Below are 72,089 nucleotides of genomic sequence, written 5' to 3'. Positions count from 1 at the left end.
ACTTTTATGCAAAAGGATGTTCAAAGGAATGTACTTTGAGTGAGAGACATCATATCTAAGGAATTGTATTGTAACAATCTCCGATAGAGGACTTTGTAATATCATTGGCAATAGTCATTGTGACTTTTGTGCTATGACATTACGAAAGGATCATTGCATAAAATGTTAGAATCTAGCATATTCCATAAGTGGCAAGAATTTGATATTCTTTCACTTGTGAAAAGGATTAGGAGTTGTGAAATGAGTATGATTGGAAATGTGTTCATTTGATCTATTTCACAACATAAGAACCATAGGTAAACATTGTGTGCATGCTAAGAGCATGGGACAAGTGTTGTAATAATTCAAGTAAAAAGTTGATTACCCGAAACAACAAATAATGAGTAATCGATATGGTGATAAATAAAAGGTGTTTTATTTATGCTCAAAGGTTTGAGGCCATATGGGATTAGTATTATTCTTGTGTTTCACTTTGCATGTTTTGACTTCCTGAACAATTTAATTGGTTTAGAATAGTCAGATTATTCGAACGAGCTACAGTCGTTCATATGTTGGAAGTAGGTATGAATTAAGACTGTCGTGAAATGGTGTGTGGATTGTCTAAAGAGTATTAGACATAAGCAAATGTTTGCTGCAACGTTCATGAGTGCTTACGAATATGATTTGAGCATTGGATTAAACCCACGCTCACTTGGATCACTCCATGAATTGTATCACGAGTGATTGGTGAGACGATAACATCTTATATTCTTAAAACCGAGATGTGTGAGTTGTATCTTGCAAATCGGTTGCACATTGATAATATGTAAACGCACCAGTAACTTGGTGTCATAAAACATATTGTTGTGTGTGATTCGGTGAGTGAGTGCAAGCGAGCATTGAATCAAAGTTTATCCGTTCCTTTCATCCAAAGTAGGATAAAAGAGATATCTTTGGGCCCCTCGATGATTTTGTGATGACAAACGTAAATGCTCGGCCGGGCTAGGGCTAATTTGATTTGTTCAATTAGTCAGTCGTCATAAATCGGAATTCAAGAAATAGTACAGAGAGAATGATTAGAAATCATGTCTCATACGATATCTAGAATGGAGGAATATATGATCCCTTATCTAAAGGACACGCGTATCTGATAGGATCAGAGTTGACAACGGCTTTGGAAAGCTATGATTGCAGATCAGGATCTGAATTCATACGCATAATAGTTATTAGACTTATTCAAGTGGGACACTATTGGATTAGTGTCTAAGTCCATAACTATTTTGGTATGTACTTGACCCGATGGTGCATGGTCCTTTTGGGTTGCCTTCACCAAAGCAACTTGATAGGATGAATTATGGAGAGAAAGGATTAAATATGATTTATTAATATATTATGAGAATAATATATTAAAGGAGAAATCATATTGTTTAATTAATATTAGTCAAGAATTAATAAGAATTAAGTTTGTGGCTAAAAGAGATTAATTAAACATAAGGGACTGGAATTGTAATTATAAGATAATTGCAATTGGGCTATGGATTGCCTTATATTATAAGGTTGAACGAATTCTATGGGGAAACCCATTGGAAATCGTCCAAGGCCTTTAAGGAAAGGAGTCCATGGGTTGCTTAGGGCTTAAGCATCCAAATTAGGGTTTCCTTGTTAGATAACCCTAATAGCCTCACTATATATAGAGTCCTTACTCCCCAAAAACGTGGTGAATAAGATCCTTAGGGTTTCCACACGTGTTGGGCAGCCTCCTTCTCTTCTCTTCTTCATCCTCTTGCTCTTGGTGTTTGTAAACCATTAGAGGAGTGACATTTGTGACTCTAAGCTTTCTAAAGTCATTACAAGGAGGATTTGAGATTGTTATTGCTACATAACAATCAAGGTATGATCTAAACCCTAATTATATGTTATATTGATTATCATATGCTAGATCTAGGGTTTATAGTCTTGGATATATTGCATGTACAATAGAGAAACCTAGATCCAAGCATTAGGGTTTATATGAGCACACAAGATGTTCTTTTGACTAAAACCCATCACTTTCTACTAAATGTTCATGTTACCAGGAAGTTATGTAGCGTTTTTCTATTGTTTGGATGACTTACTAGAACTAATGAAGTCTTGTACTCTAAACGCCTTTTATCGATACTATTGTGAGTTTTGTATATATTTATTTGTTTTATTTGTTATTGTCCGGTACTTTGTAGATGAACCCATTTATAAATAAACTCGGTAATTTGTAGATGTACCCCATATATAACGCCGGTACTTTGTAGATGTACCCCATATATAACTCTGGTGCTTTGAAGATGTACCCCATATATAACGCCGGTACTTTGTACCTCATATATAACTTTGATACTTTGTAGATGTACCATATATATATATATATATATATATATATATATATATATATATATATATACATATATATATATATATATATATATATATATATATATATCCATTATACCACTTTTATTATCATCTTTTGTTTAGAACAATGAGTTAATGATACCTTCCCTTCCTAGGTTACTAGGAATACTTAGTATAAATGTGTTAATCATCATTTGTTCTTCTGTTATAGTATATTGTATGTTCCTCCCTGTTTCTCTTTATAGTGTGTTCCTCCCTGTCCTAGTTAGAGTATGTACTGAACCCCTAAACTATACCTATTATAGTTTACTTTGTATATTTACTTGAACTGTTTCTGACTTGAATAAATGACACATTTATCTACTAAGTTATGATTGTACTATAAAAACGGTGTTTTATAAAAAAATAAAGTAACATAATTTAAAAGAGTTTCTGACATGGTTTTGATCACTTATAAAGAATAAGCAATCCTTTGAATATGATAGTTATCACAAATAACATTTACACAATTTTCATTGTGTTCAACTTGTATTCCCCCCCCCCCACCCCCTTAAAAGCATTTAAAAACATTTAAAAGATTGATTATAGGGGTATGAACTCACCTTATGTGGGTGATTCAATTGCAGATTCGTGTAAGGATGAGAAGTTCCATGAATGAATTCCCGAGACACAAACGAGTCCTAAATGATATATAATGGGATATATAGGCATGTGATTAGTGCTTTACACAACTAACATTCAAGGAAACACCTTTAGGGTCTAGGAAACACTTGATCTAAGTGTCATAATCACATGTGATTGACTAAAGGAAGTTTACAGCCTCACAAGAGAGCGTACGGCGAAGGGGTGTACGGTCGCTGAGTGTACAGCCGTACACTCATGGAAAACATGCAAAAGAGGGTGTTTGATCCTTGGGGAAAATAGTGTGCCAAGTGTACAATAAGAAGGTGAACCAAACTCTCATTTTTTAGGGACTTGAGGTGTGTACGGCCACACCAAGTGTGCACGGCCTTACACACTCCAAATGGATGCATTTTGGGTCTTGATTCATGGGGATTCAAGGGTTCAAGAGTTCTAATGGACAATAAGTACCTAGAAGTGTTTAAGGCTCAAGATTATGAACCAAAGAAGGGTTTACGGCCATACATAGAGTGTACGACCGCACACTCTTGATGACCATGAGTTTGATGGTGTTTAAAGGCTAGAAACAAGTGCTTAACATGTCTAACTAGATGATAAGGGAAAAACTCTCACAGTGGATGTCCTTTAGGGTGTGTACGGCCAATGATCCTATGAAGGGTTCACGGCAGTACACCCTTCAAGATCATGAAGTTCATGTTGAAACATGAAGAATCTGGGCTTGGATGAAGTGGTCTTTCAAGTATAACAAGTTTAAGGATGAAACGCTTACATTTTTTAGGCTTTGGAGTGTTCTTGGACGAAGCTAGTTGAGAGAGAATGGAGTTGTTTGCGGCCAAAGAAGGAAGAAATGAAGAAAATGAATTGATCTCATATATAAGAGGTGGTGTACGGCCACCTTGGGTGTACGTCCATACACTCATGTTTACGGTCGTACATACCTCTTCATGGTGTGATTGGCTTAAATGCAACTTGAAGAACCTAAGTTAACTCCTCCTCTTGAACCAAAACCTGAATGTACTATGCTTAGAACACTCAAACAAACCCTAAGCAATGCTAAAACATAGCAGAAATGAGTCTGACTCTCGATTGATTGGCTGGACTTACAAGACAAATTTTTTTGGGTTGTCACAGAGTGCAGATGCCAACTCGTTGAGTTCCTTCAGTACTTCAAAAAACTAGAAAACTCGAATCAACTCTCCGAGTTGCTAGAGCAACTCGTCGAGTTTCTATAGTGTTCAAAGGGCAAGTCCAGAAAAGCGAGCCAACTCGCCGAGTCCTTCGGGTGACTCGTCGAGTTCCTTTAGTTTTCCAGAAAAGCGAGAAAACCCCAATCCAACTCGTCGAGTTACCCTTCTCTTAACACATTCAGCCAATTCCTAATCGGATCTAGTGCCACAAACCATAGATATGGTCGCTTAGAACTGAAATACAACGTAAAGTTGCTAACTTTACGTCCATGCATGGCATCAAGAGGCTAAAAAACTAAAACCAATCTTATTAAGGGACTTAGAGCATGGAGGAGGGCCAAGACTTGATAAAGTTGGCGACTTTAAGTCCATGGAGGCCAGGAGATGCCCAGATCTAACGTCATAGCACATGCTCAAATCCCAGAATGGTCCCAAATGGGCCAATAATGGCCATAAACTTTCAAAAGAAGAGATCTAGCAAAGGAATGGTAAAGGTATCAACTTTATACCTCAAAATAGCTGCAACAGCAATGAAAACCCCATATTCAAATCCTTCATTTGAATCAATCCTCTTCAAGCTTCAAGTTCCTTCCAACAGAGCACCAAAAATCACACTCCAAAATGAGGGAACGATAAGAGAGGCCAACAATGAGTCATAAGGTCTTTAAATAGGGTGCAAAACCCTGAAAATTAGGGTTTCATACGCAACCATCAACTCATCGAGTTTTTCTTAACAACTCGTTGAGTTGAGAGCGTCCAACTCGTCGACTCTGAGGCCATCAACTCAATGAGTTCCAAAGAAGAATTGGTCTTTTATGCCATAAATCTCATCCCTGAGAGTCGGGATGTTACAACTCTCCCCCACTTGAACTAGGCTTCACCCTCGAAGCTTGCTGTGGTGAAGAAATCTAGATAATGCTCCCGCATCACAGCCTACGGCTTCCAGGTCCACTCAGATCCCTTCCGATGCTGCCACTGTACCTTTACCAAAGGTATCTCCTTATTCCGTAGATTCTTTACATTCCTTTCCAAAACCACCGCTGGCCTCTCAACATAATTCAGGCGCTCATCAACCTGAATGTCATCCAATGAAATCACTTCATCCTCGTCCAGCACACACTTCCACAACTGTGAAACATGAAAAGTGATATGAATCTAACTAAGCTCCTCCGAAAGATCCAATCTGTAAGCAACCTTGCCAACCCTGGAAATAACTCCGAATGGTCCAATAAATCAGGGACCCAACTTTCCCTCTTCCTGAAGCGGATCACACCCTTCAAGAGTGAGACCTTTAGTGACATCAACCTAAAACTCCAAGTCAGATTGGTGCTGGTCAGCATAACTCTTCTGCCGACTTTGAGCAGTCTGCAACTGCTTCCTGATCTGTTGAATCATCTCGGTAGTCTGTAGAGGCACCTCAGTCCGACCCACCACCTTATGACCAACCTTACCCCAACAGACTGGGGTACGACATCTCTGGACATACAACAGCTCAAAAGGCGTAGCACCAACACTAGAGTGAAATTTGTTGTAAGAGAACTCTGCAAGTGGTAGGTAGGAGTCTCAACTCCCACCAAAATCAATGACACAGGCCCGCAACATATCCTCAAGGGTCTGAATGGTCCGCTCACTCTGGTCGTCGCACTGCGGATGATAAGTTGTGTTGAAATGCAGCCTCGTGCCCAATTCCTCGTGGAACTTTTGACAGAAACGGGAGGTGAAACAAACATCACGGTCTGAAACAATAGAGACCGGAACCCCGTAGCGAGCAACGATCTCGTGAATATACACATTGGCCAACTTCTCGATCGACGAGCTCTCCTAAATTGCCAGAAAATGGACACTCTTGGACAATCGATCCGCAATGACCCATATAGCATCAAAACACTTTGTCGTTCTTGGCAATTTGATGATAAAATCCATCATGATATGCTCCCATTTCCACATGGGAACCTCTAGAGGTTGCAACTTTCCATGCGGCCTCTGATGCTCGGCCTTGACCATCCTGCAAGTTAAGCATCTCTCAACATACCAAGCGATCTCTCTCTTCATGAACGGCCACCAATAACTCAACCTCATATCCTGGTACATCTTGTTGGCCCCCGGGTGAATAGAAAATTAAGACTTATGAGCCTCTTCCAATACACTCTGTCTGACCCCACCAGAGATAGGAACCCATACACGGCCGCAAAGGGTCAACAATCCACGACTGTCAGGCTCAAATCTGGTAATATCACCCCTGATCATCTCAATTTTCAAATTCTCCTCTCGAACACCCTCAGTCCGAGCCACCCTAATCAATCCCATAAGTGGAGAATCCAAATATATCCTCATGCACATCATCAAAACAAAAGATCCATCTGACTAGCGGCTCAGGGCATCCGCCACGACATTCGCTTTACCCGGAAGGTAAAGGATCTTGCAGTCATAGTCCTTGACTACGTCCAGCCACCTGCGTTGCCTCATGTTCAAGTTCGGCTGATCCATAATATGGCTCAAACTCTTGTGATCCGTGTAGATAGTATAACGGACCCCATTAAGGTAATGCCTCCAAATCTTGAGAGAGAAAACCACCACACCCAACTCAAGATCATACTTAAGGTATCTCGTCTCATGCGGCTTCAGCTGCGGCGAAGCATAGGCTATCACTCATCCTCTTTGAATGAGGACTGCCCCCAAGCCGGTGATGGATGCGTCACAGAAGACTACAAAATCCTGAACTCCCTCTGGGAGGGTTAAAACCGAAGCCTCGCAAAGTCACTGTCAAGGAGTCTCGAATTTCGTCTGCTTCTCAGGGCCCCATCGGAAATCCACCCTTCTCCTCGTCAGACGAGTGAGGGTACCACAATCTTGGAGAAGTCTTGAATAAATCTCTGAAACTACCCTGCCAATCCAAAGAAACTCCTGATATCCGAAGGAGATTTCGGAACCTCCTACTGCATCACTGCCTCGATTTTGGACGGATCGACCAAAATCCCCTCCTAGTTAAATAGGTTCCCAAGGAACTGAACCTATCGCAACCAAAACTCACACTTTGTGAACTTAGCATAAAGTCGCTCTTGCTTTAAGACTCCTAGAAGCTCACGAAGATGCTCCTCATGCTGCTCCCTAGTCTTGGAGTACACCAAGATATCTGTCACAACTGGAAATTTTATGTCATGTAATCTATACATTCAAGCTAATGTGAATCAAAAACTTCAATCAAATACATCATACAAATACTACAAATAGTCATCAAACAATTGGGAACACTAGAAGTTCTTAATTAGGTCCATTTTGGGACTAGAACTTCCTTATTGGACCTAATGGACCAATAAGCTTCCAATTTGACTATCTTGGGTTTAGAACCCTAATTGGATTCAAATTGGACCCACATTTATTTTATTCAACATTTTAGGTCATGTTGGACCTAGAATGAAATGAACTAAAAGCCTTGATACATGAATAACCTAAACTAGTCCAATAAAAATATGAAAATCCTACCACATTCTTTTAGGTATAAAACACACCCTAACTAACTCTAATTTTGGGCTTAAGGGGAAAAAGCCCAAATTTTTCTTTTCCCTTTCCAATTCTCGGCCCAAGGCCCAAACCCAAAGAGAAATGGAAGTGTTGACTTTGGATGCCACCTCACTATTACCCAAAGGACATCCATGCATTGTATCTCATTCTTCCATGCAAGTATCACTTCAAAGATCACCTCACTTCTTCCTCTCTCTCACTCTCGGCCATACACCCACACACACCCACAAAAATCTCTCAAATTCTCTCTAGATTACTCAAGAACTCTCCTTCCTCCCCTCTTCAAAAAAATCTCGAGTTTTAGGAAGCATTCAAGAGGAAATTTCCACAAATTCTTCATCTAAGGTAAGATTATGCATAGATCTATGATTTAGATTCTTGTTGTTATCAAAATCCTTTCCTAATCTATGCAAAAATCGTGATCTTGCATCCTAGAACCATCTCAAACTCGAGATCTACCAAGGAAAGGTGCTAAGGCCAAAAATCATCAAGTTTTCCTCCATCTTTTCTTCCAAAAACCGAAACCACACCCAAGGTGAGCTTCATACCCCCTATTTTCTGTTTTTATGAGTTTTGTGGGGGGGGGGGGGAATACAAGTGAAAGTGTAGATCTATATGTGTTTTGTATGCCTTGTATGATTTCCATGCTTATATGTATGCATTTGTGTGTTATAATGTTGGATCTAGCCATAAAACCCCTCAAAACCGAGATATATCTTGTGTTAAATGATTCTAGCATCAAATATATTTCTACATACAAAGTGTTTCTAGAAAAATGGCTAAATGGCTTAGTAACAATTTCTTTGGGCTAAAAACACAAATTTTTGGACCTAAAATGTGAAAAATACAAAATTAAGGGCCCAAATTGACATATCACGAATTCTGATGGATGAAGTGTGTCAAAACAGTTTCAATAAAACAATTTCTGGAAATTTACTCATTTAGAAAATTAAAAACATAAATTTCAAGCTTAATGGGCTAAAAATGACATTTTCGGCCCAATGAGGCCCATTATGCGAATTTTTCTGTTTTGGAGGGCCAAAACTGTGATTTTCTGTAAAACAGTGGATCATAAGTGATCCAAGTCCTTTTCAAAGGTTTAAAATGCTTTTTAAATTAAAAAGGACCAAAGTTGCAAAATTTTTACAATTTGGGCCAAAATTGTCAAAATTGCGAAAAAGAAGGGTTATAACCGAGGAAACTGAAATTTTAGGGACTTAAACTGTTTTCTATGAAAAATATGCTGAAAAATATCAATTTCAATAATTTTTGGTGTTAAAATGTCAAGAAAATTGATTTAAGGACCAAACCGGAAAGTATTTAACTAAAGGGGTGAAAAAGTAAATTTTACAAACAATGAGGGGCTGAAAACAGAAAACTTTCAAGGTTAATTCAATACATGCAATTTGATCAAACAATGGCACCGCGACTATCGACGAAATACAATACACTACAATACCAAAATCGTTGTGAAACGAATTGGTTCGGTCTCGAACCAATAAAAATCCGAAACTACAAACACGACGACACTACGATTCATACAAATAACGTTTGGGAATTCAATATACATGCGAGTGTGCACAGACGTCTACGCACCATCTTTGAGCCCCAAAAGTGTAAAATCTTGTTCGTTGAGCCTAGCTAGCCCAATGACCTGATCTTAAGGCCCGAAGACATTTTTTTTCTACGAAGTGTTGGGTTTCACCGACTTGGCACAACGTAGAGGGACTTTCAATGGCTTGTATACTACTGGTCCCCAAGGGTCCTTTGGTATTAGCTAGTAAAGTCTACATTTCATGCGAGGCGGGTCGGGGACCCCTCATACATTTTTATCCCCAACCGGTTAATGGAGTCATCGAGGCCTTCGTGTCCTCTTTCTCTTCGGATGTGGGACTACACCTAGTCAGGGCGATTGGATAACGTGATTAGTACGGACGACGCCTTCGGGATCGTTAGTATAGCTATAAACTGGGCGTTTGTGTAATGCGGGTTTGTAGTAATTAATCATGCTCAAAAATAATCCAACGTCGCCTGGGACTGACACTATACGTTATGCAATGGTTTCAATGTAACTTCATGTAATTCAAGAAATCAGGAAAACATCGGGTTTTCCTAGGGTTTTCAATACATACGGATTCGAAATGCATACAATTTTAAATGAACAATTTTTACAAGTATAGAAACAAACAAGCATACCTATGGATCTTCACAAACATTTTCAAAAGCTTTCCTTTTCAGAAAATATCGGATATTCTGGTGGTTTTTCAAACGACACGAAACATTGTTTTTCTTCAAATACTACTTATGAACTCACCAACATTTCATATGTTGACGTTTTTCAAAATACTTGTATTCTTAGGAAACCCTTGAATCAAAGGAATTCATATTCAGTGATGGCTTGCAGTTCGTTACGTACGAGTCGAACAATTTATTTTTGGGAATGTAATGTTTAAACAATGTATTTCATGTAAACGCTACTGGTTGTACTATATTAATGAATGGTGACGAATGCTGTTATGTTTCATATATATTCAATGTTATGGTATTCAATTGAGTCACGACAGCCCCCGGACGTTTCCGCCGTCTGGTTCGGGGGTGTGACAGGTTGGTATCAGAGCTTTGTTTATAGTGAACTAGCATGTCGAGCCACACATTGATATGCAACTATAAACCAAAAAGAGGGACTAACATAACTCTGAACAAAACAAGTAAATAAAACACACTTGCTTGCATTAGGGATAAGGACCTAACGCTGAATCAAACACAATAACACTGGTATCTCGGTTAATTCGGGACTGTTCTTAGTGATACCAAGGAGTGAATGTAGCCTGATCAACTACATTCTCTCCAAGGTAAAACTAACACACGTATTGATGAGATCGGGATAGCTAGGGAACCTAAAACTATACCCTTTATCACCCAAAAAGAGAATGTTTGCTTAGTCTGTACAATAGTCATAGCATCCTAGGAATAATGTTAGCATATTTACGTACTCGCGCAGACAGCATGGCTGGCTTTCATCACCCTGGAGACCCCTACTTCCCTAATCAGGGAAACAACGGGTGGCTAGAGGAGGAGGAGCCTGAGGAAGAGCCTGAAGAGGAACCTGAGGAGGACCCCGAAGAGGAATCTGACGGGGAACCGGAGGCAGAAGTCGAGGGCGAGCCTGCCGAACCCGAAGAAGACGAAGAACCTTTCGGAGAGGAGCTCGATGACAGCGAAGGGGGTGATTCGGACGCAGAGTCCGAGGTCATCGACCCCCCTTACCCGATCAGGGTGCCTGCTTACCGTGTGGGCCCCACTGGACCTACCCCTCCTTGGGGCATTGATCTCTGGAGATGGAGCAGACATCAGGGACAGCGACCCCCGTTTGGCATGTCACGTGAGTTCTTCGACCTGAGGGACGGAGGACCGGCCGACCGAGCCCTACCGGTCATGGTGAGGCGATTACGGGACACCGGCGACCTTGCTCAGGGCACTGCTGATCAAGTACGCCAGTTGTGGACTAGGGTCGAGCGTGCGGAACAGGAGACGCGTGACGTCCTCAGGGAGTTTCACATGAGGCAGGTAAGGTGGGAGTCTCGACTTCAGGACGCAGAACGCTTGGTGGCTCGTCTTCAGGGAGCATCCAGATCTTCGGCACCACCTCCTGACGCAGCTCATCGCGATTAGGGATAGACTTATCATAGTAGATCACTAGGAACTATGTTATGTACTCCGACTCTATGTTTAAGTGACTACACTACTCATGGAGCCGTTATGCTGTCGGATTAGTGTCACATATGTATGCTCCTACGAGCAAATTTTCTTGTATTACATGCGGATAATATTAATGAACTTTTGTGTGTTTTGCTATGATATTACCAGTTGTTATGTGTTGAGACGTTATGATTGTATGCTCGATGGTAGTAATGTTTAGGTTCGTATCATACACCTAGTTAGTAGGATCGCAACCTCACAGAAACCACGTACACTCAACATCTTTCCGTTTCATGACAGAAAGATGCCTCGCCCAGCTACTCGCGGAAATCCCGAACTAACCCCGCCCGAAGTTGACACCACTGCTTTCCAGGCAGCCGTGTCTGCTACGGTCACAGCAGCTATGGCGCAACTTCACCGAGGGAACAACGGAGGAGGTAACGGGCAAGGATCCGGAAGTTCGAACAACGGGACGAACCAAGGACCCACTAAAACGTGCACCTACAAGGATTTTTCGAACGCCAAACCCCGAACTTTCAACGGCACTGGAGGAGTGATTACCCTAAAGTGATGGATCGAGAAGGTAGACTCGGTATTCGAGATATGCGAGTGCCCCGAGCAGATGAAAGTGAAGTTCGCGGCCTGCACTTTTGTGGACCAAGCACTCACTTGGTGGAATGGACACGTAGAAGCTATGACGCTCCCTGTCGCCAACTCTATTCCCTGGGCAGAAATGAAAGAAATGTTAATGGTTGAGTACTGCCCCCGAGGCGAAATACAAAAGATGGAACAGGAACTATGGAATCTCACTGTACAGAATGGGAACATCGATGCCTACATAACGAGATTCAGCGAACTATCTCTGTTGTGCCCGGGTATGATTACATCAGAAGGAAAGAAGATTGAACGATTCATCTGGGGACTGACATCCCCCATTCAAGGGAATGTGATAGCTGCGAACCCTGAAACGTTTGACAGTGCAAAGAGATTGGCAAAGAGGCTATATGATCATAACCACAAAAAGGGCGAGAAGCCAGTGGAGACTGAGAATAAAAAGGAGGATGATGGCAGGAAAGGGCGGAACAACAAGAGAAAGGGGCGTCAGGGCCCCGAGGCCTCTAAAAAGCAGCAGACAGTGGCAGTTAACGCTGTCACTGCACCGGTTCCAGCCACACCACATGCTCCAGCCTCAGCTGCTTCAAATGCTTCAAGACCCTATTCCGGTAATCTTCCCAAATGCAACAAGTGCGGTTTCCATCACCAAGGAGAATGTAGGGAGTTCCATTGCACCAGTTGCAACCGAAGGGGACACACTGCAAGGTTCTGCAGGACTTATCCTTCTCAGAACCAGAGTCAGGGAAACAACCAGAACAACAACAACCACCGCACTAACAACAACACCAATGCCGGCAGCAACAATGCAGGGCCTAGCCACACCTGTTTCGGGTGCGGAAGGACGGGACACTTCCGTCGGGATTGCCCTAACAACAACAACCCAGGAAACAGAGGAGCAGGAAGAATGCTGACTATGGGTCAGAGTGATGCAGTTCAGGATCCCGCAGTTGTGACCGGTACGTTTCTCCTAAATCACACTTATGCATGCATCTTATTTGATACCGGAGCGGAGCGAAGTTTCGTAAGCGAGAAGTTTAAACATTTATTAAAACAACAACCCCAGAAGCTAAATGAAACCTATACGGTGGAAATGGCCAATGGGAAAACCGAATCCACTAGGGAGATCTACATCGGATGTACCCTAATCCTCAACCAACACGTCTTACGAATAGATCTGATGCCAGTATCAATTAGGAGTTTCCATGTGATTGTCGGCATGGATTGGTTAAGCCCCCACCATGCTGAGATTATGTGCCATGAGAAGGCCATTCGCCTTCGTCTCCCAAATCACGAAACCCTAGTAATTTACGGAGACAAACCCAGTACAAATCTTCGTCTCATCTCGTGCATCAAAGCACAAAAACACTTGCGAAAGAACAATTTGGCATTCTTGGCTCACATAGTGGACAAGACCAAAGAAGAAACTAACATCCAAGACATTCCAGTAGCATGTGAATTTCCGGACGTGTTTCCCGAAGATCTTCCAGGAGTACCCCCAGAGAGACAGGTTGAGTTCCGAATCGACCTCGTTCCAAGAGCAACTCCTCTTGCTAAATCACCATATCGATTGGCTCCTGCCGAAATGCAGGAATTGTCCAGCCAACTCAGTGAGCTTCTGGACAAGGGATTTATCCGACCTAGCTACTCGCCATGGGGAGCTCCGGTACTCTTTGTCAAAAAGAAGGACGAATCTTTCAGAATGTGCATCGATTACAGAGAGTTAAATAAACTCACTGTCAAAAACCGCTACCCACTCCCACGAATCGATGATCTATTCGACCAGCTCCAAGGAGCTAGTTATTTTTCTAAAATAGATTTACGGTCCGGATACCACCAACTCAAAGTCCGAGAAGAGGATATTCCTAAAACCGCTTTCCGAACCCGCTACGGACATTATGAATTCGTCGTAATGCCCTTCGGTCTAACAAATGCACCCGCCGCATTTATGGACCTAATGGATCGAATCTGTCGACCGTTCCTGGACAACTTCGTCATTGTGTTTATCGACGACATCCTCGTCTATTCTCGAAACAAAGAGGAGCATGGCCAACATCTCCGACAGATCCTAGAAACTCTGCGAACGGAAAAGCTGTACGCCAAACTCTCCAAGTGCGAGTTCTGGCTCCGGAGTGTGAATTTCCTAGGCCACGTAGTTAGCCAAGACGGAATTCATGTGGATCCCTCTAAGGTCAAAGTTGTGGAAGGATGGGCAACTCCGACTACGCCCACCGAAATTCGTCAGTTCTTAGGCCTAGCAGGCTACTATAGGAGATTCATCCAAAACTTCTCTAAGATCGCCAAGCCGCTTACCTTGCTTACGCAAAAGGGCGTGCCATTCAAATGGACAGACCGACAAGAGATTGCGTTTCGAACCTTGAAGCAAGCTCTTTGTAGCGCACCTGTACTATCTCTACCCGAAGGAACGGAAGATTTTGTAGTTTACTGTGACGCGTCAAATCAGGGCTTAGGTTGCGTTCTCATGCAACGTGGAAGAGTGATAGCATATGCGTCCCGCCAACTAAAGACGCACGAAGTAAATTACACGACCCATGACCTAGAACTGGGAGCCGTGGTCTTCGCCCTAAAAATTTGGAGGCACTACCTGTACGGTACAAAGTGCACCATCTTCACGGACCACAAGAGCCTCCAGCACATCTTGAATCAGAAGGAGTTGAACATGAGACAACGAAGATGGGTGGAATTGCTAAACGACTACGAATGCGAGATCAAGTACCATCCAGGCAAGGCCAATGTGGTAGCCGATGCATTGAGTCGGAAGGAGTACTCTAATCGCCGTACGAAAACGCACTCGATAACCATTCAGTCTCATCTGGCCACTCAAATTGCATCAGTCCAGGCAGAGGCTATGAAAGCGGAAAACAGAACTAGCGAGGCATTACGCGGAATGGAGAAGAACCTAGAAGTCAAGGAGAATGGAGTATGCTACTTTATGAACCGTATTTGGGTCCCAAAAATCGGAGGATTTAGGGAGACCGTTATGAAGGAAGCCCACAAGACACGATACTCCATTCATCCCGGTTCGGACAAGATGTATTTGGACATTAAACAACACTATTGGTGGCCTAACATGAAGGCGGAAATCGCGACTTATGTTGGTAAGTGCCTTACGTGCGCCAAAGTGAAAGTGGAGTACCAGAAACCTTCCGGATTGTTACAGCAACCGGAAATCCCTGAGTGGAAATGGGAGGGGATTTCTATGGACTTCGTGACCAAGCTGCCCAAGACGTCGGACGGATTGGACACCATATGGGTAATAATCGACCGACTGACGAAATCTGCCCATTTCCTGCCAATCAAAGAATCCTACAAGATGGAGAGACTGACGCGTTTGTACCTACGAGAAATCGTGAGACTCCATGGAGTGCCAAAATCTATCATCTCGGATAGGGACAGTAGGTTCACATCGCGCTTTTGGCAATCACTCCACAAGGCAATGGGAACTCATCTCGATATGAGCACCGCATATCACCCACAAACGGACGGTCAAAGTGAACGAACCATTCAGACGCTTGAAGACATGCTTCGTGCTTGTGTGATAGACTTTGGAAAGTCTTGGGATACCCACCTACCATTGATCGAATTCTCATATAACAATAGTTATCATTCGAGCATCAAGGTGGCCCCTTTCGAAGCACTGTACGGGCGTAAATGTAGGTCACCGTTATGTTGGGTTGAAGTAGGTGACACCCAGCTAGCAAGAACGTATACGTCGGACAGGGCACTAACGGGACCGGAGATCATTCGCGAAACCACCAAAAAGATCGTTCAGATCAGAGCTCGATTACAAGCATCGCGTGACCGACAAAAGAGCTACGCCGATAAACGGCGAAAGCCCTTAGAATTCCAGGTCGGTGATCGAGTACTGTTGAAAGTCTCACCCTGGAAAGGGGTTATACATTTCGGAAAACGGAGAAAGCTGAACTCGCGATACATTGGACCTTTCGAAATCGTCGCCCGAATAGGCCCAGTAGCATACAGACTACAACTACCCACGGAGCTAAACGGTGTACACCCCGTGTTTCATGTCTCTAATCTGAAAAAGTGCCTATCAGATGAAACCCTTGTCATTCCTCTTGACGAAATCGAAATCAATGAGAATCTCCTGTTCGTCGAAGAACCAATCGAAATCATGGACAGGGAGGTGAAGCGTACTAAGCAGAGTCGCATCCCGATCGTGAAGGTACGGTGGAACACAAAGCGTGGGCTAGAATTCACGTGGGAACGCGAAGATCAAATGAAGCAAAAGTACCCTCACCTATTCTAGCATTCTCAAATCTAGCTTTCAAACAGAATTTCGGGACGAAATTCCCTCTAACGGGGGGATGATGTCACAACTGGAAATTTTGTGTCATGTAATCTATACATTCAAGCTAATGTGAATCAAAAACTTCAATCAAATACATCATACAAATACTACAAATAGTCATCAAACAATTGGGAACACTAGAAGTTCTTAATTAGGTCCATTTTGGGACTAGAACTTCCTTATTGGACCTAATGGACCAATAAGCTTCCAATTTGACTATCTTGGGTTTAGAACCCTAATTGGATTCAAATTGGACCCACATTTATTTTATTCAACATTTTAGGTCATGTTGGACCTAGAATGAAATGAACTAAAAGCCTTGATACATGAATAACCTAAACTAGTCCAATAAAAATATGAAAATCCTACCACATTCTTTTAGGTATAAAACACACCCTAACTAACTCTAATTTTGGGCTTAAGGGGAAAAAGCCCAAATTTTTCTTTTCCCTTTCCAATTCTCGGCCCAAGGCCCAAACCCAAAGAGAAATGGAAGTGTTGACTTTGGATGCCACCTCACTATTACCCAAAGGACATCCATGCATTGTATCTCATTCTTCCATGCAAGTATCACTTCAAAGATCACCTCACTTCTTCCTCTCTCTCACTCTCGGCCATACACCCACACACACCCACAAAAATCTCTCAAATTCTCTCTAGATTACTCAAGAACTCTCCTTCCTCCCCTCTTCAAAAAAATCTCGAGTTTTAGGAAGCATTCAAGAGGAAATTTCCACAAATTCTTCATCTAAGGTAAGATTATGCATAGATCTATGATTTAGATTCTTGTTGTTATCAAAATCCTTTCCTAATCTATGCAAAAATCGTGATCTTGCATCCTAGAACCATCTCAAACTCGAGATCTACCAAGGAAAGGTGCTAAGGCCAAAAATCATCAAGTTTTCCTCCATCTTTTCTTCCAAAAACCGAATTCATACCCCCTATTTTCTGTTTTTATGAGTTTTGTGGGGGGGGGGAATACAAGTGAAAGTGTAGATCTATATGTGTTTTGTATGCCTTGTATGATTTCCATGCTTATATGTATGCATTTGTGTGTTATAATGTTGGATCTAGCCATAAAACCCCTCAAAACCGAGATATATCTTGTGTTAAATGATTCTAGCATCAAATATATTTCTACATACAAAGTGTTTCTAGAAAAATGGCTAAATGGCTTAGTAACAATTTCTTTGGGCTAAAAACACAAATTTTTGGACCTAAAATGTGAAAAATACAAAATTAAGGGCCCAAATTGACATATCACGAATTCTGATGGATGAAGTGTGTCAAAACAGTTTCAATAAAACAATTTCTGGAAATTTACTCATTTAGAAGATTAAAAACATAAATTTCAAGCTTAATGGGCTAAAAATGACATTTTCGGCCCAATGAGGCCCATTATGCGAATTTTTCTGTTTTGGAGGGCCAAAACTGTGATTTTCTGTAAAACAGTGGATCATAAGTGATCCAAGTCCTTTTCAAAGGTTTAAAATGCTTTTTAAATTAAAAAGGACCAAAGTTGCAAAATTTTTACAATTTGGGCCAAAATTGTCAAAATTGCGAAAAAGAAGGGTTATAACCGAGGAAACTGAAATTTTAGGGACTTAAACTGTTTTCTATGAAAAATATGCTGAAAAATATCAATTTCAATAATTTTTGGTGTTAAAATGTCAAGAAAATTGATTTAAGGACCAAACCGGAAAGTATTTAACTAAAGGGGTGAAAAAGTAAATTTTACAAACAATGAGGGGCTGAAAACAGAAAACTTTCAAGGTTAATTCAATACATGCAATTTGATCAAACAATGGCACCGCGACTATCGACGAAATACAATACACTACAATACCAAAATCGTTGTGAAATGAATTGGTTCGGTCTCGAACCAATAAAAATCCGAAACTACAAACACGACGACACTACGATTCATACAAATAATGTTTGGGAATTCAATATACATGCGAGTGTGCACAGACGTCTACGCACCATCTTTGAGCCCCAAAAGTGTAAAATCTTGTTCGTTGAGCCTAGCTAGCCCAATGACCTGATCTTAAGGCCCGAAGACATTTTTTTCTACGAAGTGTTGGGTTTCACCGACTTGGCACAACGTAGAGGGACTTTCAATGGCTTGTATACTACTGGTCCCCAAGGGTCCTTTGGTATTAGCTAGTAAAGTCTACATTTCATGCGAGGCGGGTCGGGGACCCCTCGTACATTTTTATCCCCAACCGGTTAATGGAGTCATCGAGGCCTTCGTGTCCTCTTTCTCTTCGGATGTGGGACTACACCTAGTCAGGGCGATTGGATAACGTGATTAGTACGGACGACGCCTTCGGGATCGTTAGTATAGCTATAAACTGGGCGTTTGTGTAATGTGGGTTTGTAGTAATTAATCATGCTCAAAAATAATCCAACGTCGCCTGGGACTGACACTATACGCTATGCAATGGTTTCAATGTAACTTCATGTAATTCAAGAAATCAGGAAAACATCGGGTTTTCCTAGGGTTTTCAATACATACGGATTCGAAATGCATACAATTTTAAATGAACAATTTTTACAAGTATAGAAACAAACAAGCATACCTATGGATCTTCACAAACATTTTCAAAAGCTTTCCTTTTCAGAAAATATCGGATTTTCTGGTGGTTTTTCAAACGACACGAAACATTGTTTTTCTTCAAATACTACTTATGAACTCACCAACATTTCATATGTTGACGTTTTTCAAAATACTTGTATTCTCAGGAAACCCTTGAATCAAAGGAATTCATATTCAGTGATGGCTTGCAGTTCGTTACGTATGAGTCGAACAATTTATTTTTGGGAATGTAATGTTTAAACAATGTATTTCATGTAAACGCTACTGGTTGTACTATATTAATGAATGGTGACGAATGTTGTTATGTTTCATATATATTCAATGTTATGGTATTCAATTGAGTCACGACAGTCCCCGGACGTTTCCGCCGTCTGGTTCGGGGGTGTGACAATATCATCAATTAATACAATAACTGAGCGATCGAGCATCGGCTTGCATACCCGATTCATCAGATCCATGAACATTGTCAGTGCACTGGTTAGCCCAAACGACATCACAACGAACTCGTAATGCCCATTACGAGTCCGGAACGCGGTCTTCTCCACGTACACCTCCCTCACCCTGAGCTGATGGTACCTAGGGCTCAGGTCGATCTTGGAGAACCAAGATCCTCCTTGCAACTGATCAAAAAGATCATCAATATGTGGAAGAGGATAACGGTTCTTCATTGTTAACTTCTTCAGCTCCCTATAATCGATGCACATCTGGTGCGAACCATCCTTGTTCATGACAAAAAGAATCGGCGCTCCCCATGGAGAACTGCTCGGATGGATGAATTGCTTGCATAGCAGCTCCTACAGCTGAGATGACAGCTCCTGCGTCTTAGGCACTACCAATAGGTATGACATCTTGGCAAAAGGCCGCACCCGACACAAGGTCAATCTGGAACTCGACCTGCCTCTCAGGAGGCACTCCGAGTAACTCCTCCGAGAATACATCAGCGAACACTCTAACGACTGGAACATCTGAAACTGAAACCCGATCCTTGACCCGTGTATCCACCACATACGCCAAATAACTCGTACACCTATGTTGAATGTACTGTCAACTCCTGGCTGCCGAACAAAATCATGAACCCAGTCTAGTGCCCGCCTCATGAAGAACCAGTTCTCCCCCACTTGGGGTTCGAACTACCATGTGTTGACCCTCACGATCTATCATGGCACCGAATCGACTCAGCCAGTCCATACTGAATATCACTCAAACATCCCCCATATAAATCAGAATCAAATCGATCGGAAAGGACAACCCGAAGATCTCTAGAAGACGCCCCTAATAAACCGAAGAAGTAGAAACCCCATGTTCGTTGGCGATAGAAACTTGCAACGGACATTCCAACTCCCCCATGGGCAAAGCAAACTCCCTACTAAAGGACCGAGAAACAAAAGTCCAACTCACACCTGATTCAAACAACACTAAACCAGGCAAGGATTTCACTAGGAACGTACCTAATAGAGGTACAAATATATAAGCATAAAACAATCATAATTAAAAGATAAGAGATAGAAACATACCAGTCACGACGTCTGGTGCTGCTCTAGCCTCCTCGGCAGTGAGCTGGAAAGTGCAACCCCGAGCCCTCGCGGGCTCCGCCATATCCTGACCCCCAACAGTGATCCTCAATGTAGCTAGTGCGGGGTCCTGCAATGGATTAGCGACAAGCAACGAATAGTTGGTCCTCACACGGCCAATCTGATCATAATGGTAGCAAATCGTCATACTCTGAATCGGGGCTAACTGGCGTCAATCCCTCACAAAGTGCCCCTCCTTGCCACATTTGTGGCACACACGACCAGATCGAAAAGCTCCGGTATGAACCTTCCTGCACTTCCCACAAGTGCATCCTCGCTGACATCCAGACCTAGGATCGGTGGCATTGAACCGCTTCGGCGTCGAGACCTGCCTCTGCTCCCTCAACTGAAACTCAATCTCCAACTCACGTCGCCTGGCAGCCTCCTATAGCTTCAGCAAGGTATCACACCGTGAAGTAGAAACAAATTGTTCTATTTCCGTCTTGACCATGCTCAGATAACGAGTCATTTGAGCCTGCTCTAAAGCAAACTCAAGGAAAAACATTGCCCTCTAAGTAAACATTCGGGTGATCTCCATCACCGACTCCACTCTCTGTCTCAGGTCTAAAAACTCCTGAGCCAACCTCTCCCGCTTGACCCGAGGAATATAGTGAGTGTGAAACATCTCCTTGAACTAATCCCATGATACCACAGCCCTCTGCTCATCAGAATAAGATCTTGTAAAAAGTCTCCACCAATCCTTCGCTCCGGGCCTCAAGAGGTTCAGAGCACACTTGACCTTCTGGTCAGTAGGACATGAACACGTGAAGAAACACCCCTCCACGTTAGATAGCCACCTCATGGCCATAATCGGATCCTGAACTTCATCGAAAGTCGGGGGCTTCATATTATCGAAGTCCGGTACTGAAAAGCCCGACCTAACCCAACACCTGAAGCCGCCACGGCTACAGAGGCTGCAGCAACAGCCGTCTCAACAATGGCTACGTAGCGGTCATCAAAGAACTCCATCATTGAGGTCTTGATAGACCTGAACATATCCGAAATTTGGCCCCGAAAAATAGCAACCATCTCCTCACAAATGATCTCCCTGACACGGTCCTCAGTCAATGCTGGCCCATCCTGGCTGCAAGTCCTGATCCCGACCCGGACCCGGTCTCGAATCCTCTCGTAAACACCATACTAATAATATACCATGAACATATAAGATAATCCACCTACATAAAGTGGAACCAACTCCAAACGAAGCCCTATGTGTTGTGACTTCCTTGCTATGCATATGGGTCCCGTGCTTTTAGTAGTACATGCCTATACTACCTTCCACACCTACCCATGTTTGTCTTGATGATCATCACAACAGCCTAACAATACTCATAAGCATAACCGAATGCGCAGTCCTCTCTCCTAGAGGAAACTAAACATCTCACGACTGGCCGACTGACCTCATCCAACTCAACCATGAAACTTCCACCAACCCTGCAGCACTTGTGTATGATAGCCATACATAACACTGGACCCTATAGACATTCGAATATATGATCCTACCCTAAGCCCTTCATCAAACAAGAACAGGAATAAGGCCAAACCAAACATTCTCAGGATATAAGATCTTAGTTATATATAACTGTGATGCATACACTATGAAACTACAATAATGATGTCAATTTCATAAAAAGAAAGGCCCTAGGCTATCAGACAATCCTATCATGCAATTCCTAAACATCCCTACCCTATCACTAGAATACTGTTTTAACGTATCACAATATCAAATAATAACATGGTATTTTGGGGTCTACTTACTGGCTCCGGTCGATCGTACACATTGCATCCTCCTTTAGTATTTTGAAAACCTTTTGAAAATCTTTTCCTTAGTCTAAGACTGGATTCACACGAGTGTTCCTCCAATTCAATCAAACCAAGGCTCTAATACCACCTTGTAACATCCATAAATTTCATAAATATTTTAAACTTTTTTAAACGTCCATAAACCACCATTTATTACAAATTGTTTTCAAAATAGTTTATCATAAGAGAAATCTCAGAAATCATAACACAAAATGTGAGGAGGTGTGTTGGGATTATTATGTTGCGTCATGGGCTCAGTCCTTAGCGCAGTTTTGATTGCCGATATTGGGCCTGTCCAACCGTGCACATTTTGTTCTAGGGTTTAGTATATAAGCTGCATGCATGCAGTCTTTGTAGTAAACACTTTGATAATTTTTCTCTTTGAGTTTTGTAAACCCTAGCTCACCTCTACAGTGGAAGTTCTTCATCGAGCTCTGCTGAGGTGTGACTTCATTGAATCATAAGCACGTATTTGACTCTATTCTGTGTTCATTCTCTTACTGTATTTGTCTTGTTTGATTTTCATATTCATACCTGTGAAAGATCTAATCGATCTAGAGTTTTATTCTCATCAATTGGTATCAGAGCAGGAGACTGTGTAATTCATACACATGTCTTCTGTCGAAGAAGTTATTAGGGTTTTCAATTCCACATTGATTGATATTAATTGAGCTGTCATTCCATATTGATGTATCTCATTAATCATTGATCCATCCCTAATGATATATTACAAGTCTGATCTTTTACAGGTAATCAATCAAAAGTCATTACAATGTCCATGGATGATTCACAAACCAATCCAATCAACATCTCCAACAGCATTGGTTCGACGACAAGGATACCAATCTTGTATACACAAGACTATGAAGTTTGGACGCATCACTTTGATGATTATGTAATTGGATCGGAGAATAATGGATACTTGATCTGGGAAGCGATCACTGTTGGCCCATTCGCTCACTCAAGCACCTCTAAGATTGTCAAAACTCAAAAGGAGTACAATCAGCTTGTTAACGATGTCAATGATATTCCTCAAGACGAGAAGGAAAAGTTTCAATGCAACATCAAGGCATTGAGGATGATAAGGTTTGCCTTGCAGTCAGATACGTTTCGTTTGGTAAGTTCTTGTGCCACTGCTAAAGAGATTTGGGACAGATTAAAAGAATTGTATTCCACTGACAAAGACTTGGAACATTCAATTCAAACTCTCTTGCTCTCTGAATTTGGTGATTTCAAGCAGAAGCCCGAAGAGAAACTGGTTCAAGCTTTTTATCGCTTTAATCATCTTTTAAGTAAGATGATAAAGCATGGGATTGAAAGGAAAGTCATCGAACAAAAGGTTACTTTCATGAACGATCTCAGATCCGAATGGATGGCTGTTGTATCTACAGTCAAAGCTCATGAACAGTTCAAATCATATTCTCTGGAGAAACTAGTGGGTATATTGAAATCCCATGAAAGTGCACTGTCTAAGGAAACGAATGTGGTTTCTAGTTTGGGTTCTTTAGCTCTTGTCTCTAAAGGAAAAAGCTCGGTTGAAGAAGAAGATGAATTGGATCTTGCCAATTATGATCTAACCGGTGAAGAATATGCCATGATGGTATCCAATCCAAGAAAATTCAATAAGAAGAAATTCCCAGCTAACAAGAACCGAAACTGGCAGGGAAGTTACAGTGCCGAAAAGATCAAGGAGGAACCGAAGATGGGGTCAAAGTCTGAAGAGTCAAAGAAAGAAGGGAAAGTTGGTGGAGACTCAGGATTTGATTGCCATTACTGTGGAGGCAAGAACCATTTTGCAAAAGATTGTATGTTGAAAAAGAAAGAAGAAAAGATAAATGATGAAGATGAGGAAGCGAGCCTCCTGAGAAGACTTGAGGAAATCAAGAAAAGAAAGTCTGCTGCTAACAATACTACTATGAATGCTTTAATTGTGTAGGATACAGACAACCGTGATGAATTTGGTGGTGTGGAAGTTTGGTCCACAGATTCGGAGGATGAAGAAGTCAGGAAGCCCACTCATGGGAAGGCTATGTTGGCGAAAGAAGAACCTGTAACAGGAAGGTGCTTTGCGGTGACCGAAGGTGTGTCTCAAATGAGAGGATATACAACCCACGGGGGAATAGAAGGCGAGAAGGAGCGAGAGGATAGGTGTTTTGCTTCCAAACCTATCAGTGCACAGATCAACGAATGTGATGAGTTGATGAAGAAGGTACAAAATATTATTGCTTCTCTAAAAATACCTGTTACTAACTATGAAAAGGAATTAGATAACTTAAAATCTAAATTTTCAATCATAAGTAGCAGTCTCACCCAAACCCATGTCACAAATTCTAACCAAACTGATCAAATCAGCAGGATTTCATCAAAGAGTGGGGAAAGGAGGATGTGGATCGAGCAGAAGGAGAAGGAGTTGATTAGGTCTAAGGATGATTCAATTTATTTGCAAAGAGACAATCTTAAACTTCTTAAACAACGAAATGTGTTTTGTTTGATTGCTAAAAGACTTTATTTTAACATCACTCAGTTGCATCTTGATTGTGAAATAGGAAAGAAGATACATCGCATGATTTTACCCTTCCTTGAGTTAAAGGAGGATGAAATCGATGTTGAAGCCTACAACTGTGAAAGCGTTGTATCTTCTAACGAAGTCTCTCCTACATATAAAATTAGTCTTGATAAAATTGAGTCCTACATAAACTCCAAGGACCACAAGGACATGCTTAAAAATCTGTTAGACAAAAATGATAGATTGAAATTAAGAACCGAAACTGTACAGAAATTTGACTTGTTGAATGCCAAATTAAGTTCAGAAAATAAACTTGATGTTGAAAATGCATCTGAACTTAATGAGGATGATGATCTGAGTGAAATCTCTGTAGAAGATTTGGTGGACTGTTCTAAATTTGTCAAGAGCGAACCTGAAACACGTAAAAATTTGATTTCTGAAAACTCTGTGGAGTTCGCTCGCTCGTCAACAGACAAGACCAAAACTCTTAAAGCAAAAGTTGTTGTGTATCAAAAGGTACAAACCACTCCAAATCAAGTCTACACGGTCCCTGGTGTCACTCCACAACAAACTGCATAATTGACAGCTATGGTGGAAGAAGATAATGTTGCCGGATGTGACGAGTACTTCTGGTCAGTACCAATAGACAACGCAGATGAGACGAAGGTCCTATCTTAGAAGACTTCATGGAGAGTGAAAGGTAGATATGTACCCGAACCTCTAAATGAGTCTGCAAGATATGATGTGCCAAGCACAAGTGGAACCAAAACCTCATTGGGGGAACCTGTGCAAACCACTAGCGAAACATCCTCAACAAAGAGTAACAACTATGCTCCTGCTTTAAGGAAAAAGGCTAACATCCACAGGAATCCAAAACAGGTGGCTGATCAAAAACACAAACGAAATCTGAGATACAAGAAGAATCTCTTAGAAAGGAAACAGTTTTGGAGATCACAAAATCCTCACTATGTAAGGATTGAAAAGAAGCACAAATCTGAAGAAGAATCAATGAACAGAAATGGCAGTTTCGGTCCCACACCCGAAAGGAACCGAAAGGATAGTTTCGGCTCTCATAACAACACCAACCGAAAGGGTAGTTTCAGTCCCTCGACCGAAAGGAACCGAAAGGAGAGTTTCGATCCTCCATCCAATAGCAACCGAAAGAGCGGTTTCGGTCCTTCACCCAATAGCAACCGAAAGAATGGTTTCGGTCCTTCACTCAATAGCAACCGAAAGAGCGATTTCGGTCCTTCACCCAATAGCAACCGAAATAGCGGTTTCGGTCCTCATCCCTCCAAGTTCAGTTAGACACACAGAAGATCAAATGACACTTCTAATACCAACACCTCTAATTCTAGTTCTCTTTCATCAAAAGATTTCAAGTGAAAAGCAAAGCTCTTTCCAGAAGATAACAAACGTCCAAAAGAGATCCAAAAGAATGCTGACGTCAACACCAAAAATCCCAATCCTACTGAATCTAAGCCAAACAAAATTAAATTTTTCACCATAAAAAGAAAAGATGAAACAACTTTAATTAAACGTACTTACTTGGTTGATATTTCTCTTACTATTTCCTGTTCTGTAAAAGGCTCTCAAGGACCCAAGAAACTTTGGGTTCCTAAATCTGCTTAAAATTTTGCAGGTTATTCGTGATGAGCAGTTCGACGAAGAATGGTATATTGATAGTGGCTGCTCTCGTCACATGACAGGGAGGATGGAATAATTGAGGGAATTTCGGTCTCTCAAGGATGGTGGTATTGTGAAATACGGCAACAACTCATTTGGTACTATCAAAGGCTATGGAATGATTACTAATGGCGAGTTCTCTATAAGAAAAGTGGCTTATGTTTAAGGGCTCCAACACAACCTTATCAGTGTATCACAACTGGTAGTTGGCACTAGATTTAAAGTATCATTTGACGATGAATGCTCATAGATTGTCGAGAAGAAATCTAATAATGTTCTGCTGAAGTCAAAGTGAAAGGGGGAAATGTACCCTTTGAACCTCAACCCAATTCGAGGCAAACCAGCAGTTTGCTTACTCACGAAGGCTCACTCAGATGAAAGCTGGTTATGGCATCGAAGACTCTCTCATCTGAATTTCAAGGATATCAACAAGTTGGTTTTGGGTGATCATGTTCGAGGTCTTCCAGTTCTAAACGTTGATAGAGAACATCTTTATGCAGCATGTGAAATGGGAAAGCATAGTAGGCAAAGTCATCCTTCTATTATCAATACTAAGGTGATAGAACCATTGGAGTTGTTACATATTAACTTGTGTGGTCCCTCGTCCATTGAAAGCATTGGGGGAAACAAATACGTTATGGTTATAGTGGACGATTTCTCTTGTTTCACTTGGTTGTTCTTCTTGAAGCAAAAATCTGAAGCTACTCCAAAGCTTAAGCTCTTCATAAAACAGGTCGAGACTCAACTAAGGAAAGTTGTTCGTAACCTGAGAAGTGACAATAGCCTGGAATTCAAGAACAAAGATTTTGAAGACTTTCTTGCTGAGAAGGGAACGACTCACAACTTCTCAACCCCATTAACTCCACAGCAGAATGGTATCGTTGAATGACGAAACCGATCTCTATGTGAAGCAACTCGCACAATGTTATGCTTCGCCTCCTTGCCTTTGTATTTTTGGGCTGATGCAATTGCTGCTACTTCCTATACTCAAAACATATCGTATTTGAACAAGCGATTCTCCATCACTCCCTACAAGATCTTGAACAATCATAAACCGAATGTGAAATTCTTTCATGTGTTCGGTTCAAGATGCTTCATCTTCAACTCCAGAGAAAATCGAAATAAGTTTGATGCTAAGGCTGATGAAGGAATATTCTTAGGTTACTCCCTGAATTCCAAGGCGTATAGAGTTCTCAATAAGTGCTCTAAGAAGATTGAAGAAACATACTATGTCACCTTTGACGATAGTTATGTTAAGAAGATGAAATCAACAGAAGGTGCAACGCAAGAAATCCTTCCAAAGAATGGTCAAGTTACGACTTCTATTTCAAATCTTTTTGAGCAATATTTGCTTCTGTTTGATGAGCCTCAAAAGGCGATTGACTCTGAATCAATGGCAAAAGACAACAAAGTTGATAATCTAAAACAAATTATGGACGATGCTGCTCAAAAGATGGCTGATGATTAAACGAAAGAAACCGAAAGGCCAGAAGCAAGCGAACCTTCAAGTGACCGTCCTAATGTCCAGGGGGAGGGTCCATATCTTTATCATGATCAAGGTTCATTGTTCTAGGGGGAGAGCTTATCGTCTCATTCTTCAAGCTCTTCTAAGAATCCAATCAAAGGAGGGAATACCAATCCAGGTACTGAACAGGCGTCATTCTTCGAGGGGGGGGGGGGGGGAACACCAACATCAATGATGATGACATTCTGTCTAAATTAGAAGAAGAAATAAATGCAGAATTGGATCCCACTTATGATCCAAATTACCCACCACTAATCAAATGGACCAAAGATCACCCTCAAAGTCAAATTATCAGGGAATCTTCAGAAAAAGTGTTAACTCGATCTCAAATCAAAGCAAAACAAGCTGCACTCTTTTCTCAAGTAGAGTTTTGCATGTTCAACTCTTTTGTCTCCAAAGTTGAACCGAAGACCGTTAACTCTATACTTGATCATTCAGACTGGGTTCAATCCATGCAAGATGAGTTAAATGAGTTTGAAAGAAACAAAGTATGGCGTCTTATTCCAACTCCAAAGGATGCTTCGGTTGTCGGTCTCAAATGGGTATTCAGAAACAAGATGGACAAGGAGGGGAATGTCAAACGTAACAAAGCATGGTTTGTGGTCAAAGGCTACTGTCAGGAAGAAGGCATCGATTATGAAGAGACCTTCGCTCCAGTTGCAAGATTAGAGTATGTTCGTATCTTTCTTGCCTATGCAGCTCACAAGAACTTTGAAGTCTATCAGATGAACGTCCAATGTGCCTTTCTTAATGGGGAACTTGAAGAGACTGTATATGTTGAGCAACCGCCAGGATTCGTGAAAGAAAAGTATCCAGATCATTGTTACGTCCTTGACAAAGTGGTATATGGCTTAAAACAAGCTCCTAGAGCATGGTATGAAACTCTAACTCGATTCTTAAAAATGTCAAAATTCAAACAAGGTTCGGTTGACCCAACCTTCTTTCGCAAGAGAGAAGGTAAACACCTTATGATAGTCCAAATTTATGTTGATGACATCATCTTTGGCTCCACGAATCCCAGTTTAACGGTTGAATTCAGGAAGTTGATGGAAACTAAATTTGAGATGAGCTCAATGGGTCCAATTCACTTTTTCCTTGGCTTAAACATTAGACAGGGACCCGAAGGCATTTTTATTAATCCGGAGGCATACACAAAGACACTTTTGGCTAATTTTGGTATGATGGGTGACTCCAAAGTTAAAGTGCCAATGGCCTTTGGTACAAAGCTTACACCCTCACTTGAAAAGCCAGCTGCAGATATGACGCTCTATCGTCAAATGATTGCGTCTTTAATGTATCTCATAACTAGCAGACCTGACATCATGTTTTCAGTCTGTTATTGTGCAAGATTTCAAGCTAACCCATGCGAACCTCATCTGCGAGCCGTGAAAAACATCTTTCTCTATCTGAAGCGAACCTCTTCTCTCGGTCTGTGGTATCCAGCCAACTCTGGTTTCTTTGTTCAAGCGTTCTCAGATGCTGATTTAGGTGGTTGTGGTTTAGATTGTAAAAGCACCACTGGAGGATGCCAATTTCTAGATGGTAAATTGGTTAGCTGGAAATCGAAGAAACAAACTTGTGTTTCTCTCTCCACTTCAGAAGCTGAATACATTGCTGCAGCATCATACACATCTCAAGTGGTATGGATACAAAGTCAGCTAAGGGATTACGGGTTAAACATCAAGAAAATCCCACTATATTGCGACTTTGAAAGCGCAATTAGGATTTTTCACAACCCAGTGCAACACTCGAATACCAAGCATATAGCACTGAGGTTTCACTTTATCAAAGATCACGTCGAAGATGGCAACGTAGAAATCCATTTCGTCAGAACAACTGATCAACTGGCTGATATATTCACTAAGGCTTTACCCGAAGCAAGCTTCAACAAGATTCTACAAGGCCTAGGAATGATGGAAGCAGAATCAGTGCCCAAATCGCCTTCGCTTCAATAAAGGTTAGAAGCAAAATAGAGCGAACTGAAATGAACCGAACGTTTGGTTTATTTCGGGTTCGGTCTATTTCGGGTTCTGCTCAACCAAGAACCGAAATGAACCGAACGCTCGGTCTATTTCGGGTTCGGTCCTTCTGAACTCATTCGCTTCTTTTTGCTTCCAAGGCATTTTGGTTGTATTCATTTGTACACTCTTTTTAATACTTCTTTTTATTCATAAAATCCAAAAATATTTTTCTCTTTCGTTCAATTAAACAACTCTCACAAAATACAAAAATATATTTTTTTATTTTTTATCTAATATTTCATTTTGTATAAGTGTAATTCTCGATGGTGGAGCTACAGTAGGTATATTTCTTTTATTTTATCCAATTAGTTAGGCATCCCTAGAAGCATGTTGTTGTATGTTGACTAAAGCCTCGAAAGATTTTGAGTGAAGCCTTAATAACATGATATATACAAATCATGTTTTCCCAATCCAGGCTGTAATATTCACTTTAATCATGAGCTACCTTACTTTACTCACATTGAGTTTAGAGTTTTCTGCTTGGTCATTCTTTGTCTTTAGAGCAGAGGTACATTCGCTTCTTATACCCTCTACATCATTTTTCTCCATTATACTTCGTTTCACCAATATAACCCCTGAGACTCTCAGCATTACCTCTGAGGTTTATGGTTATACAAAATCTGCGTTCATGATCTTATTTTCATGCCACTATGTACTAAGTGAAACCCACAATTCAACACCACAAATGAATTGACGGTGAATTCTCATATTCAAGATCTTACTTGTTACCTAATGAAATCTCTTTTTATTTTTGAGTGATCTTTTATGAATTTGTCTAAAACCAAGGCTTTTCTTTCCCTAAAGATCCAGTTTGTTTTTGTTTTTGAGATTTCTATAAAAGATATCTTACCTACTTGTTCAACAGATCACAATGATCTCACAAATACTTCATTCAGTTTCGATCTTATGTCAAGTATCAAAATGATGAATTGAAGTGAAAGCCACCCTTTATAACCTTCAAAAAGATGTCTTTCAATACTTCTCAACAAGTCATTGATCGTTATTTAATGGGAAACCAAGCAAGCACTTTAATGTCTCTCTTGACTTTGAAGGAAGTGATTTGTGCCCAAAATCCATTGTTTTATGTCTATTTAAGGCATCACAGATTATCCCAAAACGTTTCCTTTATTTCTTTATCTTTTACACCCTATGCACGATAATTTTAATTTTCCACACTCTGGTTCTTTTAAGACTATTCAATAAATCATAATAGGCAACGGCAATTCAAATGTATTTTGGAGTGACGATTGGGATGAAGTGGAAGCTGAATCAGCGTTTATCTAATCGGTTTGGCGATTTGAAAAAGTGAATTTTATGGAATGGTGTGCAAAAAGGAAACGTCATTTCCCTTTCCTACGTCATCATCGATATGCCAACTGTTCATCCGTCAAGTCAGACGCTATTTTTGAAATAATCCAAGATCTCAGACAGATTTTTCTCACTCCTCCTTGTACGTATAAAAGGAATTGGAACGGTACTCTTTAACCTTTTATCGCTGCCAAAACTCTCTCAAAGAACAACAGCGATTTCTTTTACTATTCATCATCTTCTCCAAGCTTCAACAATGGCAGACTCTTCCTCAGTTCATGACACCTCGGTTCGCCAAACCCTCCGCACAATCAAACCTCAACAAAACCTGATTATCGATCTCACCCCCTTTGTCTATGAACCCTACATGATGTATGTAGTTGAGTGTCTTAAGTACTCTCCTTTGGTCGATGCTCTGACCAAAGTCGAGATTGTTCCAATGTCCTGTCTTTCTCTTGTCTACTCCACTGCTTACTACGACAAGATTCATGAGAGGATTCACTTTGAGATCAACAACAAGAAGACTTCTATCTCCAAGCACCGCTTTTGTGCCCTAATTGGTCTTTCTCAAGAACAAACTCTGGTAAACCCTGATTCAATCACCACTAGTCAAATTTTTTCCATGTTTTATCAGATGGGGTATACTGAAATCCTCACCACTATAACAAAGTTCAAGAAGTCCTGCCTTCCTCCTCAATGCAATGGCCTGTTTACTTTGCTGTTCAAAGGACTATCTGAACGTAGCGCCGACTCAGATGGGGCGAGCAAGTATTTTATGACTGTGTTATATGGGCTGTATAATGGGATCGACTTGGATTATGGAACAACTATGTGGCAGCAATTGGTACAAATCTTGGTCTCTTCATCCAGGCACTCTGAGATCTTGTGTGGGCAATATTGGTCAATCATTACCAACTGGGTAATGGATCGACTACATGTTCCAATCATGGCAAATTCTCTTCTCTACTCCATCGCCACTTTTCACACAACCAAAATCATTGTCATAGATCCCACCAAATACTCCTTTATTGGATTTGTTTCTGAAGCGATGCTTACTCGTGTCTCAGCTACGAGTAACGTTTTGCAACAATACAGGAAAACTCCATCTTCAGGTCCAAGGGAGCTTACGCCAGCCATGGTTCGCTCCGTTGAAAAGGCTGACAAGCCAGCAAAAAGGGGCAAGAAAATTGAAACCTAGAAGGAGGCACAGGTTTCCAAACCAACCAAGGGGCAAACCCCTAAGAAGCGAAAGACTGACAAGGCTGCTCCATCACAGCCTCAATCGAAGAAGAAAAAGAAGCCTGCTAGGAGGCTTATACTCCAATCCTCAAGTGATTCAGATTAAGAGTATGTTCCTCTTAAACATAAGAATTCTCCTCTTTCAGAATCTGAGAGCGCAAGCTCTGATGATTAGGCTTCGGGCCGAGGTGCTACTCCGCCTCGCTCCGCTACCCCAGAAGTTTCGGTCCACTCTCCACCTCCTTCCCCTCTACCAGTATCAATCCCAGTATCCATCCCTCCAGTTTTCCCCATCACCACTACACAACCTTTCGCCTCTATACCCATCCCTACTCCCATCTTCACAGACACTAACACCACCACTACTACCACAGGTGCTCATTCTACCGCTCTCACTCCACCTGTTACGACCGAACCACCTGTCACAACCGAACCTACAGCTACTACCAAACCCTTATCTCCTACTCCATCCACAGAAACAACCCCTGTTCAAGGCGGTGAGGACTTGGAATTTTATTCCACGTATTTTAGTCCTTACCATGTACAGAGTGACGATGATGATGATGAGCCTGTTACAAAGCGTCATCTCAAGGCATTGAATGAAAAACTTGATCAACTGCTCTCATCTTCTTCCTCTGGAGCTTACTCTGAAGCAGCATTAATGGCTTTATTCTCAACTGTTCTTCAAGAACACAGTGCCTCACTCTCTACTGTAGCTAAAGCCATTGAAGCATCCACTTCTCAATGCCAGCAAGCCTCTCTTGCTATTGAGGCTTCTACCAAGGAGTGCAAGGAAGCCACCGAAAAAGTCGATAAACTAGTTTCTAAAGCTCGTCTTTTTCTACATTCTTTGCAGGTAGCAGCTAAGAAGAATGATCAAACAGTTAATGCTTCGGTGGATAATCTTCAATGTTCTCTTCAATCTGAACGTTCCAATCTTGAAGCTGCACGCCAGGCAATTGAAGCTGCCAACGAAACTTTACATGCTAACGTCAATGATCGATTGACTCAACTGGAGGCTGAATTAGTTGTAGAGAATCGTATCATGGATGAGCTAGATAGGAGAACCTCACAGCTGAAAATGCAAAATTACAAGCTGTGTACTGCTATTGTCGAGGTCAACGACCTGAAGTCAGAAAGGGAGGTCATTCAGAGTTCTGTTGCTGATGTTCACTCCATCCTCCTTCATCTCCTTGATGCTCATGATCCTATCATCACCATAACTATCAGGCGCCATTTGGCTGAAAAGCTCAGACCAGCATTGGACATTCGTAGTCGTATTGAGGGTGTTTCGGTGACTAGTGTCCAGCCGAAACAAGGGGGAGAAAAGCAAACTCAACCTCCTCCTGAACCGAAACCATCCACTGAACCGAAGGTTAATGAAGCTTCGGTCAATAATAAAGACAAAAAGAAGAAGAAAATCAGGGAGGATGACACTGACAATGAAGACGATGTCTATGCTGAGAATCCTAAAAACCCTTTTTAGTAGATAAAGCCCTCGCAGAAAGAGCTAAAAGAGAAATTCAAGAAACAACAGACTAAACTCGAGCAAAAGCGAAAGGAGACGGAGCTCCTAGAAAAGAAGAAGTCCATGTTTCCTGTCTGGACTATTGATTCGCTTCAAAAATGTGCAATCGATGAGCCAAGCATTCTTTGGCTTGAGCCTGTAATGTCTTTTGGGCTTAACAACTCCAAGGATGCACAGTTTGATATGTCGATCACGTGAAAGGCATTCATCTTTCACTGCTTTAATTCAACTATTGCTATTCCTTCTCCAGACCCGAAGGTAGATAGGGATCTGCTGGAGTTTAACTTAGAATTTGCTCAACCCTAGTACTTGACCTGGAGTTCGAAGAAGATTACTACTGTCAAGGTTTTGAAGCCCTACTCAGTGGGGAAGTTTATTAACGTTAAATTCAAAGTGACTCGAGGCACCGAAGGCTCAGTTCACAACTTCACCCTTGCTGACCTACCGAACCTTAACCCCCACGACTGGATACTCCTCAACAATATCTTATTGTCAAATCCTCAGGAGTACCAATCAATAATTGACCAAGTCAAGCGAATGCTTGCTACATTCACGAGGTAGCAGAGATGGACCAGGAGATTGCCTCTTCCATTCACAAGCAAACCACAATCAAGACTATGGGCAAAGCAGGCAATGTCAACACAATGGTCAAGGGGAAGATTGATACGAAGTACCACACTGTTATGTTCATCAGAGGCGAAGGTCAGAAATGTCTGTTCGCTCTCGTTGACAAACACCTCTTCTCAACTTCTTGCTTGGAGCATATCTTGGAGATCATTCAGATGTGTGATTAGAACAGTCAGCTGACAAGAAGTTGTTCACTCATATGCTAATATGGTATATCCAGTTTCGGCAGACACTTCTTGCAATAATTCCTCGGCTGTTCAAAGTAATAAAGATGGTGAAGCCAACACAGAAGAAATAATCTCACGCCTCATTTAACGCAAAAGGGGAGATTGTTAGGATTATTATGTTCCGTCATGGGCTCGTTCCTTAGCCCAGTTTTGATTGCCGGTATTGGGCTTGTCCAACCGTGCACATTTTGTTCTAGGGTTTAGTATATAAGCTGCATGCATGCAGTCTTTGTAGTAAACGCTTCGATAATTTTTCTCTTTGAGTTTTGTAAACCCTAGCTCGCCTCTACAGTGGAAGTTCTTCATCGAGCTCTGCTGAGGCGTAACTTCATTGAATCATAAGCACATATTTGATTCTATTATGTGTTCATTCTCTTACTGTATTTCTCTTGTTTGATTTTCATATTCATACCTGTGAAATATCTAATCGATCTAGAGTTTTATTCCCATCAAGGTGTACAATCAGGTCTTCGCCTTTCCATGATCATCAGAGGTACCAGAAATATAATCCAAAATTATAAGCCCAAAGCTTAGTGAGTTTCCCTCAAAATACCAATATCATACAAACTAGAACAATATCATAAACAAACAGTATGCATATGGAGCCTTCAGTCTAACTGCACCGCTCACAGAACCTTTAGCATGATTGGACCGCCTCACCGGGCCTTCAGCCTATCTGGACTATTCTCCGGGCCTTTGGCCTGACTGGTACGCCCTGATGGGCCTTCAGTCTATCCGGGCAGCCCTGGGTCTGTTAGCCTTCACCACGTAGCAGGACCGCCCCAACCCACCTGCCATCACACAACATCGCATAAATATCAAACGCTAGCTAGCATATACAATAGTCATGCAGGCCTAAGCGATCCTCAATCATAGTATTATCCTATATATTAGGACACAGATCTAACCTATCACTACACATAGCATTATATGATAAACTAGGATTTAATCCAAAGGATTGGCATTGGTGCCTTCGACCATGTTAGTATAGTGAGGAGAACTCACCTCTCAAGAAGTGTTGAACCCGCAAAATCCATTTCCAAAAACTCAGCTTTGGACTCAACAGCCTTACAACCACCATATGACCGTTCTATCAAAACCTCCAAATACCCAAAATTCCATCAAAGTCAAACTTGGTCAACCATGGTCAAATTCAAAGTCAACAGCCAAAATCGATGGTCCATGTTGACCCAACTCGTCAAGTGCACATGCCAACTCGTCGAGTTCCTTCAGTACTTCAGAAAACAAGATAACCCAAATAACCTTGCCAAGTTGCTAGAACAACTCGTCAAGTTTCTATAGTGCTCAAAGAAACGGGGAAAATTCTGAGCCAACTCGCTGAGTCCTCCATGCGACTCGACGAGTTCCTTCAGTTTTCGAAATAAGCAGGAAAACCCCAATCCAAGTCGTCGAGTTCCCCTAGTCTTAAAGCATTCGGCAAATTCCTAAGTGGATCTGGTGCCACATACCATAGATATGGTCCCTTAGAACTGAAATACAATGTAAAGTTGCTAACTTTACTTCCATGCATGGCATCAAGAGGCTAAAACACTAAAAAAAATCTTATTAAGGGACTTAGAGCATGGAGGAGGGCCAATACTTGATATAGTTTGCGACTTTTAGTCCATGGAGGCCAGGACATGCCCAGATCTAACGTCATAGCTTCATACCATGCTCAAATCCCAGAATGGTCCCAAAATAGGCCAATAATGGCCATAAACTTTCAAAAGAAGAGATCTAGCAAAAGAATGGTAAAGGTATCAACTTTATACCTCAAAATAGCTGCAACAGCAATTAAAACCCCATATTCAAATCCTTCCTTTGAATCAATCCTCTTCAAGCTTCAAGTTCCTTCCAAAAGAACACCAAAAATCACACTCCAAACTCACACACTCAAAGTGAGAGATGAGGCACAAACTAGGTTTTCTCTTGACTGAGGGGATGATAAGGGAGGCCAACAATGAGTCATAAGGTCTTTAAATAGGGTGCAAAACCCTGAAATTAGGGTTTCATACACAGTCGTCAACTCGTCGATTTTTTCTTAACAACTTGTCGAGTTGAGAGCTTCCAACTCGTCGAGTCTGAGGCCATCAACTCGAAGAGTTCCAAAGAAGAATTTGTCTTTTAAGCCACAAATCTGATACCTGAGAGTCGGGAAGTTACAAGTTCCAAAGGGAAGGGCCCGACATGATGACGCAACATCCTCCCCTCTTGGCTTCCACGTTTGAAATAAATTGTACTCTAATAATTAAATACTATGATTCATTATGGGTTCTGAAAAAATACTGAATGGTTTGAATGACTTTTAAAGGAAAAAAATATTGCCATTATGGGACGTTACAAGTTGGTATCAGAGCCATAGTTTGAGGGATTCGAACATACTCTCGGGTGTGTCTGAGTTCAAACTGAGTGTTTCGTAGATTTTTCATAAAATAAATATGTTATTAAAGGATTTTCTAATAAAAGAAAGGGGTGTGGTGTGTGCAATCAGCTAAGCTCAAGTAAGTGAATCCTAAAATACCCATGCATGTTGATATGTTATATAATGTTAATGTTTTCATGCTAGGATAAGCCTAGGAATACTTTTAGGAATTGCATGATAGATTGGCCTGATATGTGATGCTTTGTCACCTAGGATCCATTGGATGCCATGAGTGGGAATATGTATTTGAATCACTAATTGCTAAGTGTATTCTTTAAAATTTGTATACGCTTAGGATGACATATCCCTTGAATGATTGATTTGGCCTTATTTTCTGTTCCTCGTTTGGTTGTGGTCCTATGGTAGAGTCTTTTATTCGACAGTCTATTTGATCATGTATTGTGTTAATTTGCTTGAATAAGGCAACCAGCAGTGAGAGTGGAAGTTCCTAGCATGATTTGTAGTATGTGAGATTGAATGTTCTTTGGTTATTCTATGGCTTGGAGTGTTACTGCACAAACGTTGCTTGCTTTGTGCTTTGTGAAATTCTTAGTGATATAAGTTAACTATTAAGTGAATATGTCAATTCAAAAGTTGTAAAGGTTAAATAATCTCAAAATGGTAGATTTGATTCTATTGTGCAGCTCTCGTTTGAGTCTAACCAGTTTAGGGTTGAGTCTATTAATCGAAGGATTATCTAATCTCTGTGGCATGTGATTATATTCATAACGTAGTTAACTGGTATTAGTGGGAGTTCTTCAATAGTTGAAGGCAGGGTTATGTTGGAAACTTAGGAAGGCCTAGGAAGTGCTTTAGTGGGCTTATTTGCATTGTTTAGCACGTACTTGAAGTACCAGGTTGAGAAGGTGGCCTGGAGGGTTTGTGGTATTTCTTGATGAAATTATGGATAGGTGTGGAAGGTAATGTTGGTCCCGTACTACTGAAAGTAGAGGATCCATAATCGAATTGAGGAGGGTCTTGGAGAATTTAAGAAACCTATGGGATAAGGATTTTGGGGTATGTTCTAATCATTTGTATGATTGTTTTTTAGAATGGTGATGAGCACTCGTGGAGGAGGTTCTGGTTCTAGTTCATGATCTCGTGCAGATATCGATCCAACTGATGAGCTAGTGGATGTGGGAGTTATCTCGTTGGAGATTACCCACGGTATTTTGGACCAGACTCCATTGATCTTCAGTACAGTCAATAAGGGGATCATAGAAATTTTGGATGATCGTCTCGAGACTTTTCGATCTGAGATTGCAGCAGGACAGTTGGGGGCCCATCGGGAGCTCAAGGCTTGTGGAACCCTAGAATTTTTCGGGAGGGATGATCCTATTGCTAGCTCTTATCATGAGGGATCAAAGGTGGATTATGCATCCTGCCTTCCTGGGATCAATTCCATGATTGGATTGCCACTGAGGCTTTGAGAGCTTTACGTGAGGAGTTACCTGACATTAGTGGTCATGTAACTGACAAACTGGTCACCAAGGTCGATAATCAGATCTCGGCCGTTCAAGCCGTCGATGGCATGGTCGAGGTGACTAGAGAGTATGAGCTTAATTTGGAGAGGCAACTAGAGAAGAGGAGGCGGAATCATGATTTGACACTGTTAACATCATATGAGTTGTTTGATGTTGTCATGCCTGGTGAGAGAGTTCTGAGGGGCCACAACTTTTGTGCTAAGTGTGGAGGAACCCATGAGCATCTGTGCGGCAAGTCTAAATGCGATAGGTATGAATGGAAGGGAAATCTTCGCCAAGAGTGCACCTTGAAGGTAGAACTGTGTCATCATTGTTATCAGTCGGATCATATCAGGGCAACTTGACCACGTTTAGTGGTTGGGACGAATCATGTTCCATTTCAGGTGCTTCTGCAGGAAGGGGGCAGAACCCTACGACACTACGAGTCTGTATCATATCCTTCTCTTTCATGCTTAAATCATTATGCTAATAAATATGTATTGGTGTGTGTGTGTGTGAAATGTTATGCTATAATTATCTTTGAATGGAAGCACCTGTATGAGTAATATAGTTATTTTATCTGGAAAGTTTTCATATGCCATTTTACATACGGCAGGCTGTGTTTAGATGAGGCATCAGTATTCTACATGGGAGACCAGTAGCCGGTCATATCTTTAGTGGAATCAACAAGAATTCAAAAGATCTGCAAGGTGGGAAAGTTGGGTTTGAATGAAGAATGTGTTGGGGTACGCATGGCTTTGAGGTAATTAGGAATTGGTTTGGTCATAGGTGTAGGATCGGTAGTTTTCAAGTTTACACCTTCGAAGCAAGGTCAGTGACGAGTTGCTTGGGGATTGCTCTAAGTGCAAGTATGTGGTTGAACAGATTGGGTACTTGTTCAATATTGAGATATTGTCCCTCATCAACCGATCATTCGCCAATGACTTGTAGCGGATTCAACGAGAATTTCCTTAGGATCTTGGAATTCATTGAGGTATTAGGAATGATCAACGGGACTTGGAAGGTATAAGCACTAGGTTTGGTTGGTCAAGGAAAGTTACTTAATGTTAGCTCAGGTTGCCGACTGCTACCATCAGTAGGGAATGAGCAGTGGTAACGTATTACTCTTAAGTAATGTGAAAGTTTTGTTTACATGGGTTATTTTTAGCCATTTTGATTGTCAGCTGAGATCGAATGGTATTTTTTGGCAAACTTTGAATACATCAATGCTTAGGCACGAGAGTTGTTGAATTGTTGATCTGACTGTTCCGATTAAGGGTTATACTCTATGCACTGAGTTGAGGTGGCTTAAGGATTTAGAGTTGTATCATGGGAAGCACATGGGATTGTTGAGCTCCTTGAGAATTCAGGAAGTGTTCATCTGGTTTGGAATGTGTGTGGTAGCTGAGATTGCCTAGTAATGAAATGCTTGTTATTATAAGCCCTGGTTATTAACAGTTGAATTGGTAGGTTGTGGGATGGAGTGGGAATCCCTCAAATTCTTTGTGGATTGGAATAGCACAATCGAATCCAAGTGGTGGAGAATCATTTGGACTAAAGGTTGCACAAGAGTGGATATTCAAATTTCATTGCACATCAGTCTTGAAACATGGTGGGTATGCCGATGGATCCAGGTTGAGGATCGTGTTAAAGCCTCTATGTCTATTCTTGTCTTATAAAGGCTTGGGGGTTCAAAGTATAACCTGAACAATTGATTGGGTATAGTCGGAAGCGGGTCCGACTCATAATAATTATGGTTGGTTCAATAGATGGACTGTAAAACCATGGGTTGGGCCCTTGGCAGTATGAAAGTGTTGCAAGACTATGGGGTAGCCTGTAACATCCCAAAAATCATGCAAAAAATTTCATTTTTATATTATTAAATAGAATCGTAGTTATCAAAATTAGGGGTGTTCGTTTGGATGGATCGGTTTGATCCGATCCAATTAAGTAAATCCAAATTGATTTCGGTTTTCAAATTATGGATCCGAATTGTCCAAACTAAATTCAAATCTGATCTGATCCAATCCAATTACAATTCGGTTGGATCGGTTTTTGTAATTCGGTTTTCAAAAGTCAGAACAATTTAAAACAACATATAATTATAATGTTATCTAAATTTTAATGAAGAAGCAAAAATAAATTTTTTAGTTGTGATTTAAAATTTATAAACAACTAGTAAGAAGGTATATTATAAATTAATATTTAATAGATAAAAAACTTTTGAGAGAAAATGCATATTAAATTGTTTATTATGTGAAACTTTTTGAACTTTTTTGAAAAAAAAATTATAAAATTAATAAATAATTATAGATATATTAAAAATAAATAAATAATAAACTGTTATTCGTTTTTTTGGACTATTAGGTTCTTATTTCATAAACCAAACCAATCCGAAATCCAAAACAATAATTCGGTTTTTGTGAAATCCAATCCAAAAATCCGAATATCTGAACCAAATAGTCCAATCCAAATTGTCCAATTGGACAATTCGGTTTTATCCAAATAGTAAACAGCCATAATCAAAATCATCTCATCAATACATAAGTCATAGTCTCTCAAAACATCATAAATGGTATATACATATCAAAACATTTGTCAAATATATCAAAGTAAACATCCCAGGCTAAAACATCATTGTGTGTGCAATGCAGTCATCCCGAGCTCTTCCCTTTGCTACCGGAAGTACCTGAAATCAAAACTGAAAATTGTAAGCACGAAGCTTAGTGAGTCTCCCGAAACTGCCTCATACCATACACATAATCACATATAAACATATCGTGGGCCCTGCCCCTTCATCAGGCCCCGCTCGACATCAAGCAAAGCTCGATATACATATAAACATATCAACAATTACACATAGAATAATCTTATAACATAAACATATAAACATTCACCCCCCCCCCTCCCGCGGGTATCGGTCCGTAATCTGGAAAGCATACAAACATTCCTCGGGAATTTCCCGGAATCGGACCGTAAATCGAAAACATACAAATATAGACACATGCAAGAATCACGAAGACATCAACCATATAAACATTCCTCGGGCACCGCCCGACATCGAATCGTAATCCGGAAAACATATAAACCTACATCGGGCACCGCCGAACATCGGACCTTAGTTCGGAATACATATTGCCATAAATACGGGCCGACATTAGTGCCTTTGACCTGTTCAAACAGGGGGAAAACTCACCTGAATGTTGAATCTCACGGTAAGGAATCTCTAATGACTGCTCCGACGACTCCCCAAGATATAATTACCAAAATAACACATAGTTAAAACCCAATAATCCTTCTTATGGTAAAATGACCATTTTACCCTTGATCCAATTCAGGGCATGCTTAAGCCCAAAACCATAACATGAAAGGCCCAATTCTAGATAGCCTTCCAAAGCCCACTAGTGGCCCACCAATGTCTCAATTTTCTAAATTATGCCCAACCTCTCTAATAGGTCTTACCCTAGAACCACAATAAGCTATAATCCAGTAAATCCCAAATGATGATCCACTAAGGCCCATGGTAATAAATTCCAAGAAAATCGCCCAAGGAAGCCCACTATCGGATCGAACACAAGGCGTTCCCTTGTGGAACGTTGGGCGTTGCTCATCGATTCAGATCGTGGGTCTTGGCAGGAACGTAGGGCCTTCCAGGATCTTACACAAAGCGTTCGTGTCTAAAGTTCAAAAAGCCATTAAGCACTTAATGCATAAGCCATACAACCCAAAACGTAGATCCAAGCCATTTAGGACCTCTAGAACTATAAAGTCATGGACTTGGTGACTTTGCATGCCCCCAAAAGTTCCAATCTCAAGAAATAGAAATAAACTTCCATAAAAATGACCTTAACTCATGCATGGGTCGATTTTAACTCCAAAGGTGGCAACTTTATGGTTCTAGGTCCCAAATTACACTAAGAGTGGCAACTCCAAGCCTGGGAAACGGATTTGGACAGTAAAGCTTCATCCTTGGGACCAAAAAGGTCCAATAAATCGAACACAAGATATCTAAGCAAATAAACACCAAGTTTAGAGCTTTATACCTTCTATAAGTTCCAAATGTTGAGAAGGTTCTGAATCTATAAGCCTTTGCTCCTTTGATGATGCTTCAATAATGGCCGCCTTCCTTCAAAACACCAAGATGCACTCCAAAATGGTCTTCAAAGCTCAAAACACACAAACAAGGGATTAGGGTTTCGTGGGATCTACTTAAGGGTGAGAACGTGGCTGGGCTTTAGGGCATAATGTTTTTTATATAGGGGTTAACCCTAAAATTTAGGGTTTTGGGGACTGCATCTGTACGTTGCACGTTCCCTTTTGGAACACAGCGCGTACGTGCATGGCATCCGCGTCTATAACTCGTGAGTACGCTGTGCGTACTTAGATTGGTACGCCTTGTGTACGCACTCTTAGCCCAAACATGACAGCCCAATAGGTCCAACCCCAAACCAATTTAATTAACTAACCCAAAATATATATGAATAATACCTTGGGAAATTATTGATTGTTACAATTCTCCCCGACTTGAATCAGACTTCGTCCCCGAAGTCCGTTGCCTTGAACAACTCGGAGTAATGCTCCCCCATTTCCTCATCTAGCTCCCAAGTTCACTCTGGCCCCTTGTGGTGCATCAACTGCACCTTCACTAACTGTAAAACCTTGTTCCTCAAGGTTTTCGTCTTCCGAACCAGAATCTCTATTGGCCTCTCAACGTAGTTCAGGCAGTCGTCCACCTGAATATCCTTTAAAGGCACAGCTGCAGAGTCATCCACTAAGCACTTCCGTATTTGGGAGACATGAAAAGAGTTGTGGATCTAACTAAGCTCGGCTGGCAGATCCAATCGATACGCAACCTGGGCTACCCGGGCCAAAACCCTAAGCAGACCAATGTACCTGGGGCCCAACTTGCCCTGCTTCCTGAACCGGATGAGGCCTATCCAAGGTGACACCTTCAGGAGAACCATGTCGCCTACTTGAAACTCCAGGTCCGACTGATGCTTGTCGGCATAGCTCTTCTGCCGACTCTGAGCAGTTTGGAGCCTGCTCTGGACCTGCTGGATATTCTCAGAAGTCTTGAGTACCACTTTCGTACTCCCCTTGACTCTCTAAACGACCTGTCCCCAACAGATTGGGGTCCTGCATTTCCTCCAGCAGAGCATCATGAAGGGAGGTCGGTCTATGCTAGCGTGAGAACTGTTGTTATACGAAAATTATGCTAACGGAAGATACGTATCCAAACTCCCTCCAAAATCTAATACACATGCACGCAACATATCCTCTAGAGTCTGAATCGTCCTCTTGCTCTGCCCATCCGTCTGAGGGTGAAAAGATGTTCTCAAATGAAGACAAATACCCATCCCGTCATGAAACCGCTTCCAAAATCTGGAAATGAAAGGAACATCTCAGTCTGACACAACCGATACCGGCACTCCATGACGTGCCACCACCTCGCATACGTAGATCTCGGCTAGCTTCTCAGCCGATATACCATCTTGGATTGGGATGAAATGTGCACTCTTGGTCAACCGATCCACGATGACCCAAATCAAATCTACTCCACGTGCAATCCTGGGAAGCTTTGTGATGCAATCCATGGTGATGTCTTCTCATTTGCACACGGGAATCTCCAACGAATGCATCTGTTGGATTTCGTGTCTAAGCCCACAACTATAATTGGGATGTACTTGACCCGATAGTAGCATGGTCCTTTTGGGTTGCCTTCACCAGTGCAATTTGATAGGATGGATTTTTAAGAATAAGGTTATTTGTGATTTATTAATATATTACAAATATAATATATTAATATTATTTTATTAGTATTGATCAAGAATTAATTTGGAATTAATTTTTGTGATTGAAAGAGACTAATGAAGTAAATGGTTATTGATTATGTAAATCAATGATTCTTGTAATGTGGGCTAATGATCCATGACAATAGAGTTGGGCAAAACCAGTAAGATAATCCCTGGATAGTCCATGGAGCATAAGAATGTGAAAAGTCATGGAGCATTAGGGTTTAAAAAGTGTAACCTTAGCATTTGCCACATTATAAATAGTAACCCTATAAGACAAAATCGGCTACACACTCTTTGGAGTCAAGTATCTTATTCTCTTAAAGCCTCCTCTTGCATATTGATGTTTGTGAACCATTAGAGACATCACACTTAGGGTGATCAAGCTTTCAAAGGTTAAGAACTTTACCCTAATCAAGAGGTATGTACCCAAACTAACTTTTAATATATAGCTTTAGTTGTATGATAGCTAGGGTGAATGCTTTGGAAAAATTGAAAATGTATGTATAATTAGAGAAAACATAGATCCAAAGCATTTAGGGTTGGATGTGCACCATAGGAGTGTTATAGTGCTCAAAACCCAACAGTGGTATCATAGACTAGGATTGTTTTCTATTATATTTGATGCTTACTAGTTTTTCAAAGCTGAAAAAGTCAAAATTTTGGCATCTGACTGATGAACTCGTCGAGTACATGAACGGACTCGATGACTCCACTCAGTGACAGAGCACCTCGCCGATTCCAGTTCATGCACTCGACAAGTTGTCGACTCTGTTTGCAAAATTTTGATTTTCTTGGACTGGTTTGGATTGGGAACACGACCACAAACTGTTTTCGATCATTGGAAATGTTTTTTATGATATGGTTGTGCTTGTACTCATCCAACCACAAGATAATTGTCAAAGTTTTAAAATAATTGTTGTTTTTATATGATAAAAAAATTGCTTTCAAATTGTTGACATGAAATTATCTTGATTATGAGTTTAGTTCGATCATAGATTATGTGATAATTTTAGTTGTTAGAAAAATGATCTAGATGAATTTTAATGAACTCCATAACTTGTCCTCAAGTTATGGAAAATGAAAGGTCTCTTCGTTAAAAATCCAATTAAACTCATAAGTTATGAATGTGAAGAGATTTGACAAGTTTCAAAACTTGCCCTCAAGTTTTGGAATTTGTAAAGTCTCATTCAACGAAACTTTAATTCCAAACCATAGAGTTTTAAAAGTTAAAATTCAACCCTTATACTTTATAATATTATAAGTTTAATAATATATATATATATATATATATATATATATATATATATATATATATATATATGTATAAGACTAGTCAGTCTTACCGTTAGTAGACCTCATTCACGAAGTCGTTCTATAAAGGGGGGGTATAAGGTTATTGCCTATAAAATGGTGGTTTAATGGGTTTCCATTCTCACCCACTTCTTCCTTGACTAATGGAGGGTCGTTAGCCAAACCGGTAGGATAGGACACAAATTCTACCTCATTAGAAGTATAATGATAAAAATATAAAGTAACTAAACTTTTTATTAAATTCTCAATCTTAGTTACTTTAGGAAAAATGTCAAAATGGTGCTAATCCATGAAATTACACTTTGCACCTTGTTAAGTTGTTAATGGAGCGCGTGTAGTTTACTGGCACACTAATATACGACAGACAATGTGTGGCAAAGGGTAACTTCATGTTAATTATAGATCAATGGAGCATGTGTGGTTAATCGGCACATTGATTAGGTGATCTGTAACATTGGGTGTACCAAGCTAGTTTGCATGGTTATTCACACCTTGTTTGTGATCCTCGGCATCCCAGTCACAAACTTGAAGGGCAAATTCAAGATTTAAACATGCCATTGAAAAGTTCAATGAATCTCATGTTGGACTAGATGTCTAAGCCCATAACTATTATTGGTATGTACTTGACCCAAGAGTAGCATGGTCCATTTGGGTTGCATATCATCAGGACAATTTTTTAGGATAGACTCTTGAGAGAAGGTTATGTATGATTTATTAATATATTATAAGTTCTAAAATATTAATATGAAATCATATGTTTTAATTAGTATTGATCAAGAATTAATTTGGAATTAATTTAGTGATCAAAAGAGACTAATTAAATCTATGGGGACTAATTATGGTAATTAGTTATATTTATATGTGTTGGGCTTATGATCCATGTTGGACCAAGTTTATGTATGGATACATAAAGAATTGGGCCACATGAACCATGGATCATAAACCCATGGGTACGGGTTTGGGTTAACCCATGACCTTTGGAATTCCACATATAAATATGTTACTTCATAGCCAAAATCACCACGAATGTATTCTTGGAGTCTATTGATGGTTTTGGTGTGTATGAGTTCTCTCTCAAGTTTCATCCTTTGTCCATGATGTGTTGTGACTTCATTTGAGGCTTCCACACTATTGGGGCTAAGCTCTTAAGGCCAAATACATCAAGAATTCAAGCTACATAAAAGGTATGTTACTCTAACTAGTATCTTATACGGTATATGGCAATTGCATGCTACTTATAGGATTAATGCCTTGGAAACCATTTTCATGTATAATTTGTGAAAACATAGATCCAAGGTATTTTTGGTTTCATGTGCACCATAGGATGTTGTAGTATACAAAACCCATCAGTGGTATCAGACCCAAGGCTTGTTTTCAATTATACTTGATGGCAGTTGCTGAAAAAAAAATTGATTTTCTGGTTGTCTGGACTGTGGACTTGCTGACTCCATGAAGAAATTCATCCTACTCATCGAGTAAGTTCATACACTCAACGAGTAGGAGGCCCAGAGCGCAGATTTTCGACTTTTAAGGCTGGAATTGGACTAGAATCATTACCCTAAGCTGTTTTTGAACTTATAAACCTGTTTTTTATGTGGTAATGATCATGCTAATCCAATTTCAAAGATAATTGCCATAATTTCAAGATTTGTATTAGTTTATATGTTCATGCTAATTTCTTGAAGATTGATGATAAGAATTATCTTGTTCTTATGAGTTAGTTTAGATTAATAGAAAAATTATGTGATAATTCATTTTTTATCCAAATTGATCTAAAAGTTGTTCATAAATTTGTTTTTGTAACTTGTCCTCAAGTTATATGAAAAGTCTCATTTATGAATTTTAAAACTAATAAGATTTTCATAAGTTATGAAAATGAAGAGTCTTATTTTTAAATGTTTTAAAGTCTTCCATAAGTTGTCCTCAAGTTATGGAACTTGAAGAGTTTTTCATTAAACTACTTTAAACTCATAAGTTATGGAAACCAAAAGTTTTTGAATTGTTCAAAACTTACCCACAAGTTTTGGAATTTGTAAAGTTTTCCCCCATGAATACCTTAATTCCAAGTTAAACCCTTTAATAGTTTAAAATTCAACCCTTATACTATTATAATATTATAGGTTTAATATTTATATATATATGTATAAGAGTAAGTGAGTCTTACCGTTAGTAGGCCTTATTCACAAAGTCGGTCTATAAGGGGGGGGGGGTATAAGGTTACTGCCTATAAAATGGCAGTTTAATGGGTGTCCATTCTCACACACTGCTTCCTTGACTGGTAGAGGGTTCTTAGCCGAACGGGTTTGATTAGGCATTAATTCTCCCTTCATTAAAAGTATAATGATAAATATAAAGTAACTAAACACTTATAAATTCCCAATCTTAGTTGTTTTTTTTTTGGAAAGAGGTTAAAGCCCTGGCAAAGATTAACTTAGTCACTTTAGGAAAATGTGAATTTGGTGCTAACCCATGAAATTACACTTTGTACCTTACCAAGTCGTTGGTGGAGCATGTGTGGTTAACCGACACACTAATATGGACTAGTAAGAGTGGAAAAGGGTGACTTAATGTTTATCATAGATTGGTGGAGTGTGTGTGGTTAACCGCACATCGATTAGGTGATAAAAATTAAGGGTACCAAGTCAATTTTCATGGTTATTCACACCTTTTTTGTGATCCTCGGCATCCCAGTCACAAACTTGAGAGGGCACAATCGAGATTTAAACATGCCATTGGATAGTTCAACAAATCTCAAAGGATCTAGGAGTTTCAATCCAATTAAAACCCAATTCCCTATTAGGTTTTCATGGTGGAAATTGGTGAATCGTCATTCGCCTACCTTCAAATATTTTATAGCTTGGATTACGACATCCCTCTTCCAAGTTATAAGATATAGTGTTGGGTCCTAGCCTTAGTATATCATATTGGGTGTTATATTAAGGACTTAAATCAACTAACTTGAATTTCTCCCATTGTAGATGTCTGGTTCAGACAACTATGATCTTCCCAAATCCCTTGGAACAAGCTTTCCTAATGAAGATGATGTCCCGTGATTGGATCATGGAAATCATACTTCTCTTCATACACCTCCTCCAATTATTTTCCTTAACCCACAAGTTCTTGAAAATTTCAAAGGCCATTCAATCCCTATTGGAAAACAATGTCTATATGTGCTCACATCTTGGAGATGAAGTCACATATTGACAAGTTGGGAGAGTTGGGTGTCGAAGTCTAGAAGACGTTGGCTGTTGACTAGGTTCTTTAGTCACTTTCTGATGATAGATCACGACATGACCCTTATTGATCTTACCTATTTACTTGTTGTTGCTGAATCAACAATGATTTGGTGCACTAGTAAAGCAAATTTGATTGGAAGATCGACTTCCCAAACTTCCATGGACATTGATAATTGTGACATTGGAAATCCAGAAAAACTTTCTCTTCCCAATGGAAAGGGATCGACCATATTCAACTCGGTTGAGCTAATGGTAAAGATAAAGGCTAAGTCTGAGATAGTCCCGTGTACCATCCCCAAATAGTCTATATGTTTCTATTGCCAAAGGAAGGTACATTGGTTGCGAAGCTGCCCTATTTACCTAAAGAATCATAAGGATTGTAAAGTCAGAATGTGTGACTGTACTTCAGGTAAGTCCACTATCTAACTCTATTAAGTTTCTATTTGGAGATTCCTATTACATGATGTGACTAGGTCACATTTTGATGTTTTGTATAATCAAAGAAATGAAAGGGAACCTAAAAGAAGAGTAAGCGGATTCTGATCGCGAAGATGGATTTCGATCGCATGGTTCGATGATCAGAATTTTGAGTTGCTGCTTAAGAGTTATGAAAGATTGCTTAGGATGAATAATAATATAATTTTCATATGTATTTGCATTGTAAGGATAAGTTTTTCCGCAATTTTAAAATAAAAAGAAAATTTTTTATTTTATTTATTTTAATTATCCTTACAATGGAATTTGTGAAAATTATTGTTTATATGATTCCATTGATAGCAATATTGGAAAATGGATTTGATTCTTTTTTTTGTGGTAGTGTCATAATTTACCAAATAAGGAAAGATTCTCATTACCCAAGTTTTAGTTGGATAGAAACTTGGAATCATGCAACTTGTATTGTATGATGAATAAGAATTTTCATCTTTGGAAAATTAAGACTAATTCCTTGTTCACATGTTCGTGTAAGTCAAGTGAAGGACTATAGGATCGGGTACACTTGATTATGTGTTGGTCAGGTCCACCACAAAGATGGATGATACTATTCGTCATGATTTACTAAAGTTTAGTAAATATGGTTATGCTTACAAGTTTAAGGGTAATTCTAAAACATTGGAAAAGTTTCAGTGTAAGGCAGAACGGATGAAATTAGGCAGGAAGATAAAAAATTTTCCAATCTGAAAAAATGGGAGAGTAATTGAGTATCATTTTTATGGTTATCTTAGTGATTATGAAACCGTATCATAATTAATCCTCTAAGGACATCTTAGTGCATTTGTTTCACTAAGAAGAGGAATCGTGAATTGTTGAATTGGTTAAATCAAAAAGATAAGTCATACTTCTTCCAAAATTGAGTCCTAGAGTATTACTCCGAGATTGTGACTTGAGTGACATAATCTTAAGAAGGTTTAAAACACTTATCAAATGTAGAGTAAAAAAATTTCTACTCTTGTACATTTGAAATTGGTAAGCTGTGATGTCTTGGATAAAACAAAGACCAACTAAGACCAATTAAGTGAAGTGCTTATCTTGATAAGAATCCGCACTAACTCTTGAATATTTGTTTTGTTGAGGAATGGTTCTTGACAAGAGAATTTTATATTTCAACAGGTCAGTGGGAGTCTTAAAGATGTTAAAAAGTTTCAAGAACTAATCGAGAAAAAAACCTGGTTTTTATCACTAACACATGACCTGAGGTTTATAGCCTATCATGTTGACATATTCTTATTTATGTTCCCATTCCAGTTAAAGTTGATTATGTATATGAGTTCTACAAGTTCTCAATTGTTTTCATAATAACCTGGAAGCAATGGTAGGCCCTTTTGTCGCCAAGTGGAAAGAAGTTAAGATTGCACAAGTTCAGTCCATATGAGTTTGGATTTGTCACTAACCTCCTCTTGTGGTTATGAAAAATTCACATGGATAGGAACACATACAACATAAAATCTAAGTGTTATAAGGTTTCTCTCCGATTCATGAAAATGATGGTGAGGAAACGCTTTCACTAAATAGATTTTAAGTAGATAGCAATTGTGATATTTGCATTCTCAAAGTCGTTAGTGGAGCGTGTGTGGTTGAACGGCACATTAACATGGACTTGTGAGAAATGGAAAAGGTCTACACAATTGAGACTATGATTACGACATCCCTTTTCATAGTTCTAAAAATTGTTTAGACACACATGTGAGCTACCTAAGGAAAGGTGTATGATTTTGATAAAGTTTTATCAAAGTATCTCGTATCAGAAACCTGAACATTGGCAAGAAAGTCAATAAAGTATTGATTTTTAGAAGTCCAACTGATTTATGGATACATGTCAAACCTTGTGGGAGCATAAGTGTTATGCTAATGATTATCATGTTAGTGGTAGCATGATTATTATATTAGGTGTTGCAAGTTAGCAATGTTAATTGTAGAAAAATAAAAGTTTCAATTTGCACAATGTACTTTGCTGGGTTTAAAAAGTTGTTTTGCTATAATTAAGGGAGACTAAATTATACTTCATTTCAAATCTAAAAGCTTAGATTGTGAGTTTTTAATCAAATTTAGTCATAATTACATTATTTGTGTTCTAAAATTCGATTATGATTACAGAATCCCTTTTCATAATCTGAATTATGAGAACATGACAAATAGAAATAGAAATATTATAGAAAAAGACTGGTCTAGTATCATGTCTTTATGTGAGACATCATGAATTGTGTCCCATATGCTTCGAATATAGGATCGACTACATGTGTTGTAATATTCATATGCTTTAAATTTTTCCAAATGCCTAGGGCATTAAGAGGGAAAAAGTACTAGAACTGGATATGACTAAAATGATTAAGCAATTGTTGAGTACAATTTGAGGTTTACTAAAGATTGGTTGCTCATGGACAATTGGAAGTATAGTGTTAATTTTGGAAGGACCATATTGAAAAATTCTGAAAGCTGGCAACTCTTGTTCAGAAGTGATAGTCAAAATAGGAATGTGGAAATGTTTCCATAGCTGGAAGTTATTCATTAAATTTGTGTAAGATTAGAAAACTTAATGCAAGAAGGATGTTCAAAGGAATGTACTTTGAATTTGAGACTTCATTTCCATGGAATTTCTCTCCATTGTAATACTTTGTAAATGTCTGTTGCCAAGTCTTTGTGACTTTTGTGCATAGTCATTACAAGAGGATCAATGCATATAAGTTTAGAATCTAACAGATTTTAGTAAATGGCAAAGAATCTTGTATTCCTACATTTGCGATAAGGATTTGGGATTGTGAAATGAGCATCATTGGAATCATGTTCAATTGGTTATTTCACAAAGTAAGGATCATAGAAAAACATAGTGTGAATACTTGGAGTATGACATAACTATTGTTTGGACAAACATAGTGTGCATGCTTAGAGCATGGCATGACTATTATTTTAATTCAAGTATTAGGTTGATAATTTGAAACATTATACAATGAATAATGTGTAATCAATATGGTGATAAATAAAAGGTGTTTTATTTATATTCATAATTTCTGAGACCATATTGGATTTGTTTATTCTTGTGTTTCACTTTGCATGTTTTGACTTCCCGAATAACTAGGTTATTCAAACTCTCCACAGTCAATCATACTTTGGAAGTAGGTATGAATCAAGACTGTCATGAATTGGGCGTGTAGATGTCTAAAGTGTTTAGACATAGAAAAAGTTGCTGTAACATTCATGAGTGCTCCTGGAATGAGATTTGAGTATTGGATTAAACCCACGCTCATTTGACTCACTTCATGGATTTTATCACAAGTGATCATGAGACGATAATATCTTATATTCTTCAAACCTAGAGATATGAGTTGTTGACTATGAGTTGGTTGTACATTGATTGTACGAAAACGCATCAGTAACTTGATGTTATAAAACGTGCCTTTGTGTATGATTCAACTAGTAGTTAGTACAAGCATATGAGTCGAAGTTTATCCATTCCTTTTACCCTCAGAGGGATAAAAGCGATATCTGTAGGCCCATCGATGATTTAGTGATGACAAACGTAAGTGCTCACCTGGGCCTGGACTGATTTAATTTGTTCAATTAGTCGGTCGTCATAAATCGGAAATCGGGAAACAACAAATGGACAGAGAGAATGATTATAATCCATGTCTCGGTCCATATGATATCTAGAATGGAGGAATATATGATCCCTTATCTAATGGACACGTCATTGACTAGGTCAGAGTTTGATATCGACTTTTAAGAACTACGATTGCTAGTCGAGTTTTGGAGTCATACTTGCAATAATAGTTTTAGACTTATCCAAGTGGGAGACTGTTGCATTATATGTCTAAGCCCATAGCTATTATTGGTATGTACTTGACCCGAGAGTAGCATGGTCCATTTGGGTTGCATATCATTAGGACAATTTGTTAGGATAGACTCTTGAGAGAAGGTTATGTATGATTTATTAATATATTATAAGTTCTAATATATTAATATGAAATCATATGTTTTGATTAGTATTGATCAAGAATTAATTTAGTGATCAAAAGAGACTAATTAAACCTATGGGGACTAATTATGGTAATTAGTTATATTTATATGTGTTGGGCTTATGATCCATGTTGGACCAAGTTTATGTATGGATACATAAAGAATTGGGCTACATGAACCATGGATCATAAACCCATGGGTATGGGTTTGGGCCATGACCTTTGGAATTCCACATATAAATATGTTACTTCATATCCAAAATCACCACGAATGTATTCTTGGAGTATATTGACGGTTTTGGTGTGTATGAGTTCTCTCTCAAGTTTCATCCTTTGTCCATGATGTGTTGTGACTTCATTTGAGGCTTCCACACTATTGGGGCTAAGCTCTTAAGGCCAAATACATCAAGAATTCAAGCTACATAAAAGGTATGCTACTCTAACTAGTATCTTATATGGTATATGACAATTGCTTGCTAGTTATAGGATTAATGCCTTGGAAACCATTTGCATGTATAATTTGCGAAAACAAAGATCCAAGGTATTTTTGATTTCATGTGCACCATAGGATGTTGTAGTATACAAAACCCATCATCTCAAAGATCTAAGAATTTCAAGCCAATTAAAACTTAATAATCTATGTCATTTTTCATCGTAGAAATTGGTAAATCGTCATTTACCTACCTTCAAATATTTTACAATTGGATTACAGCATCCCTCTTAGCAATTGTAGAATATTGTGTTGGGTCCTAGCCTTAATATTTCATATTGTGTGTAATATTAAGGATAATCATCTAACCTAAACTTAGTTCTTCGTCTTTGTAGATGTCTATCCCAAACAATGCTTCCACGCCAATTCCTTCAAGCTCTTTGTCCTTTATGAACCTATGTGGGAGAGTCATTTTTGATGGCTCGAACTTCAATGACTGGATTCGTAATATCAGAATGGCTATTCTCTATAAGGACAAATAATATGTTCTGGATAAAGAGATTAAGGAGATTGATGTAATCATTGCGACTACTGAACAAATCAATGAACACACTACTCATGAGAGGGATGCGACAAAGGTGTCGTGTCTAATGATTGCAACCATGAATATTGAGCTATAGAAGTCCTATGAGGACTACTATCCCTATGAAATGTATCAAGATTTGATGGAAAGATACCATCAAAGTGCTCGACAGGAAAGGTATGAGATCCTTGTCTCCATGATCACAACCAAAATGAAGGATGGTGAACCCATCACGGCCTACTTGTAAAAGATGCAGAGATTCGTGGATCGCTTGCTTAAATTGAATGTCAATTTTGATGAAGAGTTGGCGATAGATATTATTCTACACACTTTACCTTCTTCTTATGATCAGTTTCGTATGACCTATCATATGAACAAGGAGGAGGTCACTCTTAGCAAGCTTTAAGGCCTTTTAAGGACTACAAAAAGCAACCTGAAAGGCAAATCGGTTGTGTCTACTCCTACTACTACTACTTCTACTCCCGTTTTGGCAATCGGACATGGGAAGGTAAAAAAGAGGAAGGCTCCCTCCAAGAGCCACAAGGGAAAGTCTCTTGATGGATCCTCTTCTAGTGGGACCAAAGTTGGTTATGCTAATTCCTCTTCAAATCCGAAGGATGCTGATTGCTTCCATTGTCATGAAAAGGGCACTAGAAACGAAGCCGCCCCAACTACTTGCAGGACATAAAGGATGGGAAGATCAAACCCACCTTTGTAGGTCTTTACACTATTCAATCTAAAAACTCATCACATGCTAATTATTGGGTCCTTGATACATGTTGTGGATTTCACATTTGTTTTGATTCGCATGGACTAAAAAGAAATAGGGATGTGGGGCATGGGAAGATAAACTTAATCATTGAAAATAGGAAAATGTCGCATGTGACAAAAATTGGAGTTTATTCTTTATTGCTTAATAATGGTTTAAATTTAGATTTGAAAAATTGTTGTTACTCGGCTGATATGGCGAGAAATATTATTTCCTTTCATCATTTGTACAAACAAGGTTTTACCTTTTATTTTAATAATGAAGTTGGTATTATTAATGCTTATTATAATGGTGTATTTTATTTTGAAGCATTACCTTACAATGGTGTATATGAAACTGTGAATGTTGTAGATAACCTAGGAAATAATGTGTTGAATATTGATTCGTCAAATGTTTTGGACAATGCATGCTTGTAGCATTTTCGTCTTGGACATGTCAACAAGAAGCGCATAGCCCAACTCCAAAAGGATGGAGTTTTGGATTCATTCGACTTAAAGTCGGATGACACTTGCGAATCTTGTATACTTGTAAAGATGACCAAGTCACCCTTCACTGGTACTTGTGAAAGGGGTGAAGGTCTATTGGATCTCATACACACTGATGTGTGTGGACCATTCAGAACCACCACAAGGGATGCTAATCGTTTCTATGTGACTTTTACTGATGATTACAGCAGATATAGCTATATCTACTTAATCAAGCATAAGTCAAAAACCTTTGAAAAGTTCAAAGAGTTTAAGCAAGAAGTGGAGAATCAATTGGACATGAAGATAAAGGTGCTGCGATCCGATCGAGGAGGAGAGTATCTTAGTATCGAGTTCCTTGACTATCTTAAAGAATGTGGAATTGTTTCACAACTGACGCCACCTAGGACACCATAGCTTAAGGGTGTGGTTGAGAGGCGCAATAAAACCTTGCTAGAAATGGTTCGTTCCATGATGAGTCGAGCTCCGTTACTTATCTCATTATGGGGGTATGCCTTAGAGATTGCCGCCCATATCCCTAATCTAGTCCCTATCAAAAAGGTTTCCAAAACACCTCATGAGATGTAGACAGGGAAGGTTCCCTCGTTAGACCACATCAAATTTTGGGCTTTCGTGAGACGTGAGACTCATGATAAGATTGAACCTCGGAGTGAGCGATGTATTCTCATCGGCTACCCGAAAAAGTCCTTTGGATATCTCTTGTACAGAACGAGTGAAAATGTTGTCTTCGTCACGAGGAGAAGAGTCTTTCATGAGAGAGAACTCATATGCCAAAGGGACAATGGGAGGCAAATTGACCTTGAAGAACTTCAATATTTAGGCGATGAACGAACCTCAAACACTAGCACTCAACCCGAGGAGGAAACTCTGGTTGAACCAATTGATGAGTCCGTACCTCTCAGGCTATCTAGTAGAGTTAGTGCTCCACCTGTGTTATATGGTTTTCATATAACATCTGAGGGTGACACATTTATCAGTGATAGCACAATGATAAATTTGGATGAACCTAACAACTACAAGGAAAGCATGGCAGGCCCCGAGTCTGCTAAATGGAAAGAGGTTGTGGACAGGGAGATTCAGTCCATGTATAACAATAAAGTTTGGAACTTGGTTGACAATGTATCGGGTCGTAAGACAGTTGGGTGCAAATGGATATTCAAGAAGAAGACCGACATTGGATAGGAAATTACACACATATAAGGCGCGACTGGTTGCGAAGGGCTTTACTCAAACTTTGGGAGTTGACTATGATGAGACCTTCTCACCAGTAGCGAAGGTTTTATCTATAAGGGTTATGTTGGCCATAGTTGCATTTCATGATTATGAAATATGGAAAATGGATGTCAAAACCACTTTCCTTAATGGAAAGTTGGCTGAAGATGTTTACATGAGTCAACCAGAGGGTTTTGTCAATGCAAAGTACCCTAATAGAGTGTGTAAGCTTGAGAAATCCATTTATGGATTAAAACAAGCATCTCATAGATGGAATCTTTGTTTTGATGAGAAAGTCAAAGAGTTTGGATTTTCGAGAAGCGAGGATGAGTCATGTGTATATGTCAAAGCTAGTGGGAGTATAGTGAGCTTTCTGGTATTGTATGTAGATGACATACTGCTCATTAGAAATGACATCCCAACGTTGCAGGAGGTTAAGTCCTGGCATGGGAAGTGTTTCGCTATGAAGGAACTCGGAGAAGCTGCCTAGATCCTAGGCATAAGGATATTGAGAAATAGGAGTAAAAGACTAATAGGAATTAGTCAAACCACCTACTTGGAGAAAGTGTTGAAACGTTTCGGCATGGAGGAGTCCAAGAAAGGAGACTTACCGATCCAGAGTAATGTCGGACTGAGTAAGACTCAGAGTCCGAGTACAAAGGCTGAGATAGCAGAAATGAGTCATATACCATATGCTTCCGCAGTTGGTTTGATCAAGTATGCTATGATTTGTACTTGCCCTGATGTGGCCTTTGCTCTGAGCATGGTCAGTAGATATCAAAGTAACCCTAGTAAAGCTCATTGGATTGCGGTGAAGAACATTCTTAAGTACCTCCGGAGGATTAAGGACTGGATCCTTACTCTCGGTGGGAGTAATGACTTGAGAGTAACAAGATATAGCGACGTGAGTTTTCAGACCGGCAGAGATAATTCTGCTCTCAGTCGGGCTAGATATTTACCCTAAATGGACGAGCAGTGACATGGAAAAGTTCCAAGCAGGAGACTGTAGCTGATTCAATGTGTGAATCGGAGTACATATCAGCAAGCGAAGCAGCGAAAGAGGCGATATGGTTTAAAATTTTCATCGGAGACCTTGGAGTTATTCCATCCATAAAGGAGCCTGTGGAGATTTTCTGCGATAATGAAGGGGCGGTTGCCTTAACTAAGGAACTGAGATATCATGGTAGATACAGGCATATCGACAAAGAGTACCACTTCATAAGACATCAAGTAGAAGAAGGACACCTCGTGGTGAAGAGGATATCGTCAGAGGACAACCCAACAGATCCCCTCCCAAAGGGACTGACTAGGGTTAAGCACTTGCAGCATGCAAGGGGCATTAGGCTAACTGACGATATTAGTTTTAGTGATTAGATAAACCAAAACTTGTAATAGCTAAACTATAATTGACATTTGATGATGAATAAAAGGAGTTTTATTTATAAGTAAAGTTATTGTCTCGTGTCAATTATTTACTATTGTTTCAGTTTGCATGTTTTGACTTCCAAAATAATAAGATTTATTCAAACTATCCACAGTCGATCATACTTTAGAAGTAAGTATGAAAAAAGACTGTCATGAGTTGGCTTGTAGATTTTTCTAAGGAGTTATACATAACAACTGTTGCTACACCATTCATGAGTGCTCCTGAAATAAGATTTGAGTATCGGATCAACCCGTGCTCACTTGAATCACTTCATGAAATTTATCACGAGTGATCATGAGATGATAATATCATATAAGTCTTCAAGCCTAGATATATGAGTTGTTGACTATGAATTAGTTGTGCATTGATGATACGAAAACCCATCAATAACTTGATGTTATAAAACGTATCGTTGTGCATGATTTAATGAGTAGTTAGTACAAGAATATAATGTCAAAGTTTATATGTTCCCTTTTATCCTAAGAGGATTAAAAGCGATATCTTGGGCCCCTTGATGATTCTGTTTTGACTTATGTTTTGGACCCGGTCAGAACTAAATTGATGTGTTCAGTTATGTTCTATGTGAGACGAATCGGAAATTGGGAAACAAATTGTTGGACAATAAGTATGACATTGCTCCATGTATTTGTCCAGTTGATATCTTGAGAATAGAGGATTATATGATCCCTTATCTAAAGGATGCGTCACTGACTGGGTCAGAGTTGACAACGGCTTTTCAAAGCTTACGAATGCTAAGTCGGATCCTGAAGTCACATTGGCAACTATAGTTATTAGACTTATCCAAGTGCGAGGCTGTTGGATTTGGTGTCTAAGCCCACAACTATAACTAGGATGTACTTGACCCAATACTAGCATGTTCCTTTAGGGTTGCCTTCACCAGTGCAATTCGATAGGATGGATTTTTGAGAATAAGGTTATTTGTGATTTATTAATATATTACAAATATAATATATTAATGTTATTTAATTAGTATTGATCAAGAATTAATCTGGAATTAATTTTTGTGATCAAAAGAGACTAATTAAATAAATGAGGATTGATTATGTAAATTAATGATTCTTGTAATGTGGGCTAATGATCCATGACTATATAGTTGGGCTAAACTAATAAGATAATCCATGGATAGTCCATGGAGGTTAACCCGTGGAGTATAAGAATGTGAAAAGTCATGGAGCATTAGGATTTAAAAAGTGTAACCCTAGCATTTTCCACATTATAAATAGTGACCCCTTAAGCCAAAATCGGCTACACACTCGTTGGAGTCAAGTATCTTATTCTCTTAAAGCCTCCTCTTGCATATTGGTGTTTGTGAACCATTAGAGGCATCACACTTGGGGTGCTCAAGCTTTCAAAGGTCAAGAACTCTACCCTAATCAAGAGGTATGCATCCAAACTAAGTTTTATTATATAGCTTCAGTTGTATGCTAGGTAGGTTGAATGCTTTGGAAAAATTGAAAATGCATGTATAATTAGAGAAAACATAGATCCAAAGCATTAAGGGTTGAATGTGCACTATAGGAGTGTTATAATGCTCAAAACCCAATAGCATCTTGCTGTGAGCTTGCTGGTGCTCGGCCTTGACTTTGCTGCAAGTCAAGCACCGCTCCACGTACCATGTTATATCCCCCTTCATGTAGGGCCACCAATAATCAGGGCAAAGATCCTGATACATCTTTGTCGCCCCGGGATGGATGGAGAATCTCGACTTGTGAGCATCCTCCATCAAAACCTGGCGTACACCGCCCCAGTAAGGAACCTAGACCCTCCGATGCAACGTCAACAACCCACGACTATCATTATCAAATGAAGCCACCTGACCTATGATTCGCTCACACTTCCAGCGCTCCTCCTTCATTCCCTCAACATGAGCCTCCCGAATCTGCTCCAGCAGCGGAGTAATCAGTGTCATCCTCAGGAATATATCCTAAATCGGAGTTGCGAGCATTGGCCACCACATTCGCCTTCCCCAGGTGATAAAGGATCTCGCAATCATAATCCTTCATCACGTCCAACCAACGACGCTGCCTCATGTTAAGATTCGACTGATCCATCAGGTACCTTAAGCTCTTATGGTCCGTGTAAATGGTACAACGAACCCCATAGAAGTAGTGTCGCCAAATCTTGAGGGCGAAAACCATATCCCTTAGCTCCAAATCGTTCGTCGGGTAATTCACCTCAGGAGGGCTCAACTGCCTCGAAGCGTATGCTACGACATGACCCCGCTACATCAGCACTGCACCCATATCTGTGATCGAAGCGACACAGTAAACCATGAAATCGTCGACACCCTCTGGCAAGGTCAGAATCGGTGCCTCACACAACCGCTTTCCGAGAGTCTCGAAAGCTGCCTGCTGCTTAGGCCCCAGCGGAATACCACTAACTTCTTGGTTTGTCGGGTGAAAGGAGCAACAATCTTGGAGAAATCCTGGATGAATCTATGATAATAACCCACCAGACCAAGAAAACTTCGAATCTCGGATGCAGACCTCAGAACCTCCCACTGCATCACGGTCTCTACCTTGGCCGGATCGACCAGAATACCCTTCTGGTTGACAAGGTGCCCCAGAAACTACACCTCACACTACCAGAACTCGCACTTGGAGAACTTTGAAAAAAGTCTCTCCCTCCTCAGTGTCTCCAGCACCTCCCTCGGGTGCTCCTCGTGCTGCTCCTGAGTCTTGGAATATACTAAGATGTCATCGATAAAAACTATCACAGACCGATCCAGTATCGGTCTGCACACGTGGTTAATGAGATCCATGAATGCGGCAGGAGCATTGATGAGCCCAAACGACATCACCACAAACTCAAAGTGACCATAGCGAGTCTCAAAGGTTGTCTTCTGCACATCGTCATCCCTGACTTGCATCTGGTGATAACCCGATCGCAGATCAATGTTAGAGAACCAAGATGCACCCTGAAGTTGGTCAAATAAATCATTAATCCTCAGAAGGGGATAACAGTTCTTCACCGTTACCTTATTCAACTCCTGGTAATCTATACACATCCGATGTGACCCGCCCTTCTTCTTCACAAACAGAATCGGGGCTCCCTATGGCGAACTTCTCAGCCTGATAAATCCCTTGTCTAACAGCTCCTGCAACTGTGTAGACAACTCCTGTATCTCAGGAGGAGCCAACCGATATGGTGCCTTGGCTATCGGAGCCACACTAGGAACTAGGTCAATCCTGAACTCTACCTGCCTCTCTAAAGGCACCCCAGGAAAATCCTCTAGGAACACGTTCGGGTACTCTCGTACGATCGGTACATCATGCACAGTTGCCTTACCCTTATCTCGGGTATCCATGACATAGGAGACATAATCTGTGCAACCCTGTTGTAGGTAACGTCTCGCCCTCGCTGCTGAACATAAAGTCGGTCCATACTGCGGCCTTTCGCCCTAAATCACCAACCCTCCCACACTTGGGGTCCAAACTCGCACTAGTTGCTGCTCGCAGTCGATCACTACCCCATTGGGGCTCAACCAATCCATACCCACGATAACCTTATTCCCTCACAGGGAATGGGGACTAAATCCATGGAATACTGCTCATCGAACAACTGCAGTGTACATCCCCGATGAACCCGCGCGACTCGTACGGTCCTATCATCTGCATTCTCTACATCAAGGGGACAGTCCAGCTCCCCGGGAGCTCCAACAAATCGCTTGCTAAGCGCAAGCGATACAAAATATTAGGTGGCCCCCGAATCGAATAATACCAGATAATATATGTCGTTCACTAAGAACGATCCTATAACAAAACACATAAACATAAGTGACAATCAATATAAATGAAGAGATAAGGAGAAGATACATACCCGTCACAACATCGGGAGCTGCGTGTGCCTCCTCTGATGTCAGCTGGAAGGCTCTGCTCTTCACCACATGTGCCTCTGTCCGGCCCTGACGACCATCGATAATCCTCAATGTAGCAGGAGCGGGTGCCGCCACCTGTCTTGCTGCTACTAAACTCGGGAATTGGGACCTCTTATGGCCCCTCTGATTACACTAGAAGCAAATCAGATCAGATACTGTGGTGATGGTGATGGTAGCAGTACAATCTCTGCTGACATGAACAGTTCGGCCGCACGTAAAGCAGCCTGAACTACCCACCCTGCACGCCCCCCTCATGCATCTTGCCACACTTTCCACAACAGTTGAGGCCCTGTTGGCTCCTTGATCTGTTATCTGATACCTTGGGCTTTTTACCCGAACTCCCTGTCTGAACCCCCTCTGGTTTCCTCTACCTTTCCATCTCTAAATCCAACTCAATTTCCCAAGCTCTCGCTATCATATCCTCCAGCGTCTTACAGCTGGATCGGCTCTCAAACTGTCGAATGTCGCTCCTCAACATCTCATGGTACCGGGCCTTTTTCATCTCCTCGTCCGCCACACACTGTGGAACAAGAAGGGCCCTCACCCTGAACATAGCGGTGATCTCAGTCATTTGCTGGAAATCCTGGAACTCCCGCGCAAGCTGCTGCACCTCAATCACATGCGCGAACTCGACCCTGAACTTAGTCGTGAAGTCATTCCACGTCATAGTATCAGGGGCAGCATCACCAATAGCATGTCCAATCTCCTCCAACCAATCATGTCCCCAGACCTTCAAGAGGCAGGAAGCAATTCGGACCTTGTCCCCCTTGGGACAATGGCTGGTGCGAACAGCGTTGGCGACATCTGCCAACCACCTGCTTCTAGCAATGGTGTCCCTAGCCCCATGGTAGTCTGGATCTCCACAAGCTCGAAACTCCCTGAATGTCATCGTGCACACCCCCATCATGGTCGCCATCTCGGTACGGAATGCACCCAACCTCTCATCAAGACTCTCTAAAATTTCATCCTTGATCGTACCGAAGATCACAGGAGTCTGTTCAATGATACTGCGCATGATCTTAGATGAAATGAACTCCCTCATCTGATTATCGAGCTTCCCGACTCCAGATCCCGAGCATGATCCCTCGCCTGTGCCAGAACTACCAACCGGTCTAGTGCGTAGCATCACCATACTGAAACTACACTATAATAATTATTAGAATACTCATCACAACTCGAGGTATCACACGTACTACAAGTTCCCTGGGTTCATCTCATCCCTCCTTGACTCGAGTACAAAACCTCTGCTTTCATTAGTACATGCCCATACTACCTTCCACATATATTTGATGGGTTTTGGTATACTACAACATCCTATGGTGCACATACAACCCTAAATACCTTGGATCTATGTTTTCATTAATTATGCATGCAAATGGTTTCCAAGGCATTAACCTATAACTAGCATGCAATTTGACATAAACAATACAAGATACTGGTTAGGATAACATACCTCTTTGATGTACCTTGATTTCATGGAGCTTAAGAGCCTAGTTCCCTAAGTGTGACACCTCAAATGGTTCACACAACACCACCAACAACTTGGAATAACTTGAGAGAAAAGTTTTTATGCTCAAAATCGGCTAGCACTCTCATATGAATCCTTAGAGCCAATTTCTTGAGCTATGGGGTCTTTATATATTGTGGCTAGGTTACACCATGTAACTCATGACTTTCCATATTCTTCATGCTCCATGGTTTAAAACCGACATGGCGTATTCATGGGTTACTCTATGGGTTTAGCCCAACATGAAGAACTATGGATCATAAGCCCACATATATAAGAATGAATGATTTACACAATCAATCTTCATATATTTAATTAGTGTCTTTTTTATCACAAAATTAATTCCAAATTAATTCTTGAAATACACTAATTAAATAATATGATTTCATGTTAATATATTAGAACTTGTAATATATTAATAAATCATAAATATCCTTTTCTCACAAAAGTCTATCCAAATTGTTCTAATGCCATGCAACCCAAATGGACCATGCCAAATCGATTCAAGTACATACCAATATAGTTATGGACTTAGACACTAATCCAACAATATATGTACTTTCCTTAAGAATTGCCTTGACTCCACCAAGTCCCTTTCATTACTACTGCTTTCTACGCTAATCTCATCCTAGGCTTGTCCTAGGGTAATCTCTGACCCATTCTCTGCCATTAGTTGCATAAGAAGTCCCTGCTACCTTTCCCTAACTAGCTTGATAATACCATTACATATTACTAAGACCAAATAATTCTTCGAATGAGAGGTCTCTCCCTAAAACGGTTGGACTCAAACAAGAGCTACGAAATAAGGCTAAACCTAACCTTCTGAAATTATTTAGTCCTCGTAATATGTAACTTAGTGTATTTGTTTACTAGTTAGTTAAAGATAGATAGAACTCCTAAAAGAAAAAAGCAAGTAGCATTCGAGCATTGAGTAACCACAATCAAGCATATCCTAATCAGGCCATCATATCACTGACTAATCAGTACGATCATGCAGTTCAATAAGCTCATACAGTAGGCAGACAAGGCATCCTTCCTAGATCCTTATCCCTAATCTAGCATGCAGTTCAAATGTTCACAATTCATATCATAACATAAACGTGTAAGGGTAATTTTGGGAGAACTTACTTGAGCTCAGCTGATTGCATGCACCACACCCTTTTCTCTTTTCAAAATCCTTTTCATAAAAATGGTTTTCTTCTGAATTTTTTTTATACCAACTCCTTAGTTTGAGTCCAGACACACCCCAAGAGTGTGCCCGAATCCCTTAACCCAAGGCTCTGATACCAACTTGTAACATCCTAAAAATCATGACCAAAAATTTCATATTTAATTATTAAATAAAACCATAGTTATCCAAATCATCTCATCAAAACATAATTCATAGTGTCTCAAAACATCATAAACGGTATATCCATATCAAAACATCTGTCAAATATATCAAAGTAAGCATCACAGGCTAAAACATCATGGTGTGTGCAATACAGTCATCATGAGCTCTTCCCTTTGCTACCGGAAGTACCTGAAACTAAAACTGAAAAATGTAAGCACAAAGCATAGTGAGTCTCCCCAAACTACCACATACCATACACATAATCACATAATCACATATAAATATATCGTGGGCCCCGCCCGGTATCAGACAGTGTCCAGCATTGGGCCCCGTATGGCATCGAGCAAAGCTCGGTAAACATATAAACATATCAACAGTTACACATAGAATAATCACATAACATAAACATATAAATATTCCTCGGGCCCCATCCGACATCGGATCGTAATCCGGAAAGCATACAAACATTCCTCGAGCATTGCGCAACATCAGACCCAGAAACATACAAATAAAGGTACATGCAAGAATAACGAAGACATCAATCATAAAAACATTCCTTGGGCACTGCCCGACATCGGATCATATTCCAGAAAACATATAAACCTACATCAGACACCACTCAGCATCGAACCTTAGTCCGGAATACATACAATCATAAATACGGGCCGAAATTGGTGCCTTCGGCCCATTCAAAAAGGAGGAAAACTCACCTTAATGCTAAATCTCACGGTAAGGAATCTCTAACGACTGCTCCGATGACTCCCCAAGATATAATTACCAAAGTAACACTTAGTCAAAACCTAATAATTCTTCTTAGGGTAAAATGACCATTTTACCCCTGATCTAATTCGGGTCATGCTTAAGCCCAAAACCATAACATGAAAGGCCTGATTCTAGATAACCTTCCCAAGCCCAGTAGTGGCCCACCAATGACCATATTTTCTAAATTGGGCCAGACCCCTCTAATGGGTCTTACACTAGTCCCATAATAAGCTATAGTCAAGTAAAGCCCAATAATGATCCACTAAGGCCCATGATAGTAAAGTCCAAGAATATGGCCCACTTAAGCCTACTGTCGGATCGAACGCAGGGCGTTCTTTGTGGAACGTTGGGTGTTCCTCATCGATCCAAATCGCGGGTCTTGGCTGGAACGCAGGGCCTTCCGGGATCTTATGCAGCGCGTTTGCGCCCAGAGTTCAAAAATACATTAAGCACTTAATGCTTAAACCATACTACCCAAAACGTAGATCCAAGCCATTTAGGACCTCTAGAACTATAAAGTCAAGGACTTGGTGACTTTGCATGCCCCTAAAAGTTCCAATCTCAAGAAATAGCAACAAACTTCCATGAAAATGATCTTAACTCACGCATGGGTGGATTTTAACTCCAAATATGGAAACTTTATGGTTCTAGGTCCCAAATAACACTAAGAGTGGCAACTCCAAGCCTGGGAAACGGATTTAGACAATAAAGCTTCATCCTTAGGACCAAAAAGGTCCAATAAACCCAACACAAGATATCTAAGCAAGTAAACACCAAGTTCAGAGCTTTATACCTTCTATGAGTGCCAAATGTTGATCAGGTTCTGGATATATAAGACTTTGCTCCTTTGATGATGCTTTAACAATGGCCGCCTTCCTTCAAAACACCAAGATGCACTACAAAATGGTCTTCAAAGCTCAAAACACACAAACAAGGGATTAGGGTTTCGTGGGATCTGCTTAAGGGTGAGAGGGTGGCTGGCCTTTAGGGCATAATGTTCTTTATATAGAGGTTAACCCTAAAATTTAGGCGTTTGGGGACTGCATGCGTACATTGTGTGTTCCCTTTTGGAACGCAGTGCGTACGCGCATGGCATCTGCGTCCATAACTCATGAGTATGTTGTGTGTACTTAGAGTGGTACGCCTTGCGTATGCACTCTTAGCCCAAACATGACGGCCCAATAGATCCAAGCCCAAACCAATTTAATTAATTAACCTAACATATATATATAAATAATACCTAGGGAAATCACTGATCATTACATAGTCGTAGCATAGAACGGATGATGGGCTATTAGGGAAGTGTTGTAAGTCTGTGATGGGATCGTAGTGTTCACCAGAATGAGGTAGGCATTGTGGGAGTGGTCGTGGGACTGAGGAATGATCAGTGCATTCCAGGTTGAGGTGGGCAGTATTGTCGGGAGATTATTCTTAGTTGGTATGAGGATCGTTGGAACCGAGACGAGGTTACGTCGGTACAGCACTCGATCGGGTGAGACCCCATGAAGATTGATTGGGGCAAGGTATTGGATTACGTTTAGAGTGTGGTAACTCTGTGATCAGTGATTGGTATTCGAATGATGTATATGCTAGGGTAGCCTTTAGTAGTTAGACTCTCAGTAGGAACCTGGTGGTTGGACCAGGTCTGAGACTATCAGTTACAGTAGTAGATTGGGGATTGTATATCTCAGTTTAGTGGAAAGCCGCCGTGGAATCAAAATATTTTTGGATAAAATGTAAGTGTAAATCTTCGGATTTCGGGTTATGGGTCATGCATCAGATTGGAAAATGGGTGGGATTCGCATTGAGAGTCGGATTTGTATATGAAAGATCTTTTCATCATCAATTTATGGTTAAAGAATCTGTCTGTCTAAGGGTTGAATGGGATAGTTCAGGACTAAAAGGATGTTTTTCAGTTTAGGTTGCAGTATGGGGTCCTAGTGGTTATGTTTCGGGATAGCCCTACCTGTGTGGAGGTTAAGCAAAGTCTTAGGGTTTCAAAAGTATATCAGTAAGGTGTTGGTTTGTCTATTAATGGATCAGTGATTTGTTCACCGTTAGGAGTATCAGTTTTGATAAGACCTAGAGTCGGCAGAAGAGTTATGACGACAAGCGTTGATGTGACCTAGAGTTCCAGGTAGGAGACTTGGTGCTTCTGAAGGTGTCACCTTGGAAGGGTGTCATCCACTTTCGGAAGTGGGGCAAGCTGGGCCCCAGACTTATCGGACCTTTCAGGATTTCGGCCCGAGTAGGGAAGGTAGCATACTGGCTGGATTTTCCTCATGAGCTCAGTCAGATCCATAACACCTTTCATGTGTCACAACTTCAAAAGTATGTGGCTGATGAGTCTGCTGTTGTTCCTTTAGATGATATTCATTTTGGTGACCGCATGAACTATGTGAAGAAACCGGTGACGATCTTAGACCGAAAGACCAAGGTGTTGCGTAACAAGGAAGTGTCATTGGTCAAGGTCCAGTGGCAACATTGAAAGGGTTCCGAATAGACATGTGAACCCGAGGAGGAGATGCGAGAGCACTACCCAGATTTGTTCACAACAACAGACTTCGTGGGTGAAGTCTAGTTCAAGCGGGGGAGAGTTGTAACATCTTGTTTTCCAAGTTTGCTTTTGGACCCTTAAGTTTTGATTTGTTGCAAGAAGGGTTCCCGGTGTCAAAATCCATGACTTTTTAGTGTTGCTTAAGTACACGGGGCGTACACTTTAGTACGTTGAGCGTACTATGTCCCGTGCTAGTACATTGTGTGTACTCCAGTACGTCGGGTGTACGTGGTTCAGAACAAAAACCCTAATATTTAGGGTTTGTGCACTATTTTAACCGCATTATAGCCTCAAGACCTTTCCTTTTATCAACCTCATCCCAAGATCGATCCTCCTTGCAAACCCTAGTTCAGTTTGAGAATTTTAAGCCTTTGGAGTGAGTTATGTGCTTCCTTATTTGTGAAGAAGGAACCTCAAGACTTTGGATCCATCATCTCCTCTTCCTTGTGCACCATTTGGAGGTATAATGCTCCAAACATTGTTTATGTTTCACTATCTCTTAGTTTAGTCTTGATTCTCATCGTTTTGTTCCAAATCCAAGAGCTTGGTGAGTACAAGGTACTCCAAAGACTTTAAGGTGTCCTTTTAGGCATTTCATAGCATTTTAAGTCATAAAAATGAAATCTTGGACTATAGGTTATCTCCATGCAAGAGTTATAGAGTTAGAATGGATTGAACAAGTTAGATTTTTAGTATTGGGCTCTCTGTAGCCATGCAAAGGAATAAAGTTTGCAACTTTATGGCCTTAGAGGCCTTAGCCAGCTCATATCTGAAATTTGGATGTAAGCTCTTAAGGCATTAAGACCTTCTGGAGGGTTTTGACTTTGGGTGCGTACGTTGGGCATAAATCCTAATACGTTGCGCGTACTGCACCCAGCCCTTGTGAATCTCATTTCGGGCTTGTACACGGGGCGTACGACCCAGTCTAGCGAAGATTTTTGGGCCATGAATCTTTAGGTTTTGCTTATTAGGTTGGAGCATAGACTTTCATGGTATTGGGTCACTTTTGGTTTTGGGTCCATGTTGGATTTTGGACTTTTGGGATATGGGCCCTGTTGGGTCAATATTTTTTCGAACTTTGGGCCATTTTGGATTTGGGCCATAGTGAGCTTTGGGTATCAGTTGGGAGTTTGGGTCGTATTGGGCATTTTGGTGTCAATGAGTTGGCCCCGAATATTGGGCCAAGAGAGGGAAGCATAACATGGTCTTTTATCATAGTTATTAGACAAGCGATCTAGGAATTTCAATTATAGTTGTGGCCCAATTATTAATTGAGTATTATCTGATGATGTATAGTGCGAAGACTCCCCGGATCAGCAACCCGACCGTTTATTCGATTTTCAGCAGTTGAGGTGAGTTTCCTCACAAGATTCATAGGTCAAAGGCACCAATGTCGACTCATTGCTTGTGTTGTAGAATGGTAGATGTCTTGTGATATTTATATGGATGACTAGGATTCATCCCCTGGCATTTGCATGAAGACCAGGATATGGCCCCTGGAAGTTATATGAAAGACCAGGATCTGGCCCCTGACATCTGTATGCAAGACCTGGATTTAGCCCTCGGCAATGAATGGAAAGACCATGGTTTGGCCCATGGCAGGAAATGGTTATATGACTATGATTTTTCCCACAGCATGTGTTTCTCTTTTATGTATGGTACGTGGTATTTTGGGAAACTTATTAAGCTTTATGCTTATAGTTTGTGTTTATGGTTTTAGGTACTTCCAGTTCCAAAGGAAATGGCCCGGCGTGATGGCACAAAATCCTCCCCTCATGGTTTCCGCATTTGAAATAATTGTACTCTGATCATTTAATATTATGATTTGTTATGGGTTCTGAACAATTAATGGATGGTTTAAATGACTTTTAAATGAAGAATTTTTTTGCCATTTTTAGACGTTACAAGTTCGAGATGCCCCTCTTGAAATAGTTGGTATCACTCTAACTAATATGACTTTTTGCATATCATTTGTGTATATGCATAAGGAAACAAAATCCAACTAGGCTTGGGAATTAAACTGTTTAAAATCAATAATGGATGGATGCATGTTTGCACGTGTTGTCACAGATAGAAATTTGGCTTGCATGAAAGCATGCAAAAATATATTTCTAGACACTAAAGACCACCAGAAAAGATTAGTCATATTTGAAACAAAAGAAGCAAGCATTGCCATTGTCTCACAACTCGAAAAAAATCTAGTAGACTATCCAGGTATTTATTGAATATATATTTTATTCTATTATATTTACTTTAATCAAAAGTTGATGTAAGTTTTTATATATTTAAGACATTATTGTTTATTTGAAACCAACATGGTTGACACCATATAAAGAAAATTTTGTATTTGTTTAGATCGGTAAAATTTTTCACTTTGACAATCACACAACCAATAAAGTAAGGGTGAGCATTTGGACTGAATCGAACCAGACCGGTTTGGCAGAAATTTTTTGACCTTGGATCGGACCGGTTGAGACCGGTCGAGGTCCAGTCTATGTCCGGGTCCATGTCTGAGTTTTCTGGTTCTTGTACCAGTTGGACCAATACAACTAGTTGCATATGGTACAACTCATTGAAGCCTACCGAAAGTTAGTTTATCTATTACACTTGTAGGGATCGGTATTTTGACCAAACCAGACCGGACCGGCTCTTGGACCGAACCAATTTTTCATAAATTGATGGACCTTTAACCAAACTTGTTGAGGTCCAGGTCTGATCAGAGGTCGAAATGCTCACCCTTACAATAAAGTGGTGAGTCAACGTCTAAAGCTAAAATTGTATTTGGACTAGTCACAATAAGATGTGATTTTGTTATATTTATCTTTAAGTTTTTATATCTTATAGACGTTTTTGTTTATTTGAAAATAACATGGTTGACACCATATAAAGAAAAAAAATTACATTTGCTTGACAATTTTCTACACTTCAACAATCAAACAACCAATAGAATGGAAAGTCTAAACATGTCAAGCTAAAACACTCATAATTAGATTTTATTTTATTATATTTATTTAATAAAAAGTTGAGTTAAGGTTTTATATATTTCAGGCACTATTGTATATTTGAATATAACATTGTTGGCACCATATAAACAGGCTATTTGGAATTGGAACCAATTCCAATGAATTGTCTCGTATGGAAAGGGTTTTAAGATGCAGGATGGGTTCCTTTCCGTTCATATACTTGGGTGTACCTATAGGAGCCAATATGTCTCTTAAAAAAAATTGGGTTCCAATTGTCAATAAATTTTGAGCTAGGCTCTCAACTTGGAAAGCAAAATCATTATCTTTCGGAGGTAGACTCACCTTGATCAAGTCAGTCCTAAACAGCTTTCCCACTTACTACATGTCATTATTCAGGGCTCCCAATGGTGTTCTCGATGTTCTTGAAAAGATCAGGCGTAGCTTCCTTTGTGGCGGTAGTGAGGATAAGAAAAAGATACACTGGGTGGATTGG

The sequence above is a fragment of the Lactuca serriola genome, chromosome 2, assembly GCF_051521515.1.
Source record: "Lactuca serriola cultivar US96UC23 chromosome 2, Lser_US96UC23_V15, whole genome shotgun sequence".
Lineage (NCBI taxonomy): Eukaryota > Viridiplantae > Streptophyta > Magnoliopsida > Asterales > Asteraceae > Lactuca > Lactuca serriola.
Note: the sequence above shows the minus strand (reverse complement) of the source record.